At 39.0% G+C, this 68,490-nt stretch overlaps 4 protein-coding genes across 14 annotated transcripts; 2 read left to right on the top strand and 2 right to left on the bottom strand.

Moving 5' to 3' along the window:
- Positions 1-8,091: 8,091 nt before the first annotated feature.
- Positions 8,092-22,209, top strand: LOC147506630 (splicing factor U2af large subunit A-like). 7 transcript variants are annotated; one of them, XM_086558711.1, is made up of 7 exons: positions 8,435-9,170; positions 9,301-9,360; positions 19,549-19,629; positions 19,762-19,802; positions 20,319-20,434; positions 20,852-20,925; positions 21,875-22,209. In XM_086558711.1, the coding sequence occupies exons 1-5, from the start codon at positions 9,096-9,098 to the stop codon at positions 20,338-20,340; spliced, it is 279 nt and encodes a 92-aa protein (XP_086414837.1). In that variant the 5' UTR covers positions 8,435-9,095; the 3' UTR covers positions 20,341-20,434; positions 20,852-20,925; positions 21,875-22,209. The 7 variants fall into 7 exon arrangements, 5 of the variants coding, with proteins under 5 accessions (XP_086414837.1, XP_086414836.1, XP_086414839.1 ...); XM_086558710.1 differs by lacking the exon at positions 21,875-22,209 and adding an exon at positions 21,450-21,810; XM_086558713.1 differs by lacking the exon at positions 21,875-22,209 and having other exon boundaries at positions 19,549-19,597; positions 19,692-19,802; positions 20,852-21,810.
- A 3,387-nt stretch (positions 22,210-25,596) lies between these two features.
- Positions 25,597-36,166, top strand: LOC147506629 (glutathione-disulfide reductase). 4 transcript variants are annotated; one of them, XM_086558706.1, is made up of 17 exons: positions 25,597-25,660; positions 25,767-25,934; positions 26,012-26,076; positions 26,751-26,820; positions 28,022-28,093; positions 28,616-28,822; positions 29,801-29,874; positions 29,959-30,042; positions 30,968-31,055; positions 31,241-31,322; positions 31,510-31,583; positions 31,783-31,890; positions 31,988-32,052; positions 32,882-32,995; positions 33,798-33,897; positions 34,950-35,003; positions 35,765-36,166. In XM_086558706.1, the coding sequence occupies exons 2-17, from the start codon at positions 25,785-25,787 to the stop codon at positions 35,858-35,860; spliced, it is 1,503 nt and encodes a 500-aa protein (XP_086414832.1). In that variant the 5' UTR covers positions 25,597-25,660; positions 25,767-25,784; the 3' UTR covers positions 35,861-36,166. The 4 variants fall into 4 exon arrangements, with proteins under 4 accessions (XP_086414832.1, XP_086414834.1, XP_086414831.1 ...); XM_086558708.1 differs by having other exon boundaries at positions 25,629-25,660; positions 31,510-31,587; positions 31,787-31,890; XM_086558705.1 differs by lacking the exon at positions 25,597-25,660 and having other exon boundaries at positions 25,737-25,934.
- A 1,894-nt stretch (positions 36,167-38,060) lies between these two features.
- LOC147506628 (peptidyl-prolyl cis-trans isomerase FKBP65-like) lies at positions 38,061-40,237 on the bottom strand. 2 transcript variants are annotated; one of them, XM_086558703.1, is made up of 9 exons: positions 40,098-40,237; positions 39,863-40,017; positions 39,631-39,720; positions 39,368-39,543; positions 39,162-39,284; positions 38,815-39,078; positions 38,602-38,729; positions 38,380-38,506; positions 38,061-38,287 (listed from the first exon to the last, which is right to left on the bottom strand). In XM_086558703.1, the coding sequence occupies exons 1-6, from the start codon at positions 40,127-40,129 to the stop codon at positions 38,908-38,910; spliced, it is 747 nt and encodes a 248-aa protein (XP_086414829.1). In that variant the 5' UTR covers positions 40,130-40,237; the 3' UTR covers positions 38,061-38,287; positions 38,380-38,506; positions 38,602-38,729; positions 38,815-38,907. The 2 variants fall into 2 exon arrangements, with proteins under 2 accessions (XP_086414829.1, XP_086414830.1); XM_086558704.1 differs by having other exon boundaries at positions 39,899-40,017.
- Positions 40,129-44,394, bottom strand: LOC147506627 (putative disease resistance protein RGA3). Its single transcript, XM_086558702.1, is given in 3 exon segments — positions 40,129-40,338; positions 42,509-42,936; positions 42,938-44,394. Coding segments are annotated over 3 exon segments (1,743 nt in total). The 5' UTR covers positions 44,249-44,394; the 3' UTR covers positions 40,129-40,334.
- Positions 44,395-68,490: the final 24,096 nt, after the last annotated feature.

Here is a 68,490-nt window from a genome sequence, read left to right as displayed (position 1 = left end):
ATGGTTTCTATCAGGTTTGGGTCTTTCGGTTTATTTTTTTATATTTAGAAACTTCGGATCCATACCCAATAATTAAGTTGGTTCCGGTTTGGGTTTCGGTTCCTTCTTGGGTTATACATTATTATTGCTAAAATTACTTTTTAACTCATGTAATCGATATTACAGTTGGTTTTTAGTGCAATAATAATATTTGTCACCGATATTTTTGTCCTCTCAAAAGAAGTAATGGTCATTTAGCGACTGTTAAGCCAAAGTGAGTGCTTTATCATAAGCCCTCCAAGATACAAGTCCCAAAATACAACACAAAACCACCAAGTCACCCTTTAAAAGTAGATTTAGTCAATGAATCTATAGTATGTACTATGTAGTATCCAGCACGTCCCATCTTCGAAGCCAGTGGGGCCTTCCTTCCTCTAACTCCGTTATCATCTCTGTTGCACTAGCTCCATGTCTAGCAGCACAGTCTACAGCCATATTCACTTCCCTCCAAGTTGAGGTGAGATAAATTTGTTGCATCTTAGATTTACACTTGTTCCACCTAGGAGTGGCGAACCAAGACAGCCTATTATGTCCGAAAGCATGTACATCATCCGTGGAATTAGATTCTACCCAAAGTATATACCAACCCCTTTGTACTACTAGTTCAATGCACTCTATGATGGCTAACACCTCATCCATGAAGTTGGTCTGGTTGACAATGTTTCTACCCATCACCAACTTAAACTGACCCATGTAGTCTCTGTATACGACTCCCACACTCGCCTGACCTAGATTACCTCTTGGAGAGCCATCCACATTTGGCTTGGGTGGAAGACCCTAGCTTCTTAGAATGATTTCATCGGTTAAGCTCGACATAGACTTTGTGGACTTTGTTGGCAGTGAGCATTTTCTGACATGTTTGTGAACTTGGCCTGCAATCATCATGATATATACACTATATTTCTATGTTTCCACAGAACCACAATGCCGCTAACCAATGCCACGTGCCATAGTTACTTAATGATACCATTCTTAGAAGCTGATGTTGCTTTCCCTTCTTGAAGAGAAAAGAAATGATTTGTAGTAATACCAATTTTTTGAGCCACCCGGCCATCCCCACAAGTTTTTGGCGATATCACATTCCCATAGAATATGATGGAGAGATTCTTCTTTTGCACACCCATAGTAGCATTTAGAAGCCAATTTAACACCTCTTAGCATAACTGCATCATCCGTAATTGCACCTTTAGAGCACAGTTTCCAAGTCATGGCAAAGATGTTAGGATGGATAGCAGGATCCCAGACCATAGAAGCCCAATTGACTTAAGGTTTCTTTGTTATGATCAATTCAAATGTTGACGCAACACTGAACAGTCCTTTGGAATTCGGTAGCTACACTATTGAATCTTGTACTTAAGCATCTAGCACAGGCAAGTGATCCAAGTTGATTCAAAATACCGTCATAAAATTACTGACGCCAATATGGCGTCATAAATTTTTGTGACGCAAATTGTGACGCCAAATAGGCATTACAAAAAAGTTGTTTTGGTGTAGTGCATGGAAGCTGTCATCATTTTATAGATTGGGATTCAATGAAGAGTATATATTTTTTATGCACATAGTAGAATTTAGTCTTGGGTCTTCAGGGTTTGGTAATGTTTACAAGAGGAGGCTTAAAACCGGTCAAACGGTTGTGGTTGAAAGGATTGGGGTTGGCAGCCTGAACTAATTGTGCTTTTCCATCAGAGGAGATATTGTGAATGATTCGCCATTACAATATTGTGAAATTGTTGTTTGGCTGCATGGGTGAAGGTGATAGAACTTTGATTGACTACATGGAGAATGGAAGCTTGTAGGAGTTTTGCATGGGGACAAAGGTGAGGTGTTGCTGGATTGGCCTAAGAGGTTACAATCGGTGGAGCAGCCAGCCCAGGGACTAAAATATCTTCATCAAACAATATTATTTTGAATGAAATTTTTTGCCTTCGCGTTGCAGATTTTGGACTAGCAAAGGTGTTTAACCGTGTTGTAACCTTGTCAAAAAGAGGCTTGCAACATGACACTTTAGATAGAAACCATGTAAATCCAAAATTCGTCCGACGAAAGCTGTCCAATGTTTTGCAGTTATCGGGAAAAACAAGTCTTACTATTTGGTCAAAAGAAACTGTCCAATGTTATCTTCACAGAAAAGTGGAGTTTGTGGTCTACATTGTCTGATTACATCTCATAAACGTAATAGTTATTCTGTCGGTTTGTTTTTCAAATGCAAATGGAAGTGGCTGGTGGGACCTTAGTCACCAGAACGCTGAGCGGGAGCGGGAGCGGAAGCGGGAGCGTAAGAGCGCCTAACTTGAGAAGCTCTGTGTTTCAGAGCGCCTTGAGAGCGGTGTATATAATATACAAATAATACACATATTTGTAAAACAAAGTAGTAAACAAAATTATTCAAACAAAGTAAAGCTTAGATATTCAAAATGAAAAGAAATATAGTTACAAAAATAGAAAAAGAAAATAAACATATGAAATTTCTTAGTCCAGATTACTACCAACTCATTATCTTTAGTTCTTTATTATTTTTTTTAATATAGAATATCCAACTCTACTCTCTTCTCTCCTTCCTCTCTTTGTTTTCCAAAACACAAAGCCGGTCATGTAAACCCGGTGAACACACACACGCCAAGCTTGATTTTTTATCATCTCTCGACCCAAATACTACTCCTTTCAACTGAAACTTCTTGTAGATAGACCTAAAATAAGTTTTAAGGTAGTTCTCAATTTTTTTTGTTGAAGGAAAGAGGCAATTTTCGTTGAGATTTCGGAGAGCGCGGTTGCAAAAATTGAGAGCGCGGTTTTGAAAATCTCAGAGTGCGGTTTTAAAAATCTCAGAGCGGGGTTTTATGAGGGATTGGCACTTAAACTGCGAGAGCGAGGTTTTAGAGCGGGAGCGGTAGGCACTTCACACGGTTTGTGTGACTAAGGGTGGGACTGCGACATGGAAGGGGTGAAGAAGTTGGCTGTGGAGGGTATGGGTCTATGGGAGCCACAACGAATTTGGGTGGATTGGAGTGGCATTGATTGTGAATTAACACAACTTCTCTCCCCTCGAAAAGGGAAAAGAGAAAAGTTGTAAATGCGTGTTTTAGTTCACCTTTACATACAAGGAGGGAGAGGGAGAATGGGATTGAATAGAGTAAAGACCGAGTTCGTTGTTGTGCGAACTGCCTACGTATCTTCTCTTGATTTTGGGGGAGAGAAGAATCAGGTCTGATGTAGTTCCAGCGGAGGGTATTTATAGCGGTTGAGCGTGAAGATCTGCGCTACACTTGTACTGACGAGTACAGATGTGTGGTCGAGATCAGGAATGCGTGTAAGATTGGTGGTGGTAGGAAGTCCGCAATGATGGGGAGTGGTTGGGTTGTGTCAGTACGGCTCTGGTAATTATTGCATTTGGATAATGGATGATGTATCTAGGTGGAACGTTTTGCGTGAGGGTGTGCGAGTTGAGCTACTCTGGAGCAAGCTCGGAGGACGAATACCTTAGATCGGGTGTGCGAGCTGATGATATGAGTCGCTATGAAGCGAGCTGCGGACATGAGGTCGGTGCGATATTTATAATTGTGCTGGACACGTGTGTGGTATTCATTGGATGTGAATACTACTCTCTCACACATCCCCCTCTCAGTAGGTCGCTTTGTACAGCAAAGCGATCTGCTGAGAGAGAACGATAGCACGTGTTTAGCACATGTGAGGAAGCGAGTAATTGTGAATGGACATAGTAACTGCCTCGTTTTACAGAGTTTGTGATGGGTTTCGATTGAGTTCGTTCCGGACGAACTGCCTACGTATCAAGCTCTCTCTGGGGAAACTGAATCAAGTCAAACGTAGTTTATGTAGGGATGATTTGGTGTGGTTGGGGAGAGTGGAGCTGTCTTGAGCTCGTTGGAGAGATGTTCTCTGAGTGACCGTTTGGTAGGTCGGGTGACGTTTCAGTAGATTAAGTGGTCGCTCCAACGTTGAGTTGCTCCTTGGTTTAGATAAAGTGACTGTTTGGTAGGTCAGGTGGCGTTTCTGTAAGCCGAATGATCGTGTGGTAGGTCGGTTGGTGCTTCAGTAGACTGAGTGGCCACTCCATCGCTAAGTTGCTCCTTGTTTTAGATGGAGTGACCGTTTGGTAGGCCCCAAGAGAGCGTAGGTCAAGGGACCTGTTAGCGTAAGAAAGCGTGCTGCTCATGGAGAGCGTTCTCGCTGAGTTGATCCTAGAGGTGTAGGTCATCAACTAGCAGGAACTGGAGAGGCTATGGAGTCTGGTAGCTCAAGAGAGCGTAGGTCAAGAGACCTGTTAGCTAAAGAAAGCGTATTGCTCACGGAGAGCGTGTTAGCTTAAGAAAGCGTATGGCTCATGAAGAGCGTTCTCACTGAGTTGATCCTAGAAGTATAGGTCCTCAACTAGTGAGAATTGGAGAGGCTATGGAGCCTATGAGCTCAAGAGAGCATGCTGCTCGCGGAGAGCGTATTAGCTTAAGAAAACGTATGGCTCACGGAGAGCGTTCTCACTGAGTTGATCCTAGAAGTATAGGTCCTCAACTAGTGAGAATTGGAGAGGCTATAGAGCCTATGAGCTCAAGAGATTGTGTTGCTCGCGAAGAGCGTATTAGCTTAAGAAAGAGTGTTGCTCCTGGAGATCGTGTTGCCCGCTGAGAGCGTATTAGCTTAAGAAAGAGTGTTGCTCCTGGAGATCGTGTTGCCCGCTGAGAGCGTGTTAGCTTAAGAAAGTGTATGGCTTATGGAGAGCGTTCTCACTAAGTTGATCCTAGAAGTATATGTCCCCAACTAGTGAGAATTGGAAAGGCTATGGAGCCTATGAGCCCAAGAGAGCGTGCTGCTCGCGGAGAGCGTATTAGCTTAAGAAAGCGTGTTGCTCCTGGAGATCGTGTTTTCCGCTGAAAGCGTGTTAGCTTAAGAAAGCGTATGGCTCACGGAGAGCGTTCTCACTGAATCCTAGAAGTATAGGTCCTCAACTAGTGAGAATTGGAGAGGCTATGGAGTCTATGAGCCCAAGAGAGCGTGCTGCTCGCGGAGAGTGTATTAGCTTAAGAAAACGTATGGCTCACGGAGAGCGTTCTCACTGAGTTGATCCTAGAAGTATAGGTCCTCAACTAGTGAGAATTAAAGAGGCTATGGAACTTATGAGCTCAAGAGAGCGTGCTGCTCGTGGAGGACATATTAGCTTAAGAAAGCGTGTTGCTCCTGGAGATCGTGTTGCCCGCTGAGAGTGTGTTAGCTTAAGAAAATGTATGGCTCACGGAGAGCGTTCTCACTGAGTTGATCCTAGAAGTATAGGTCCTCAACTAGTGAGAATTGGAGAGGCTATAGAGCCTATGAGCTCAAGAGAGCGTTTTGTGCTTGAGCATGTTTGAACTCCTGAGAGTGTTTTGTTCTGTAGAGAACGAGCTGTGAGTTGTTTCCTCATGTTGAACTGCTATAGAAGATGAAGCGACCTCAGCGGAGATGGTCTCGAGTGATTGTTTCTCGATCGGAGGAATGGAGATCTTGGCAACAGGAGTTGGTGCGACCTCTGGGGTCTTGACAACAAGAGCGGAGGCGACCTCTGGGGTCTTGCCAACAGGAGCTGGGGTGACCTCTGGGGTTTTGATAACAGGAGCTGGGGCGACCTCTGGGGTCTTGATAACAGAAGCGGAGGTGACCTCTGGGGTCTTGACAATAGGAGCGGAGACTACCTCTGGGGTCTTGTCAACAGGAGAGAAGTGGTGACGCTATGTAGCGTTTGAGCTCGAGTGAGCGTTATATTCAGCTGGGTGTTGTGACCCGAGTGAGTCTGTGGGCATCTTGCTTTGGAGATCGTCGTCAATAGCTAGCTTTGAATTGGCGTGACTATAGTTAGCCCCAGTTTTGGAGCTTCATTGACCTGTAAAAATGCGAACTAGCACCAAAGAGTTAGTACGAACTAACAGTAGTAATTTTGAAGATGCATGGATCATAATAACATAATTGAACTTGTTTAGATGGCAACAATGAGCCTCAGTCCGGAGATGGTTTTGGCTAGCCCCTAGTGTGTATTGGAGCTTGATTGACATGCACTAGATCGAACTAATATCCAAAAGAAATTAGAACAAAAAACTGTTAATTTGGAAACTTTTCCCGTCGGAGCATGGTAATGTGCCCGTTCATTGTGCCTAGTTGACCGACTAAACTCTGGATTTGAGCTTCGAGGCTTTCCATGCTTCGTGGGCTTGATAATTTTTCTTTTTGGTGGTAGGATTTATGAAGTGGTTCTCAAGGAATCGAGACCACAGACTGCGCCAATGTAAAAGCGTGTTTTAGTTCACCTTTACATACAAGGAGGGAGAGAGAGAATGGGATTGAATAGAGTAAAGACCGAGTTCGTTGTTGAGCGAATTGCCTACGTATCTTCTCTTGATTTTGGGGGGAGAGAAGAATCAGGTCTGACGTAGTTCCAGCAGGGGGTATTTATAGTTGTTGAGCGTGAAGATCTGCGCTACACGTGTACTGACGAGCATAGTACAAAATATCCCGATATATCGCGATATTTGGGGATATCTATCCAGATTTCAGAGAAAGATATATAAATATCACGATATGTACAGAGATATATACGACTGCAAATATCGGTGATATTTCGATGATATTTGTGATATTTGAGGATATTTTGCGATATTTGGTGATATTTTATGTATATAACAATTTTATTTAATATTTACCATTATATTTCAAATAAATATAAATAATGTATCATGATATATCAAGAAATATCCACAATATCTACGATATTTGTCGATATTTTGAATATATCCACGATATTTGCATGTGGAACAATGTCAAATATCTCCAAAGAGGGGGATATATCCACGATACATATCCAGAAATTGAATATCGATAAATACTTATATCCTGATATTTTGTACTATGTTGACGAGTACAGATGTGTGGTCGAGATCAAGGATGCGTGTAGAATTGGTGGTGGTAGGAAGTCCGCAATGATGGGGAGTGGTTGGGTTGTGTCAGTACGGCTATGGTAATGATTGCATCTGGATAATGGATGATGTATCTAGGTGGAACGTTCTGCGTGAGGGTGTGCGAGTTGAGCTACTCTGGAGCGAGCTCGGAGAATGAATGCCTTAGATTGGGTGTGTGAGCTGATGATGTGAGTCGCTATGAAGCGAGCTGCGGACATGAGGTCGGTGCAATATTTATAATTGTGTTGGACACGTGTATGATATTCATTAGATGTGAATACTACTCTCTCACAATTGTTGACCACTTTTTGTATTGAGAAACTATTGTAACATAAAACCCAACGAAACAGGTGTTGATCAAACTCAAAACTTTTAAGATTTGTGTGATGTCCACTAGTGTTTTCTACAAGGACATTCGTACATGGAGTTGGCCTTAAGATATTTGATAAATAAGCTTAATTTGGTTACAATTTATCGAAACTACACTACAAAATGCTTCAATTTCGCAAGTGCGCGTAAGTACTCAAGTCAAGCAAATAAAAAGTTGGATGCTGATATTGGGAGGTTTCCACCCGCTGGCCTAAGCCTAGACTCCGTACAGCACTGGTGAAGCTAGCCCCCCTCGTCAGAAGGGCCAAAGGCAATCACAGGGTCAGAGTCCTCCCCCTAGGTGCGTGACAGTGGTACTCATATTGTGCGTGCTCAAATGGGCAACCCCAACCATACATCCAATTTTTGGCCCCTACTTAGGTTACAAGCTAGAGTTACCAAGCTATCTAAAATACTTTAAAGAACGGCGGCTGTTATCTACAGTCGCAATAGCAATACAATATTTTTTTTATATAACTCGGCGATTTTATTTGGATTGCCCATAATTTGAAAATATTAAAAGTAAATTTGTAATGATTAAAAATTTAGATCCAACACACTTTTTCCACACCACATAACAACTACTAAACATCATGTGCGGAGCACATGCATCATGCTAGTTGTGAATAATTGAATTATATAGGATTAGAAACACATCCAACCGCCCGATGTGGGACTAAGTTTTTTATGTTTTTGCGGAAATACTCAAATACGTATTTGCATGCGCTCCTGGCCTTCCTGGGAGACCTCTCATTGTAGACGACATGCTCTACGTATATAAACACTTTGGACAACTCTTTGTCTACAATTTAGACGAGTGCAGTCCTCAATTGCTTAGAGGAGGCAACAACTCCAACCAAGTTCATTGATCCTACATCCACAGAAGCAGATCATGCATGGTTTCTCTTTCATCTAGGGAGCAAGACCTATGCCTGGTTATGTGTGAACAACTTTTTGCTGGTATTCGTATTATTTGCGTGAAATTTCGTGTTGAGGAAAGCGAGTGCCACTTTCATGCTGTTGTTTATGGAACTGATTCTTATTTTATGGAACATGCCTATGATATCTATGATTGCTTGGAAATGTAAGCACATAGAAATATAAATCAGCTCTACTGGAAAAGGTCACCGTACTGCTGCTATTTCTAGCTCTTCTCTTCCAGGTTTATGCGCAACTTCATTGTTTTTTTTTCGGACTGACAATTATTTGGAAAGGGGACATTTTGTAAATGCAAGAACTGACCTTTCCTCATATAAGATGAGTTACAAATGAAACATGTTGGATTTACTCAAAGTTGAGTGGCATCCAAACCTTTCTTTCTGATGACTGCACATTGCTGGGGCATGGGATAGGTTTTGGAGTTGCAAATTTATTTAACATCTTCAAGTTGAAATGTTTTGTCAAGTTCTTTTCTAAATGAATACGCACATGAAATTTAATAAACGAGCATATTTCCACAATTGTTTTTTTTAATAGTTGACATTTCTTAGCAAGTGTATTTGCTTTTTAGCAAAATACTTTTGAAAAATCACAGTTGCTCTTATTCTATTTCTTTATTGTTCAGTATTATTGACTTTCTAAAAATGTATCCAACTTGTGTTGTGGGATTTAAGTTCTTTGCCAACATCATGAACCCCTTCTCTCTTTTTGCCATTGGCGTTTGGTAGCAAAAGATGCATTAAACAAGGAAATCCCAGATGGATTCAGATAAGCATATTTTTGTGCCCAATGTTTACTAAGAGCAAGAGTTAGATGATGTTTGGTGTTGATCGATTTTTGACTTGCAGGAATTCAAGTTTAGCAGGAATGAAGAACATGACATCTCAGGTGCTTATGTTGAAAGATTTAGTTTTCTTGTTTTATGTCATGGAAGTGTTGATTAATAGAATTTCTGATTTGTTCATTGCTTTTTTCTTTAAATACGTAAGAATCTGTTTGTTTCCTATTGTCTATATAGGATATGAGGCATGCACGCCGAGTATATGTTGGCAATCTTCCTTCCAGGATAGACAAGCAGGTTTTTTTTCGTTCTTGTTTAGTTAAACAAATACACTTGCGTATATCACATTGCTGCATGGACCCTGTAGGGGAGCGATATCTTATTATGCTCGCGTGCAACGTAAGCGAACTCAGGACGCCGACCCTCGAGACCGAACTGTGAGCAGCTCCTTCAAGAACACCCCGGTACAGCGACCTTAAAGAGCGACCTACGAGAAAGGAGGGCGAAGATATTTCAAGATGCGAGCACATGGCGAGCATACGGGTAATGATAACCATCAGGGGTAATCATTACCCATCCCCGGAAAATAAGGATAACTTCATCAACACCCAATGAGTGCATGACTTATAATATAACCAGCTCGACACTCATTCACGATCTCGACCTTACACGTGTAGCATAAACACACGTGTCTTCTAGATTGACCCTTCCCTAAGCCTATAAATACCACCTGATTGAACTACGTCGGGCCTGATTCCTCTCTCCCAAGAAAGAAAGAAAAAGGAGAAAAACTAGGAAGAGGATACGTAGGCAGTTCGCTCAGAAGCGAACTCGGTCCCAACAAGAAATCCAAACACCCCTTTACATTGGCGTCGTCTGTGGTTTCGATTACTTGAGAGCCACTTTAAATCAGTGCATCCATCTCTAACTCTCAAGCCCACGAAGCATGGTTAGCCTAGAAGATCAAGTCCAGACCTTGCCCACCAATTTGGAATAACGAATGAGAGCATTTCCTTGCTCCGGGAGGAAAATGCTACTTTACGTGCTTCAGGTGGATAGTTACCAGCAACAACAAGTCGGCAACGGAGCAGAGAACAACTTTCAATGACGTTAATCAACAGATTAATGAGTTATCCCAAAGGATTGGCCAGAACGCCGCAAAGAAGGATTCGACACAGATTGTGCACAAGATGCTTAAGACGTATCGCGCATCTCCGTTCACCGCAGAGGTCCTCAATAAAGCCTCTCCACAAGACTTTATTCAGCCACGCTTTTCCATGTACGACGGCAGCACGTGCCTTGGTCAGCATGTGGCTCGCTATATTCAGAGTTTGGCACTTTACAGCTCACCAGAGTTTGATCATCTCCACTGCAGATTATTTCCAGCCAGCCTCAAGGATGGCGCTCTCGATTGGTTCTTTTCAATCGAATCGATTCTATAAAACCTTCAACAACTTTTATATCGATTTGTTAAGCCCGGCAAGACGTCCACAACAAAGCGGAAGAAGGCGATCTTGATTCTTTGTTCCAGTTATCATTCAAGGAGGGCTTAAACTATTCGTGAATTCCTAGGGCGGTTCAAGGCGAATCTGTTGCATTGTGCATGGAAAGTGGCTTGAAAGAATCTTTACCACAATCGGCCTTTTCCAATGCTTGCCGAGTCGCGAAAACACCGACCTCGCTAGGTCGTTGATGAAGGAACGCCCAGAGACACCGCATCCAGAAGCTCTACGCCAAGCGTGGACAAATACATCAAGTTGCGGAAACTTTAAAACTCCACGGTTTAGCGAGAACCGAGAGGTCGCAATCAGCCTCGGATCGTTACACCACGAGCAAAGAAGCGCTTAGGTCGCTTGCACCAAAGGCCAACACCGCCGGAAAACAAAAGAGAGTTAAGCCATCCCGACGGCCCCCCGCCTACATTCGGGTAAAATTAAAGCGAGCCCCATTCTTCCTACCCGGCGAGGCAGCCCGATGGGCGGCGACAAGCCATTTTGCGCATTTCACAACGCCAAATGCCATGAAACTGATGCTTGCTGGGGGCTTAAACACTATCTCCAGGATCTAGTGGAAGCCGGCCACATCAAACAGTACACTCGCATTCCTGACGGCGATCTGCGACACAAACTGATGGCTCGTCGAGTCCGTAGTCGATCTCCATCTCGCCGCCACTCCCAAGAGTTTCAAGGTCGTCCACGAGATCGTTCACGCCACGAGCGCCGGCAGCACTCATCCGATCGTGACAATGATCGAACTATTCACGTGATTACTTTTCCGGATGATTCCGTAACCTCATCCAGAGAAAAAAGACGTCGTGTCGGCGCTCTTCAGGAAGTCTATCATTTCACCTCTCAGGCGACTCCACGCGCTCCGCGTGGTTCAGTCGCGGCCAGCGGCGATATCACTTTTACGGAGGCCGATTTAAGCAAAGTCTGCCTTCCTCATAATGATGCATTGGTTGTCCATGTAAAAATTAGCGACTGGACAGTCAAGCGCGTTCTGATCGATCCCGGCAGTTCCTGTGACATCTTATTTTATCACACCATGCAAGAGATGAATCTTCCCAAGTCTGTCCTCGTTGACCCGATCACCCCCCTTTATGGGTTCAATGGTTCTAGGGCCGATCCCATGGGTGATATTATACTTCCAGTGTCGGTGGGCTCTAGAGAGGACAAGATCACCTGCAATACACGGTTCTGCGTTCTAGACAGCAACTCGCCATACAATGTCATACTCGGACGACGATGGATCCATCAGATGCAGGCGGTACCATCCACTTTGCATCAAGTTCTCCGTTTCCCAGGACCTCGAGGAATGATGGAACTTAGAAGCAATCAACTTGAAGCGTACCATTGTAACCAGGTCAAATCAACAAATGAGACCACCCGTGAACTCCTCCTCCCCCCACCACAGAACCCTCCAAATACACAATGGCACGTGACTTAGTCGCGAAGTCCAACCCCGAACCGCCAAGCGAGCGGGGCTCTTACAAAGCGTAGTTCTCTCCAATGCCGATACCCGCGACTCGCTCCCGAGTCCTCAATCGCCCGGCGACCTCTAGCATTAATCCAACGGTGAGCCGTCGATTAAAGTTTCGTGATCGTTCCACTCATGTCGGGCCGCCCGCGGTCATGCGGCAGCACCGCGACCATCAATGTGCTTGCCGGGTCCCACTCCCTGTGTCGTGGATACCCCGGCGTATTTGCCGAACAATTAAGCTCCACCCTCCACCCTCACCAAATCGTCCCACCAGGTGTTCAGACCTCCTCCGATAGCGAGTCGCCAAGCAGTGCTTCGCCATCAGTTGTAAAACCTCCAGCGGCAGAAAAAGAAAAAGTGAATCTTGGCACCGAAGACGACCCCAAGTTTGTATATGTAGGGGCTAACCTCGACCCCACCATCAAAACCCATCTTGTAAATTTCTTATCTATGAATAAAGATGTTTTTGCTTGGTCGTATATCGATGTGCCTGGGATAGATCCCGCAGTCGCATGCCATAAATTAAATGTTAATCCCCATGCTAGACCAGTCCGACAACGACCCCGCCGACTATCCCTGCGTTTTCAAAAAGCCATCAATGACGAGGTCGACAAACTCAAGCAAGTCGGTTTTATCCGAAAAGTAGACTATCCGGAGTGGATCGCTAACATCGTGGCCGTACCCAAAAAGAACGGAACAAGTTTTATGCGTCGATTTTATGAATGTAAATCAGGCCACCCCAAAAGACAGTTTTCCCCTACCTCGCATCGACCGACTTGTCGACTAGACCTGTGGTCATGAGCTTCTCTCCTTCATGGACGCTACAGTGGGTACAACCAAATCTCACTCGCAGAGGATGATGATCAGAGAAGACCTCTTTCATAACGAGCAAAAGGGATCTATTGCTACAACGTTCTCCCATTCGGCTTGAAAAACGCCGGAGCAACGTATCAACGCCTGGTCACTGACATGTTCCAAGACATGTTAGGCGACACCATGGAGGTCTACATCGATGATATGGTCGTCAAGAGTAAGAAAGCCGGTGATCACCTTCGCACCTTGAGCAAGCAAAGCGTTCTCGATTACCGCACGGGCATGAAACTCAATCCGGATAAATGCCTTTTGAGCGTCCTCCGGTAAGTTTTAGGGTATCAAGTGTCTCAACGAGGATCGGGTTTAATCCGCACCAGATCCGAGCGTTCTTAGACATGCCCGATCCGCGCACAAAGAAACAAATACAGAAATTGTCAGGCATGGTCGCTGCACTCAACCGATTCATATCAAGGGTATCCGATAAGTGTAGACCGTTCTTGCAACTCCTTAAAAAAGGCGAGCAGTTCTCATGGAGCGATCAGTGCCATCAAGCATTCGCCACTCTCAAAGAGTACCTCACCACGCCCCGCCTTAGCTAAACCTGTAGATGGAGAGACTCGGGGGCTATCCGGCGATCTTCGATTTCGAATCGACTCGGTTCTCTTCAAAGAGGAAAACAATTCAGAAAAACCGATCTACTTCACAAGCAAGACGCTCACGACAGCGGAAAAGAATTACTCCTTTCTGGAAAGAGCAGTACTTGCTTTGTTATATTCGGCACGGAAATTCAGGCCTTACTTTCAGGCGCATCAAATCAAAGTTCTTACCGACCTCCCATTGAAGAAAATTCTCCACAAAGAAAACAAAACTACTCGAATGGCGGTTTGGGTTTGAAGAACTTCGGCGAACACCACCGGAATTAAATCCACGAATTTCCCGGAAGGGACAGTCGTTGCCAATTTTTAGCGGATTTCCTCGTTGATGACCCCAATTGGGAACAAGAGACCGACCTCCCGTGATTTGAAGGAGCACATCAAATCCACCGGTCTCTTTGTAGATGGTTCTAGCAATCCGGCGGCAATGCATCGGGTTGTCTTAGTTTCACCCGATGGAACGGTGATGGAAAAGTCCGTTCGCATCGACTTTGCCACTTCGAACAATGAGGCGGAGTACGAGGCGCTGATCAGGGGACTTCGTATGGCGCTGCAGCTCGGCGTCGAAGAGATCCAAGTCTTTAGTGACTCGCAACTGGTCGTTCGCCAGGTTGCAAAAGAGTACACTACCCATGAAGGTAACCTTTCCAAGTATCTTCAGGTCGTTCATCAGTTATTGCCTTCTTTTAAGCAGGTACACATACATCATTTCTTGCGTGAGAGAACCGCCCACGCACAGTTTAGCTTACTTGGCTACCCAGACCCCGAGCTGCGTTCCCCGACAAATTCTCATAGAAATCGTCGATCGACCTGCATACCAAGTCGATCACACCTTGATGATAAGCGACCTATTTCCTCTCTCCGCCACTCAGTTGAGTCAAGCATGGATGCAACCCATCATTGATTATATCCAGCACGGCACGCTCCCTGAGGAGCGTACCAAGGCTAAGCGGATCCCCTACCAAGCCCGACGTTATTGTTTGGTTCATAACAAACTGTTCAGAAAATCACTGGAGGCCCGCGACTTACGCATTACCCCGCATCGTGGTCGATTGATTTTGCGAAATCCACGAAGGAGAATGTGGAAATCACGCGGTGGTCGCCGTTAGCCCACAAGGCCATCTCTCAAGGATACTTTTGGCCCCGGATGCAGATCGATGCCAAAGCATATGTCCTCAAATGTCTCAAATGCCAAACGTTTGGCCACAATATATATCATCCAACCTGCTCGCGAACTGATCAGCATAGCGAGCCCGTGGCCATTCCACATGTGGGGCATGGACATTATGGGCCCATTCATCCCGCAGAAGAGTACTGGCTTTCGCTTTGTCCTAGCTGCAACTGACTACTTTCGCACACGTCAAAGAGTCACATGTCAGAAACTTCATTTAGACCCACATCATCACCAGATTTGGCTTGCCACACACATTAGTCATGGATAATGGGCCCCAGTTCAAAGGCAGAACGGTCAAAGAGTTTCTAGCCAAGTGGAAGATCATTCACGCATTTTCTACTCCACAAGATGCGCTTTCGAGTAATGGTCGGTTTAAGCCGGATAACAAAGCAATCTTGGAAAACTTGAAGAAAAAGATTGAAAAGAATAAGAGCCAATGGCCAAATCAATTGGAGAATATTCTCTGGGCTCACCGCACCACAGCTAGATCCAGTACCGGCGAATCACCATTCTCCTTATGCTATGGCACAGAAGCCGTAATTCCCACCGAGCTAACAGTTACTACGACTCGATCAGAACTTGTCGAGTCAGGACATAACGACTCCGTGTTAGCACGAGAAGTCGACCTGTTGGAAGAAAAGCGGGACTTAGCTGCCATCAGAGTCGCATCTTATCAGCAAACTCTGAAGAACTCCTACAACAAGCGAGTTCATCCTAGGTCTTTTCAACCTGGAGACCTAGTGCTCAAAAAGACGCAAGACGATTCCAAGTTATCACCCACATGGAAAGGCCCCTACATCGTGGAACGCGTCGTCGGCAATGGAGCATACTGGCTAAGATCCCAAGAGGGGAAGATATTGCCTCGCCCTTGGAATACTTATCTACTGAAAATTTTTTACCAGTAGCGATATTCACGTTGTATATCTTTATGATCACATTAATGAAAACTACGTTTCTTGGGTTAGCTAGTAAGGTATAATCTACTTACTTGTAGTGACAAGTCGACCAGTTTACACAGCATAGATAAACAACACGCTTACTGGGTCCACCATTCTCGACCCGGCCGGCTGCGCTGCGAACGCTCTCAGCGAAAGCATACAAATTTTCTCGGAGCTTCACGTGCTCTACAGACCTTTCCAAGTCTTGTTACGCCGAGGACCTATATTTCTAGGATCGACCACACGAGAACGCTTCTCGCGAAAGCATCTGACTCTGAGCTTTCACGTGCTCTATAGCCTTTCCAAGTCTTGTTACGCCGAGGACCTATATTTCTAGGATCGACCACACGAGAACGCTCTCGGATGAAAGCATACAACTTTCTCTGGAGCTTACGAGCTCTACACCTTTCCAAGTCTTGTTACGTCGAGGACCTATATTTCTAGGATCGACCACGAGAACGCTCTCCGCGAAAGCATATCAAATCTCTGAGCTTACGTGCTCTACAGCCCTTTACAAGTCTTGTTATGCTTATGACTTATATATGTCTACGATTGACTACACCGTAACGCCCCCATGAGCAGATCGCTCCTGAGCCCGCGATGATCCATTGACCCCTCAATCCCCTCGCCACGCCGGCGACCTATATTTCTAGGGTGACCACAAGGCGGGGCGATATTACTAGAATCCTAAGCAGAGCTTAATTACACACCAATCCCTACGGCAATATACATACGGAACATCTCCAATCGATTATATAACCATGCATCATAATAGCTACATCCACCGACCACCGGGATTACCCAGAAATCCGGATCGATGATCATTACAAAATTAACCAAGTGTGGAACTGCCACTTTCGTGGAAACCCGGTTCCTTGAATAAAATGGCGAACCGCCAGGCAAGCCTAAAAGCACAAATCTATTGTTGACTCATATAAGAGAGAAAAAAGGTGAAACGAAACTTACAACTCAAGACTAATAGAGTCAAATGAAGATCACCTTATCGATTCTCGATGACATGCTTATCTTCCGGGTTGCGCTTAGTCGAAGCGCGGATGCCGAGTTGACCTCGGCATCACACGATCTCATTCCTCCTTCATCGCCAAAGAACCATTTTCCTCGGCGGTCATACTTTTTCGTCCAAATAGCGGCATAGGCGATATACAGCTTCAAGATATCGCGCCTTCGCTTTTACCACCTTCCGACATTTCTTCGCGATAAGCGATCACCACGGCTAGTTCCCTTTCTAACTTCATTACGCGTCGGTCACTAACGCGGCATTCTCCGCAGTGGCGTTCTGATACTTGGTCGTCATCAAATCTAGCTTTCTCTTGTCTGCCCCCCACGCAGCTCGCATACATCCTAGCTCGACGTGAGGGTTATCATTCATCTCCGCGTTTTGTACAACATCTTTCAGCTTGTCATATCCTGCAAAAAACTGCATGAAGCAAGTTAACGAATCAGTTCGCCTTAGTAAATGACATAACAACTCAGTATGTCTGGAGTTTACCAAACAAGCGGCCATATCCATCGTCCCCAGTAGCGTGTCCATGTCCTCATCCTTCACCTCTGCCTTGTCACCTATCCTATCCTCTTCTTCCAAATCAACCTCTACACCAACACTCACCGCTTCTTCATCCTCGTACTCTCCACAACTCAAGGATATCTCTCGGACCTCCTCCGATCGAGTGTCATCAGAGTCAGACATTATGGCAAGTTTTCTTTTTCCTACCAATTACTCAAGCTGAAACCCTATACCCTTATGATGACCTACCTATTTAGCAAAACGCACTGACAGGGGGGAAAACAAATTGAAAATGGAAAGATAATAGCAGCAGAAGCACTCACCTGAGGAACCCTAGCTTGCGTTTTTGTGGAAGAAGAAAACACGCAATGCCTTTTCAATGTCCCAAATCCGATTTTGTATAAACCGTCTGTTCAGTTACCAAAAAGTTATGATTACAGCCTAGGCTATAGCCCGCACACGTGTTCCAAGGTACTGTCTTTTCAACAGTTCCGAATAATGCGGCGACACGTTTCTCTCCCAACTACTACGATTCTGTCACGTGCATGCTACGACATAACTTCCCTTTCCCGCCAAAGCATCAGCATGCGTGAATTCGAAAGTCATGTCGTCCTAGTCGAGTCGTCCACCACAGCTCGCTCACGTTCCACACATTCTTTCTCTCAGCATAATGTTTCCTATGGCATAAACACTCTACTGAGAGGGGGCTGTGTAGGGGAGCGATATCTTATTATGCTCGCGTGCAACGTAAGCGAACTCAGGATGCCGACCCTCGAGACCGAACTGTGAGCAGCTCCTTCAAGAACACCCCGCAGTAAATGACCTCAAAGAGCGACCTCACGAAAAGGAGGACGAAGATATTTCAGGAGCACATGGCGATGGCGAACGCCGGGTAATGATAACCATCAGGGGTAATCATTACCCATCCCCGGAAAATAAGGATAACCTCATCAACACCCAATGAGTGCATGACTTATAATATAACCAGCTCGACACTCATTCACGATCTCGACCTTACACGTGTAGCATAAACACACGTGTCTTCTAGATTGACCCTTCCCTAAGCCTATAAATACCACCTGATTGAACTACGTCGGGCCTGATTCCTCTCTCCCAAGAAAGAAAGAAAAAGGAGAAAAACTAGGAAGAGGATACGTAGGCAGTTCGCTCAGAAGCGAACTCGGTCCCAACAAGAAATCCAAACACCCCTTTACAGACCCTATTTGTATATCACATTTTGATTGATTTATTTTTTATTTTTGGATCTTAGAAGTGAATCAAGTGATTCTGCATGCTTTCCTTTTTCTAATGAAGTGAATAATTTCATTAAAACGAAAGAGTATGGAAAAGAAAAATACATCTTCAAAATTTGCAGATTACAAGCCCCTTAGTCAAGGATCTGTACATAATATCCTCGCATCTTGCAACAAAGTGGTCATAGCAAACACATTGCTCCAATGGCGAAAAAGGCCCTTTATGGCTAGAATAACCTGGAAAGCTAGTTTTTCTTATTTCTTTTTTCAAATTTTAGTTTATTGAGCTAGGTAGTTAATGTGCAATTAGTACACAAAACTAAGAAAAGCATAACATGCATTGGATTTAGGCACAACACAAAACAATGATTTATATGTACTTAAGCTGCGTTGTATCAGTGTTTGAAAAAAACACATTAAGGCTTACACCTTGAGGGTTCCCTCAGAGCCTCACACCCAACATAGCGGCGAGGCTTATAACCTCACATTTAGTGCAAGAGGCTTATGTTTATGTTTTTAAGTGTGTTTTACTTCTTTTATTCATATGACATGTTGTATCTCATAATTTATTTAGTTATTTACATTTTCTGGATTCTTCTGTTTTTTTCTTGCCTTAAGCCCCCTAAGAGGCTTAGCGCCTCAAGGGTCTTATGTGTTTTTCCAAACATTGGGGTAAAGGACTTGGTATGTATTTCGACCACCTAAATCCTACCAAACAGGATGCAAATCATGACAAAAGTTTGCAGTTCTGAAATTGCAGCAAAGATTGACTGGATTTGAATCCTTTTTAAGAGGATTCTCTATGTGGGAATTCCTGTTTTAGGCCAATTTTTACTTAGAAAATATCAAAAGTTTATCTAGATACAAACACAGAACCATTTGCATAATGGTAATCTTGGCCAGAGGTTTGAAGGTTGAGAGCACTATTCCAACGAAAATAAATTTGTGTGTAAAAATCTCAAGTTCTTCTCTTGTTATACAGACGTGAATTTTTATATCTTACCAAAAACAGCTGTGCTGCACGTCATGCCGGTCTACTATGCCTTACGAATTGCGTTTTCATTTGAATGACGCCCCAATATATACCCTATTTATTTCTAGTCATTTATCTTTTTTTTTTTTGCAATTGTTCTTTGTTCCACTTAAGCAGGCACTTCAAAGGTTGTTTGATGAATTATTGCACGGATCTGGCAATTCAGGTTTCACCACACCTCGAAATTCTGTGTACATGGTATTTCCTTGTCTCTTATTGCCCTTTCATTTCTCATACCTTTTTTGTGTTTGTACTTGTAGGCGCTTTAGTAGATGTCTACATTAATGAAGATTTTTTTTTTTGCTATTGTTGAATTGGAATCTATAAAAGAAGCAAGTGATGGACTCAAACACAATGGCGTACGCTTTGAGGTGCCAATTTCAGTATCCCTTTGTTCTTGTTGGCATCTTATTAAACTCTTTTTGTTTGTACATTTTTATCGTCGCTTTGATTATTTTGTTTGGTTGGTGTATGGCTCTTCTTTTTGTGCGTGCGGGGGTGGCAAAAGAGGTTCCCGCAGATATTATATATATATTGGTCACATACTCACATGTTCAAATATGGCGAAGGGGTTTTAGTTTTAGGAGGCTATTTTGGTTTGGAAAGGGTTGTAAAAGATGTTACTTAGCGACCTTGCCTAATGATGCTCTTTTGTTGTTTTTTTCTTAATTCCTTTTTCACCTCTTCTTCCCTTAGCCATACAGACTAAGGTGCCACATCATTTTTGCGCCATGCACTTTAAGTGCGCCATATCACCTGGATAACATTGGTTCACATTGTTTATTTTTCTATCTGTTCAAGTATTTCAGATTCTCCGACAAACTAATGTTTAGTCACTCGAATGATATTTGAAAGCTGTTCAGTCTAATGTTCTTTTATCTACACAGGGGCCCAATTGAAACTTCGTAGGCCTACTGACTACAACCCAAAATTGGTTCCTGCGGTTTGAACTTTGGGAAACAAAGTTTTCCTCATGGCTAAAGGATTGCAATCTCCCACCAGGGTAAGTTGCATTTTAATTGTGTTTATTTGCAAATACAGTTTAGCATTTTCATTAGTACTTGGATGGGGGCAGATATGTTGTCGTATGTGTGTGACCTGCGGTCCTCTTGTGGGAGTGTTAACCAGTCTGCTCCATATTTCTGGAGTGTTAACGGAGTCCAGGTAGAGTGAGCTATAGGACTGCGTTAGCACGGTTGAATTTGTCAGGACACAGATTTTCTGGTGAAATTTCTAGTGAAATCGGGAGTTTACCTTTTTTAAACTATCTTGATGATTTTAAGAACTTTTCTTGAGAGATTCCGAGCAATTTAGTGAATTGGAAGTGAAAAATATAGTCTTTCTTTTTACAGTTTTGAAGGAAGAATTCCTCCTGCTTTACTCATAAGTTTGCATGTTTCTTGTTTAACTGGAAATGCAGGTCTTTGTAGTCCAGATTTGAAACCATTCCCTCCATGATTGAAAACGAAGGCCAGCACCTGGTTTTTGATTGCGGTAATTTTCTGTTTATCTTTAATGGTTCATGTTTTGGTTTTCTGGTTGTTAAGAAGAAAACAAGAACAATTGACGGGAAAAGAAAGCTTCCATGGAAGCTGTCATCATTTCATAGACTGGGATTCAATGAAGAGTATATATTCTTCAGGGTTTGGTAATGTTTACAAGGGGAGGCTTAAAGCCGGTCAAACAGTTGTGGTTGAAAGGATTGGGGTTGGCAGGTAGAAGCCTGAAACTGATTGTGCTTTTCCATCAGAGAAGATATTGGGAATGATTCTCTATGACAATATTGTGAAATCGTTGTTTAGCTGTGTGGGTGAAGGTGATAGAATTTTGATTGAGTACATGGAGACTGGGAGTTTGTAGGAGTTTTGCATGGAGAAAAAGGTGGGGTGTTGTTGGCCTAAGAGGTTACAACACAGTTGGAGCAGCCAGCCCAGGGACTAAAATATCTTCATCAAACAATATTATTTTGGATGAAGATTTTAGCTTTTGCGTTGCAGATTTTAGCTTTTGCGTTGCAGATTTTGGACTAGCGAAGGCGTTTAAACGTGAAGGGGAAGTGGTGAAAAAGCCATGTCATGCGTCTCAGGTTCTTATGGCTATATTGCGCCTGAGTGTGCATACACAATTTAAATTCCCGAGAAGAGTTATCTACAGCTTTGGAGTTTAGAGGGTTTGGTGGGAAGTCTTGTGCTCGCTGAACAAGGAGATGAAGAGCGTCCAGTTAATTAATAATAAGACTTAACGATCTCACAGGGGAAAAAAACAGAGCTAAAATTTGAGTTGTAGCTATAATCTCAGACAAATACAATGTGCATGTATGATTGTATGAGACTAAGTGATGCTATGCATTTATTCTAGTATAAACTTCTCAGAACGACATTCTGTGTCCATTTTAAGAGGGCTTGCCATGTATTAACATTCTTCTCGGTTGCTTTTGGCTTAGGAGGGATGATGAAGCTAAGTATTATGAGAAGTTCGATCTGTTAGAAAATGGATATTTTGCAATTGAAAGTCCCAAGTGTTGTGAACACATGGGACTTGGATTCCAATACTTCGACCGGGTAGTGTTCGCGAGTGGCCTTGGGTGGTGCGGGAACTCTGGCTATCATATATCATTCAAGGCAAATTTGGTGTGTAAATCCAAATGCATCACTCATTTGCCAAAGTATATTATACTGTCTAAAATTTGGATGTATTTCACATAAGTACACATAAGTGCGTGTACAAATTATAACCAGCAAGCAAATAAAAAGTTGGATGCTGATATTGGGAGGTTTCCACCCGCTGCCTAAGCATAGACTCCGTACAGCACTGGTGAAGCTAGCCCCCCTCGTCAGAAGGGCGAAGGCAATCACAGGGTCAGAGTCCTCAGGTGCGTGACAGTGGTACACATATTGTGCGCGCTCAAGTGGGCAACTACGTGTACAAGAAAGCACGCCCCAACCTTACATCCAATTTTTAGCCCCTACTTAGGTTACAAGCTAGAGTTACCAAGCTCGGCAATACATATTGTGAATAATTGACTTATTAAGGATTAGAAACACATACAAGCGCTCGATGTGGGACTAAGTTTTTTATGTCTTTGCGGAAATACTCAAATACGTATGCCCCCATGCATACACACATTCGAATTGAAAGCACCTCTGACATCCATCTAGCACCACTACCGTCGAGAACCACCGCCACCTCTCACCCTTCTTTCACTTTCTTTGTTCATTTTTATTCCTCTTGTTCTTTTGGTTTTTCTTCTCTCTCTAGCACACCCCACCACCACTTGCTACAACCAATATAATGTCGCTCACTTGTGGGGAATGTTTGATTTTATCAGGAATCGGACACCTGAGAACCTATATGGTTATTCTGCATCAGAAGCTCTTGGTCAAGATGCCACTGAGCTTCTTACGGATACCCAGGATTTTGATGTTGCAAATAGTATAATACAAAGGATAACTATGGGAGAAAGCTGGACTGGGAAATTTCCTGTTAGGAGAGCTGTTTGTAGCTGTCACGAGTCACGACTAATACTCCATTCTACGATGATGACGATGGTAGTTTGGTTCACGACACCTTCTAGAAATGCAGATTCCAATACTGCGCCATGTCATGCAGATTCTAAAGGCGTTTAACTGTGAAGGGGAAGTGGTGAAAAAGCCATGTCATGCGTCTCGGGTTCTTACGGCTATATTGCACCTGAGTATGCGTACACAATGTAAATTCCCGAGAAGAGTTATCTCTACAGCTTTGGAGTTGTGTTACTGGAACTTGTGACTGGTTAGAGCCTTATTGATCCCTCATTTGGAGAGAGCGATAGTTTTGTGTTACCTCCATCTCCAATCTAGTGCCTAACAGTATAAGTTGCTTCTTTCCTGTCTTTGAGGATGTTCCCTCCAGCTCCAAGAACAGGCATTTGGGATTTTGAGTTGCCAGAAGTTCCTGTTTTTCCTTAAGTTTTTATGCACCCACTGTATCCATAGAGAGTCTCTCTTGCTGACCGGATGCCATGTATGCTTCATACTTGCTGCTCGACCTGCAACTCTCGAAGGGGCCACCAACTCCCCGAATCACTGTACCAGTTATTGTCATTGTAAGTAAATTTCTCTAGCTGCCAGTTAGTTTTCAGTTTGCCAAACCTATTGGAAATATTGTTATGAACGGGTCAAAACATAACAATATTGTTGCTTCTTGGTCTTCCACGACACCGGAGAATAGCCAAATAATACGAACCATCCAGTCAAGGAACGTCGCGTAAGTAGACAACTAGCCCAATCTGAGTCACACCATCCTTCTAGACTGAGGTCACTATGAGCACGAAGCAAAATCCCTTGCCCCGGACTCTTCTTTAGATATTGCCCGACCCTGAGAGCCGCCTCCAAATGATCCTCACGAGGTTGTTGCATAAATTGGGACAGAATATGAACTGAATATGCAAGATCAGGTCTCGTCACAGACAAGTAAATCAATCTCCCTACAAGTTATCTATACGGAGCCGAATTTGCAAGAAATTCACCCTTAGCAAGGGCCAAATTGTGATTTTGTTCCATAGGGAATGCCGTAGGCTTTGCTCCCAATAAACCCGTTTTGGAAATTATCTCGAGTGTGTATTTTCTTTGGCAAAGAAAAATTCCTTCTGGATTACGGGCTACCTCTAGCCCTAAGAAATATTTCAAAACTCCCAAATCCTTCATATGAAAACACCTGCCAAGGTAATCTTTAAAAACTGTCAATGCAACCTTGTCATTCCCTGCAATAATCAAATCATCAACATAAACTAACACGTTGAGTTGAGTTCTTCCCCTACACAACCCAAATAATGAATAATCTGAATAGAATTGCACAAATCCATAATTCTTCAATGTTGTTGACAGTTTTGCAAACCAACACCTGAGAGCTTGTTTTAGACCATACAACGACTTTTTCAACCGGCAAACCATGTTAGGATTTGTATTCTCGAAACCTAGAGGAACCTTCATATAAACCTCCTCATTTAAGTCACCGTGAAGGAAAACATTATGCACATCCATTTGATGTACCTCCCATCTTTTAACAGCATCAATTGTAAGAAAAGTGCGAACTGTCACCATTTTTTCCACTTGAGCAAATGTCTCATTATAGTCAATTCCTTCAACCTGATGATTGCCATAGATCACAAGTCCTGCTTTGAGTCGCTCTATGCTGCCATCAAATTTATACTTAATTTTATATATCCACTGGCTCCCTACTGCTTTCTTTCCGGGTGGAAGAGTCTCCATTACCCAAGTTTCATAGTCTTCAAGGGCTCGTATCTCCTTTCCCATCGCATCTCGCCATCCCGAGTCTTTCATTGCTTCTTTAAAATGCTTTGGCGCATCTCCCACTGTCACTGCTGCAAGAAAATTACTGTCTCACTGCGGCCATGTCGTTTGAGTGTATACTCAAACTACGCGGCCGTGTAGTTTGAGTGTACACTCAAACGATATGGCCGCGTAGTTTGAGTGTTAGTGTGAGTAACACTCAAACGACGTGTCCATGTAGTTTGAGTATACACTCAAACGACTTGGGCATGTAGTTTGAGTGTACACTCAAACGACATAGCCGCGTAGTTTGAGTGTAAACTCAAACGACATGGCCGCGTAGTTTCATTGTTAGTGTGAGTAACACTCAAACGACTTGTCCATATCGTTTGAGTATACACTCAAACGACTTGGCCATGTAGTTTGAGTGTAACTCAAACTCAAACTAACACTCAAACGACATGGTCATGTCGTTTGAGTGCGAACATGTCGTTTGAGTGTAAACAGAAACGACTTGTCCAAGTCGTTTGAGTGTAAACAGAAACGACCCGGAGGGTTCATTTTGGCAATACCGATTGAATTGGTTGCTGGGCTTGGGCTTTGATGGCAAACTTATAATATGGCAAATTTGTAAAATTTCTTTTTTTTTTAGGGTTGCCCAATCCAATTTGATGAGTGCCCAATGGAATCACCATTCAAAATTTGTTTAACTGGCAAGTGCCAAGTAAACACATGGCCACATTTACTCGTCCGACTTAAGAAACATTAAACTGAATCTGGCCCTTTTTTCGTGGAATATTGCACCACGTGACCCTATCCTTTTCAATACCATGAGACTTTTTGACATAGAAAAACAATTTAATTAGTCCACGTGGCAATCACTATTTATATCTATATATATAAATAGAAAAGAAGATCTCATTTCTCACTTGACACAAATTCAACTCAGTTATTTCCCTGTACTCTTTTTTTTCTTTCTTTCTTTCTTTCTAACTTTCTTTCGTGATTTTATTATAATCATTTGATTAATTTTGTTTGTTTGTTTGTTTGTTTGTTGGGTTGCAGATTTGAGTAGTAATCATCATGTCGAGAAAGATGTTAATTGACGGTGAAGTGAATAACTCGGTGGCTGCTGATGCAGAAGAACAAGTGTATGATTATGATTTGTTTGTTATTGGTGCTGGTAGTGGTGGTGTTCGTGCTTCTAGAACTTCTGCTGCACTTGGAGCTAAGGTAATCTTTATTAAGGCTATTAGTTTTGATGTTTGATTGTGTTGTTGTTTTAAATCAACTTTTATATGTGTTGCAAGGTTGCCATGTGTGAGCTTCCATTTCATCCAATCAGTTCAGAAGTTATTGGAGGAGTTGGTGGAACGTAAGTTTTAGAGTTACCTTGTAATTGTGAAACCATAACCATTCAGAGTAGAAAAATCGTTAACATCCTTTGGTATATGTTGAAATGTTGATGACACTGTGATTGACCTTAGGACATAAAGGGGTCATTGGAGCACTCTTAACATTTGTATTCTTTACTATAGAATTGATTTTGTTGCGGCTAACTCATCCAAGTGGTATACTATTTGTTGATGATTACTGGAGATTGGAGATGAGCTTTGATTTATTAAATTTCAAATATACTTGCATCCAGCTCATTGTTTTTCTAAAGTTATTCATTTTCATATGAGAATTTCAGTTTTTGGTTTTGTTGTTGTTGTTGAACCCTGTGGAAACCAACATTATTTGGTGTTCTCCTTTGGAATATGTAGAATCCAACTGTAAGCCGTTTCTACGGTTCACACAATGGAAATGTGATTCATGTGAAATCAATAAATATATTTTCTAGAAATGACTGTGAAGGATTGTGTTCAGCATGGTTTTTCTCCTGATACAACATACAACATTAAAAATTATCTTGCGTGTTTGTTGAACAACGTCATATATTTTTATTATTTTTTTTTTCAATTGCTTTGTAGAATGTCTTGTACTTGCTAATTAGATAATGTTGTAAAAGTTTTATGTAATATGTCTCCTTTATATTTCATCTTGTAGGTGTGTTATCCGTGGTTGTGTCCCTAAAAAGATTTTGGTTTATGGAGCATCTTTTGCAGGCGAATTTGAGGTGAGGTCTAGTGTTTATTTTGAACTCTACAGCTCTTTTACAAGTAAGATAGTACGTATAGGACATACATTTATATAAATCATCAATCGAAGGTTAGAAATTTGGTCAAGCCTTTTGTAGTTGACTCAGAATTTAGTAAAAAAATACGAAAAGTGTGTTGGTGACAGTCTTGGATTTTTCTGGAGGTTGAAGTGGTATGGTTTTTACTAAGGTCAATTAGACTGTCTTTTCAAGAAGACTCTTTGTGGTGCTTAAATTTCTCATCTGGAGGAGATGTGCCTTTGGATAATTTTCCATTTAAATTCTAGGGCTTATGGTTTGATTTTTCTTAGGATTAAAATCTCACCCCCGCCCTCTTTCATTCTGTCTCGTCCTGGTGGACAAAGGCGGAAGGCCCCATTTTGCAGTCTTTAATTGAATTACTTTCTATTGGGCAATTTCGAAAAATCTTTAGAGTATTTGTGTCCATTTGGATACAATAGTCAAAAAATACTTTTTGGTCAAACGGTAAGAAAGTGAAAGCACAAGACATGTGGAACATTCTTTTGTTTATGATGTTTTATCTTCCTCTGCTTCTTTCTTAACCTCACCAGAGGACTTAACCAAAAAGAAAAAAAAATAGAGGACTTTGCCTTTTAATATCTGGGTAAAACTGTAAAACGCTGCTCTTAAGTGATGCCAAATGTGTCCCAACTTCCAAGTATCTTAAGTGAGCGTTATTTTTCCTTTTCTTTACCATTTTTTCTCAACTGGAATGATATTGTGCTAGCAAAGGAGAAAATGACTGTCAGCTACATTACTTTTCTTTCAGTTTGACTTTGGTGGGTCATCTTGCCGTACTATGCTTTGATTTCTTTTGCTTTACTGCTTAAAAGTATAAACATATCCGTAAGATTGATCTCCTTCGTTCTGCAAACTAGAAAAGTGGCCAGTTTGGTTTGGTTCCTTTATGCAGATTGGAGAATATATGAAAATTTTATTCTTCTGTAGTACTACTCACAAAAAAATTATAGTAAAATAATGAGACATTCCTGACCAACTAAATCTTTTTAAAAGAACAAATGATATCAGCTGAATTTCGTGTCCTGGATGCTATCTTGAGAAAGTTAGTTAAATTAACATTGTTCTATTTGTATCCCTCTGTTCAAGTATTTTTCTGTGCATTTTGCCATAAATCGATGTTATGGGTTTTCTTGCGCAGGATGCAAGAAACTTTGGCTGGGAGTTGAGTGAGAAAATTGACTACAATTGGAAAAAACTCTTGCATAATAAGGTTTGTATTTATTTATTTTCTTTAGTGTATCCAATTATGATTTGAAGGGTCTTTTAAATTTCTATTAAGCTTTGCCAAACATTGACGTAAACTGGTAAAAAATTGCACAAGGTGTAATGTCCAATACAAATATTTGGTGCAAGGCATGTGACAATGTAGAAACCTTTATTGCTCACATGTTTAGACTTGCGTTCTAGAATTATGCACTTGTTTGTTTTGTTTTCCAGATTTGCACAAATCCATTTTACCTAAATTTGTTTAACAACACTTATGATTTGTACAGATTGATAGAATTATGAATGAAGTATGAGAAAACATTATAATTCTCTAGTAACCCATTACTGTAAATGATGATAGTGACAATAATGAGAGTACGGCCTGTAAAAGGATACTTGTCGAATAAAACGCAGTGATATAACTCGACTTATTGCCTTTTTTTGGTGAGCATGTCTCCAGCTGTACCCACAGATGAATCTCTTTCGTATTAAGCATTTATGTAATTTGTTTATTTACATATTGCAGACACAGGAAATAACCAGATTAAATGGGATATACAAGAGAATGTTGTCCAATTCTGGGGTTAAATTGTTTGAAGGGGAGGGGAAAGTAGCTGGTCCACATGAAGTTGAGTTGACCCAGTCAGATGGCACAAAACTATCCTTCAGTGCAAAGCATATACTGGTTGCAACTGGGAGTAGGGCTCAACGTGTAGCTGCTATTCCTGGGCAGGTATGGATTATGTTTAATTTTAAATTATGAACAGAGTTTGAACTATTAAAAATTATATGCAAAATGAGTCAGGTTTCATCTTCTTGGAATCTTTTGGATTTGGCCAGAACATTCATTGTAGAGAATGATTACTTGGACCTTTAGAAATATATCCACGATATACTTCTTTTCCACAAACTAAATCCCTGTTGGTGAGAGATATTATTTACAACCACCTAGAACCCCTTTCCATATTTGTATTTGAAAAGGGACTTCCAAAGTCAAGCTCCGCATATCCCATGCCTCCATAACCAGTTAACCACTTAGCCAATGCAATGATACAAAATTTGAACTTGTTCTTGTTCTTTTCATAAACAAGTTGAATTTTCGTATATATATATATATATATATATATATATATATATATATATATATATATAATATAAAAGGACTGGCTCCTAAAAGGACTTTAAAATAAGTACCAAACTAAGTACCAAATCTAAAACAACCCACAACTTCACCTACAAAATGATTTAAAACCTAATTTTTTGTTGATATGATCTACTAACTATAAAGATCATCTCTACAAAAATTCAACTTGTTTGACAATTTTTAACATTGGCAAAAGATGATTGCAAAAACTCGAGTTGAATTTTTAACATTTCTGGACCGTTAGATATTTTTTCAAAAGTGGACAACAATTTTTTTCTAAGTTAGAGGATATCAAATGAGTTGAATGTTTGTAGAGATGTTCTTTATGATTAGTAGATCATATCCACAAAACATTAGGTTTTAAATCATTTTGTAGGTGAAGTTGTTGGTTGTTGGTTGTTATATATATATATATATATATATATAGGGAGGATAGAATGTGCGCATTATAGCCACATTGTAAATTAATTCAAGCAAAATCATGGACTTAGTTTTCTAATTTCTAATTTCTTGAGTTTTCTTTCTATTTATACTCTTACATCATTAAATAAGTGTTATGAATTTTAGGAGTTGGCAATAACTTCTGATGAGGCATTGAGCTTGGAAGAATTGCCCAAAAGGGCCGTGGTACTGGGAGGAGGGTACATCACAACCTATTTGTTTGTTTCATGATTCTGCATTTACCATTGGTGATTGCGTTTGTCCTAACTTCTTCTGTTATACAGGTATATAGCTGTTGAATTTGCTTCAATATGGCGTGGGCTGGGTGCTACCGTGGACATTTTCTATAGGAAAGAACTTCCATTAAGGTTGTAAACCAGGTTCTGATGTTGTAGTTTTCCCGTAATAATCTGTTTGAATAGTTTGCTTAAACATCTAGTTGCTCTGCATCTAGACTTTCCATTTGCTTGCTTCCACGGTTGTGGTGATTTTCTCTCTCCCTTGGTTAGGCATTGAATAAGAATGAGTTGAAAGCAGGGATCGGCTCAAGACAATTTGTGGCCCTGGGAGAAAGTATAAAAGAGACCCCATCCAATAGGAGTTATTTGTTTGTGTGTTTTTTTTGGGCTGAATATGGTACATACTATTAGGTTGGCCCCTTCTAAGGGTTAAAATGAGTTAGTGAGTGTTAATGATTTATTAAATGATGAATTAATGAATAAATTATCGTTTGTTATAGACAATAAAAATTCAAAAAGGGATTAAAGGGAGGAAAAAGAAGAAGAAAAAGTATCGTTATGAGGCCCCCTCTATGATGAGGCCCTCGCCAGCTGCCTCACCAGCCTATAGGGTGAGCTGGCCCTACTTGAAAGATGCATAATGCTGTGGAAATCTTTGTCTTTAAGATCTGGTGAATGGATCAACCCAAAAAAAAAAGAGTATCTTGGTGAACTGGTCCACATTATCGCAAATTTAATTAAACTTTTCTCAGTCATTGAAATCCTTACAGTTAGTACGAACGTGTCACACAATTCAAGTTACTTGAGTTGAGCATAATGGAGCTCCACAGTTTCTAGAATAAATAAATATAATAGAAGTTTAAGACCAATTTTTGAAAACTGGAATGGACATTGTAGTTTCTTTTATTTTTTCTAAACAAGGTTTATCTCATGTTTTCCTTCATCAATTTTTATAAAATGAGGCTTTCTAGTAAAATGTTACTTGGTTATCACCTCTTTGACTGTCCATAATTCATTATTGTTGCATGTCATTTTGTTTGAACTGTGACTGCAGAGGTTTTGACGATGAAATGAGGACGATAGTTGCCAAAAATCTTGAGGGCAGAGGTATCAAGTTGCACCCTGGGGCTACTTTGAAGGAGGTATTTATATTTGGTTGTTAATGACATATGGTCATTGCTTATTACTTTGTTGTTTTCTTTCTAGCTCCTGCTTTACTTATCAAAATGCTCCTGTCAATAATTGCTTAGACCTTTTTTTATTTTCCGTTTAGTTAGCATTGTGTTGAAACTTGTCTTTTGATGCTAATATTTAATTATTTTTTTAGTTAACTAAAACAGAAGAAGGTATCAAAGTAATTACGGATCAAGGGCAAGAACTGATGGCTGATGTTGTACTGTTTGCCACAGGTAATTTTCTGCTCAATTGTAAACGTATTGAATTTTATCTAATGAATATTCATCTGACCTAGTTCTGTGAACTTTTTATGTATTTGTTTGGGTAGCAATATCCTTTATCAAAGTGTATTAAAAATATGTTATCAATATGCATCTTTTAAGAAGGTATACTTACAGTGTCTTATTTCTCTGGTTGCAGGTCGCGCACCTAATACAAAGAGGCTGAACCTGCAATCTGCTGGTGTGGAGCTTGATAGAAGTGGAGCAATAAAGGTTTGTACTTTTTCATCATTTCTGCTGTATATTTGCCAAAATCTTCTATCTGTACCTATGCAAAAGGATTTTTTGTAAATGGTTCCTGCATTTACTCTGTTCCATAGGTAACATGTGGAATTGTAGATTATTAGTTTGAGTGGTGGTTACTTCAGCACGCGGGTATAAAGTGGTTTTTTATGTGGTTTTGTTCTTTCAGGTAGATGAGTTTTCTCGTACCAATATTCCGAGCATATGGGCAGTTGGTGATGTTACTAACAGGATAAACCTTACTCCTGTAGCCCTAATGGAGGGATCCTGTTTCTCGGTATGGATCCTAGAAAGGTTCTGTTTTACCTTCAGAAGGAATAAAGAATGTCATATCATATCAATCCAAATTTCTGGTTCTTTTGTATTGCCTACAGAAAACTGTCTTTGGTGGCCAACCTAGTAAACCGGACTACCGTGATGTACCCTGTGCTGTATTCTGGTAATGGTTTTATCTGTAAGATGTGTTACAGCTTTCTACTTGTAGGTTGTTTCTAGATAAACATTTCTTGTTTCAACTTTCAACTTCTATATTCGTCATCATCATAATATGTGTTACTTCCATTATGGGTTTACAAGCATAAATTCTTTTCTGCAGATAAACTCTATTGAGCTGTATCTTGGGTTAAGGCTTGTGTCTTCACACTTTATCATTCTACTTCCACTTATGCGTACTCAGCACTTGGCTCTAATGTAACCATATCACGTGGTAGATATAGAATAGTGGGTCCGTTATACATAGATAAGAGTGTTGGACCCACAATATGTTGTGATGTGGGAGGAAGTTATAACTTTTTGGAGAGAGAATGAACAGAAAAAATGCACATGGTCTATACAATAAGATAATAGACCAAATAGGTGTTGTTATGTTGATGACACTTTATATCAAATTTCACTCGGCAGAAAGAAACCATTCCAGAACTTGATATATAGTTTCAACTATACCAAGCAAAAATATAAAAATCAAAATACTATTGGAATATTGATACTGCGTCAGTGTCTGTAGAGACATTGATACATCCTGGCAGAAACATGATCCGAGAAATGGTGCTGTTATGCTGGCCATTTCTACGTAGAGATTACGTTTTCTTTAGGACTGGCTCCCAATAATTCTGATTAGTTTCGAATTTCTTTGTTCTCTATTATTATTTACCACTTGGATAGCATTATGATTGTCCATTGTATAGGGTAGCATCCATTGTTTTGTTGTATCCATTTGTTATCAGAATTTAGCTATGATACTAATTCTTCATACTTCTATTACTTGGCAGCATCCCACCTCTTTCTGTCGTGGGCCTCAGTGAAGAACAAGCTGTGGAGCAAGTAAAGGGTGACATTTTGATATTTACTTCAACATTCAATCCAATGAAGAATACTATCTCGGGGTAAGTATTTAGCTACAAAACATATCTTTCAATAGGTAGTAAAGACAATTGAAAAATTAAAATTACCTGGATACAAATAAGTTGCTCTGACTGATCCATGTGTTTATTCAGATTTCAGAACGAATGTGAGTGTAGATGTTGGTTTAATAAATGTATATTAGCAGGTATGCTTGATGTGCACATGGCATACCAGCTGGTAATAATGCAAAGTCAACATAAGTGGTGGTTTACTATTGATAGTGCAAAGTCATCATGCCGTAATATGCAAAGTGTTATATAATGATATATAACAGAATTCGTTTTATTACCCGAGCTTTGAGGATAAAGTTGGCCCTTGCAAAAAGAACTATCAACCTTCAACCCTTTGAGCAAAATGCAGCAAAAGAAAGAAAATTAATGGGCAGTCTCTATACCCCATTGAAAGTTAAAAATCACATGCTCTCCTGAATATGTGCCTACCTTAACTATCTTGACCAGATTACAGGCCATGTAAGTGTACATACTTGGTGGATGATTTGCTCTACAGGATTGAGCTTATGAAGGACTGGACATATTTGTCACTTTCCCCAAACAGATGACTTCTCCTGACAGATACCTAATATCATTACAGCTCATTGCTTATACACTATTAAGTTTTTTCTAACAGTACTAATGTACTATTCACTTTTTGTCTTCGTGCTTTTAACTTGTTTCTTGCTGACAATGTTAGACTTCATCTGCATTACTCCTAACAAAACATACAATGCCTTTGATGTCCAAATCAATGTTAATTTAGTATTTGTTTCTCATCGTGTGCTTCCAGACGACAAGAGAAGACAATGATGAAACTTATTGTTGATGCGGAGACAGACAAAGTTCTGGGCGCATCCATGTGTGGGCCAGACGCAGCTGAAATTATGCAGGTATATGCCTATATGTTAAGACAAAGTTGTTTCATTGTTAGTTACCATGCATCCTACTGATTTTTTGTGACTAACTATTCTTTATTGGATTTATAGACTTGTCCATGACTCATGAGTTGGTATTGTTTCTTTAAACTGGGATGTTGAACTGTTAAATCTGTATGTGATTTTAACTGTTCCATAAATTTTTTGACATAACTGCTCTCAAAAAAGAGAATTGTACATTATAGAACCACCTCACAAATGAAATAAATAGATATCATGTGTGAGTGACTGCATGAAACACTTCTAACCCCTGATGACCCACTGACGGCATTTAGAGAAATCATATAACAAATCAATACAATTTTGTTACGCTCTTATAGAAAATACTTAGATGAACAGTTTTGCTGTCTGTGTGATGTTGTCCTGTTGTAATTTCTGATTGTTCTCTTATTACTTATTAATTTATGAAACACTGCCATTTTAATTGTAAAGGAATCATATGCTGGTAAGTTTAATCAGTGTATCCGACTGATAAACATATTATTTTTTTTGGAAAAATCTCGCCAAGATCTTTGTAACTTTCATTCGACTGGGCCCTGAGGTCTCAAGATCAACTTCCACTTTCACCTGGGAGCGAGTTTAAGGCTTAAGGCTATGTAAATTGTAAATGACTAAACTCAGAGAACTTCTATCAATTAGAAAAAGACATCTACAAAGTGGCCAGTATTACATAGTAATTTATTCATTTACTTTAATATATCTTAAATGTCCCTTTTTTTAATCGACACAGGAGTTTAACCTAACAATCAAACTTCATAAACAAGAGTTGTGCATGTGCACCCCACTAGTGATTTTAGCAGTTATAATTAGTCTGCAGTTGAGGAGGAAGCTTGCTACAAAAGTATTTTGTCGCTTTGACGATTGACAATTTTGAACTAGTCAGGAAACTAACGCTGGTTAGAGTATTATGTAACTATTTAAAGCCTTTGTAAAGTCTAAATTAATACTCTCTTACTTTCTCAGTCTCTCTTTCTGAACTTGAAAATTTTCTTGTGGCAATTTCGCAGGGCATAGCTATTGCTCTGAAATGTGGAGCCACCAAAGCTCAATTTGACAGCACGGTAAGCTCAAATTTTCTCTTCATCTTTTAGGTTGACTTGGACATCTCAAATGCAATTTACCTGCCATAGTTTTCTTTGCCATCTCAAGGGACCTATATACTGTTTTTCATTAGTAGTACTTCCGATCATTGTTAAATTAGTTTATTAGGGGTGGTGGTATTCACTCACTGAATAGCATTGTATTCAAATACAAAGTATGTGAAGATGAGCAAAATGAAGTGTGTTCTATGGCACATTTATAGGTCATAGGTGTACAATATGTTGTCACATTATATGTTAATTCTGTTAGGATCCCCCTAGTCAGCAATCTGCTTTGCAAATAGTGGTAAATTATTTGATTTCGTGCTATCTTAACAGGTACTGTTCTTGAATTTTTTGTTAAAAGACCACTTTTATGCTACGACAATGATAATTTAATTTTTCATTTTCTGTATTTGGTTCAAGGCACTGGGATCGGCTGGTCCGGGTGCACATAACATCCTACACTTGGACTGTTTTACGCCAAACTTTTCGAATTTGATAGAAAATATCAACACCTCTGGCACTTTGTAGAGTGTGTGGTGCGCAGTAGGAACACATTAATTTTGTGCCTACCGAGGAGCTAATTCCTTTCGTCCTATATAACTGCCTTTTCTGTTTGTGCAAAGGACAAAAGTACTATTGCAGTCCAGACATCCAGTAGGAATACAACTATTGCAGTCCAGACGTCCAGTGGGAATACAAAGTTTTCATACTCTTTTGATTGAATGTGTTTTCTGCAGGTTGGTATCCACCCTTCAGCAGCTGAAGAGTTTGTCACGATGCGAACAGTGACAAGACGCATCCCTGCTGGTAGTAAGCCAAAAACGAATCTTTGAAATAGCAGGGAAGAAACAGTCTACAGTTGTATGTCTTGAATACAGAAAAATAAATTGCCTTTTAAAGAAAAATCACCTCTGAATGCAGATTTTGGTCATTACAGAAACACATGAAGGGAATTATCTGATTGAAATTCACTAATATTGTATATTTTCCCGTTTCTTGTAACTATTTTCCGTTTGACGCACTGAATATTCAGACTGTTCATTGTTTCTATATTCTGCTATGAAGTGGATCTTATATCAAATAGAATATGATTTTGGGTTCCAGATTATGAATTGGAATGTATTTTCGTCTTTAACAAATTTTGTAATCTTATCAGGCCATCACAAGATTAAGATCCATTTTGAAATCCCAAATTTACTAACGAATAGTGGTAATTAGTAATTACAACTATTAACTGATTGACTACCAGAAGTCCAGAATGCTGTGAGACAAGGCCATAAGGCTCGTTGTAACACGCAATTAAAACGTTGATGTGAGTTCAGAATTGCAGAGTTTGTTGTTCTTCACTTCTTCATGATCTGCTTGAACTAAACAGACCTCAAAATGTAGCACCCATGACCCATGTTACTTTCTTAGACAAGACAACTGCAATATCCCTCCCTCTATGACAAAGTGACAAACTGTACATTGAATAGTTTTATCATCTTTTGACAGTCTATTAATTAGTTTTAAAGAGACAAACTGGTAGCACATTTCCCTTCCATTCCCTAAGATGAGAGTCTGACTCCCGTACTTGATACTCCCCCAGGTTTCCTACTAGGGCATAAATGGAGCAGGTTTCCTAGTTTCACCTAAACCCTTTGGTTGCACCAGTGGAGATGACCCAAATAAAACTAAATGATTTTATATATAAATGTAAACATATAAATTTTTAGGTGTAAAATATTGACCAAATTATTTTCGAGTACATTTGTCACCGCTCAATTTGAATTCGGATATCCTTATATCCCGTACCATTCCCAGCCCTATTTCATAGAGCCAGCGGAGATTTTCTTTTATGCCAAAAACAATAACCAGGATAAAATGACGAGGTCCCTAAACCCCAGCGTTTTTCTTAAAACAATTAAAATGGACCTAAACCCTTTAATGGACCATAACCAGGGTTAAGCCATTGAGGCCGGCTTCTACCTACACTCTCTATATATGTAGTATGTCGCCATGTCGGTATGTCCTATGACTATGTCTACTCGACTCTACCTTCCCACCTAACACAATCTTCATGGTTTGCATGTTGAAAAGTTCAGTTTTACATTTGAATATCTGAACCACCACCAATATTTCAGGTAAAACTTTGATTTGTTTTTTCGTCTTTTTGGAGCTTGAGTTTCCACGTCTATGGTCTTTGCGTCAGATAGTAGTCGGTGTTTTCACCACCAAAACAATTTCCAATCAAAGTTGAAATGCATGGTTGGGTTGGGTCATCTGTGCACAGGGAGTATATTTTGCCCTCGTTCCTCTTGTCCAGCATATGATTTGGTTTCTATTGCTCGACATTATACCATGGACTACGGAAGCTTATGAAGTTATTATTCAACACCCAATGTAAACATACCACACTACCATCTTCGGGGCTTTGGTAATCCTTCAACAGAAAGAATCATAGGAAGATGAAGTAAGTGACACAATCACGCCATATCTGCCAAAAATCTGGGGAATTAGTACCGCCCGCTACAGTACTCTGAGTGTCCATACATTCGGTATGCACATTAGTTTCAATGCCAACTACGCAACCTGCCCGGGAAGTCACAAGCATTCTGACTGTAACTGTGATCCCTCAAAAATCTTAGCGACCTATTAGAAAATGTTCCACATCAGGCAGCTGTCTTATGAAGTTATGATTTGTGCCTTGCAGACTAATTACTTGAGCACTGAAAGAGAATCTGAGAATGCAAACCATTTTTGAGCAGTTAGAATTCAGAGGTATCACCTCGGTCATTCATACTTCCTCAAGAATCATCTAATGGGCTTCACCATGGCACAAATTTCACATCGGTTGCAATACGTATAAACCTAGCAAATGAAATCTGGTTTCAAAGGGAAAAAACCAACACACTAAATTTCAAGACACCGCCCCTAGAACAGAGGGGAGCTAATAAAGCTAAGGAAATACGTAGTATCCTTTCATCAATAATCAGAAATACGTATCAGAAATATGTAACGAGAAAATATCCTTTTCATCAATAATCATAAATATGTAACGAAAATATCCTTTTATCAATAATCAGAAGAGTTTTACAAAGACTCTAGACTTAAGACCATAACCCTACCACTTCAAAGATTAAGAAATCTTGCAGCTCTAACTACTAAGATGTCAACCAGACACACAACCCAGCAAACAGAAGACATCAATTGAACTGAACACAGTCGTCCATCACACCTCACTGTCAATGCTTGAGCTCTGCAGCCTACGCTGCTGCTTTCTGCAGATAGATAATATTCGTCAGGAGAACAGTCAACTTAAACCAAAGAAAAGTGGCCCTCACAATATTTTTTTTAAAGGTCAGCGACTTACATTAGTATCAAGTGTTTCTAATTTGCTCATCTTGGCAAAAATGTTGCCATAAAACTGAGCGCCTTCTTATTGAACTCCTTCATTTTTTCCTTCAAGACTTTATAGTTTATACTCCAGCTTTACGTCCCTGATTCCACAAAGATTCCACCCCAACATACCTTTAGTCAAGAGACATTGGACATCAATGAATTAGCCGATACAATAAAAAGGCACAATACATACCTGTTGTTGGGATCAATTTCCAACGCCTTCTTAATATCGATCTCAGCAAGGTCCAAATCAGCCTGCCGAATGTAAGCTTGGGCTCGTCTATAGAGGGCCTAAACAATCGTACTCTCAAGTTCTAGCACCTACAAATTATTATCGCAACACTAATCCTCAGGCCCCTTGGTTTGATGTGATTTCAGTTGTATGTAGAAATTAATCCACAGTTACCTTTGTGCAAAGCTTCTCTGCTTGTTTGTAGTCCTTTAGCTTCAGCTTGCAAGCTGCATTATTCAGATTGCAGCTTACCTTCAGAACCTTGGACTATTTCTTTTCCTCACCACTGAAGTTTTTTTTTTTTTTTTTTTTTTTTTTTTTTTTTGGCAAGCCTGTTTTAAATGAGATCAGTAACTCTTTGATGCTGGCGGCGTTCAACCCCCAGACCTCTAGTATCATCACCCAAAAGTTGGTGTCATATTCAATAAATTTTCCAGCCTGATTACAAGGAGATTTTCAGTCAGTCGCAATAAAATGAAATCATCTCAAAAATTATTCGATCCTACTAAAAACTCTCTTACCTGTTCATATCTTTTTGAAGCCTTAGCATATTTTCCAGCTCTGAATGCTACACTTCCTTCCTCTTTCTTCTTACCAGCGGCTTCAATTATCTCAGGTGTGTTCATGTCCCACGATTTTCTCTCCTAATGATAGAAAAGGAAAATTCTAAACTCACTCATACCAAGCACAATGCAAGAGACTTACAAAGAGAAATCACTGAAGATACCTTGACAAAGGATTCAAGCTCAACTTCATAGTACAATGTTGAATTCGGGGGAACAACTGCCAATTCTTGCTTGGATTCAGATGAACCAAAACCATATTCTGGAGCACTAGTCAACTCTGCAACCTCCCCTTTCTTCATTGTCATGACAGCTCTATCAAGTCCATCAGTAACTTGCTCTGTAAATTGTACAGACTACACTTCAGTATCAAGTTTATTCATGATAACAAAGAAAGCATGCCAAATCCACCGACATGAAAACTTACCGTCATCCATCTTGAACTCAAATAGCTCAACATCGTCATGACCCTTCTTCAGAAACACAGTTCCATCTTGCAACTTCCCAATAAGTTCCACTGTCAGACAAATGAGATAATATTATGCACACTACCACGAATCCCATTTCACTAAGAACTCCTATAATTTATTACTATAACATAAAACGAATCAATACTCTTTATTATCCACTGTTACTTCATTTGGACGCTCATAATTCACCTTTAGCCATTGTTCCTTCATTTGGACGCTCATAACCTTCTCCATCCTTGATGATCTTCTTTATAACCTTCCTGTCATTCGTTACTTCAGTCGCAGTCTTCCACGAAACCAATTTAAGAGTTATAAGGCTGGCCGACCCATCTCCCCAAAGCCATCTGAAAGTACAGAAATGCAATGTAAGTGACAGGTTCCACAATCTGTACAAGTCAGTGATTTCCGTTTCAAGCAAACTTACACTGTTAGGAGAACCTTTTCTCCCTTCTTCATTGTCTTTACAACTTTCGATAGTGCTGGGCAGAAATAACTTGGTTGCAAAGGCAGAACATGCAGATTCTGTTAGAGAAGTCGCAACAAAGATGAGCAACTAGTATTAACCCTAAATTAAGGTACAAAACTCCCACCATCACCAACGGTAAACCACACCCCTTCAGATTTGGAAACCACTGTACCATCCTCAAGCTGAGCTTCATATTTAACTGCAAAATGGACAAAAGAGAAGCAGGAAACATAACCAAGCAATTCCATCTCACCAAAATCAGCTAAAATGCTGGTCAATAACATACCAAACACTTCATCGAGATAAAACTGATAGCATTAGCATATGGAGTATATAAAATAAAACTGATTGCATTAGCATAAGAGTACACTAAATTTTGTCTTCGGAACAAATGAACAATGATTAAACCGATAGCATTAGCATATGGAGTATATAAAATTATAAATGGATCGGTTTGGCCAAAAGCATTGCTGGACCATGGGGGAATGGGGGCATGCTAATAGTAGTCCCAAGTCCCAACCACCAAAAGGGCATACAGTTTAGACTTTAGACTTTAAAACAATTCTGGATATAGATATAGTAAGAACCAAAGAATCAGAATTAGTGCTATAACTAATTGATTCAGGAGCACATATATCTTACAACATCATTTTGTGGCACCGAATTTTGTGCAACTACAAAAGCGCCTTTGCAAAACAATGAGAAAGATCAATCAGATATTTCATACCTTGAGCCATATAATTGGATCGAACAAATAAAGTGAAAGCTTAAGTACACAGAAATTGTATGTATCCATTTCAAACCAAGATACAGAGATAAAATATAAAAAGGTTTAGGGGGTGTTTGGATCCTATTTATTTATTGTCAAAAAGTGTTTATTAGTGAAAAAACATTTTTTGAAAAAATAAATGTGTTTGGTTTCTATTTAAAAAAAAAATAGTTTTTCATCCAAAAAACACTTTTTGATCCCAAAAAGTTGTTTTATGATAATTAGGTAAAACTTGTTTTTCAAGTTAAAAAACTATTTTTCTTTGAAGGAAACACTTTGGGTGTCTTAAAGGCAAAATGAACTCCCCGACAATGTTTTTAGACTTTTTAGTGATTTATCTTGCGATATATGCCAAAATATATCGGAAAACATAGTCTTGAAATCTGTTTTCATAAAATAGCTTTTTAAGAAAAATCACAACCAAACATGTTTATTGAAAAACTGTTTTTAGAATAAATACTTTTTCATAAAAATGTTTTTTAAGAAAAAATGATTTTTTGAAAAAATGAGAACCAAACACCCACTTATTATTAATTGAAAAAATAAATATAATTAATGAATACTGAAATGAAGAAAAAGGGAAGGACCTCTTCTTCTCGTTCAATTGGGCTTCTGTAAAACACCAAATCTTCTTCATGTTTCCGTTCAATTGTGTAATGAAAAATGAAAAATGAATTTTCCGCCAGAAGAACTAACTCAGTTTCTGCTTCTTTTAATATCTTTCCCGTCAATGAGGATGTTGGGAATGTGGGTTAAGATGCTCCAGTCCTCCTCTCTCCTACGTTCTCTCGTAATAATAGGGCAGTGATCGATGTACAATTTGCGAAGCATGGTGAGTGGTTTCAACTCCTCTGGCTTGAAATCAAGGGAAGAGCAATACATAAGGCACAAGTCTGTAATATTGGGCATCATCCTCATCCAAGCAGGGAGCGTGGAGCCAACATAGGCTCGTATTTCCAATCGTTCCAAGCTTTCTTTATGTGGTTCCAGATTTTCAAGAACACCTTCCATCATTCGTATGTACTCTTCGCTACTGACGTGTCCAATATCTGGCTCACATCCTTTGTATCCGAAATATAAACTCAACGTTGAAATATTTTTCTTTTTATGCAATTCTGCATGCTTGGCCTCATTCACACTTTTTACGTGACTTAACCCCGTAATAAGTAGACTTCCTTTTAGAAAATTGAGATTTCCTAGTTCCCCAATCACGGACCCTTTGCTGCTTCCATCACTCACAACAAACTTACTTAATGTTCGAAGCTGACTCAATCTCTCGATGCCTCCTCGCGGATAATACTTTAGATCATAAGTGTATTCAACTTCCAGATGTCTTAGGTTAGAAAGCTCCCTAATTCCTTCTGGCAGTTTGCAAAGATGATAACACTCGTTAAGCTTGAGTGTTTCCAAATTAACTAGACTTCTCACTGTCTCAGGCAATTCCTTCAATCTTGTATACGACAAATCAAGGTACCGAAGATGTAATAATCTACTCACTTCACTTGGAAGTACTTCAAGGACAGACAAAAAATATATGTTTTTACCACTCAAGTCTAAGGTCCTAAGACATGTCAACTGGTGTAATGCAGAAGGTACCGACCTGTATTTTTCTCCTACCAACTGCGTGCGTAACTGGTGTAATGCAGAACGTACCGACCTTGATTTTTTTCCTACCAACAACGTGCGTAACTTCTTGGCTTCATAGATAGATGGATTCTCCACATCATCAACTGTCAAATGACGAATCTTGTCATTGATAATTTTCTCATTATTCACCAAAACAGAGCAATCAGTTTTTGTGAGGAACTCGGCAAAGTCATGTACCAGATCATGCATCTTGCATTTAACAATATTTCCATCATCGTCTTTCTCAAAATCTTGGAAGAATGATCGCATCGCCAGAGCATCAAAATACTCGACACCAACCCTCTCTAGCTCTCTTGCTCCATCAGAGCCGAGATAACCTTGAGCCATCCATAGCTTCACCAACCGATCCTTCTCCATGTTGTGGTCTTTTGGAAAGATTGTACAAGATTATAAAGCATCGTTTCAAAACCGACGGCAAAGCGTGATAGCTCAACAGAAGAGCAGGTAAAAAACCTTTTTTTTGTGTTTCCCAATCGTCACTTTTTAATACATCTGTCCAATCTTCTTTTGCTCGTTTGAATCGCATTAGACTTGCTAATGTCTTGACAGCTAGTGGAACACCTTTGCATTTCTTTGCGATTTCTTGTCCAATTCCCTTCAATCTTTCCTGCTCTTGTTGTGTTCTTCCCCAAAAAGATATATGTCTGAATAAGTCCCAACAGTCATCATCGGACAACTGTGCAAGCCTGTGTATATAAATTGAACCGATCATTATTGCAACTGCCTCGTTACGTGTGGTGACGATAATTTTGCTTCCTCGCTTACCACCATTGAGAGATAGCTTCAATGGCTCCCAAAGACCGGAATCTTCAGTCCAAACATCATCTAGCACGAGCAAAAACCGCTTGGCCTTTACTGAGTTGCACAAATGCTGATGTAAAAGATCCCACCCAACTATATTTTCTGGTAGCTTCTCTCCAGTAGCGCGTGCAATGATTTCTCTGGCAATCCTTTCACAATCAAAAGGTTCAGAGACACAAACCCATATTTTCAGCTCAAAAGTGGTCTCTATAGTTCCTTCATTATACACTAGCTGTGCAAGAGTTGTCTTACCGAACCCGCCAGTTCCAACTATTGACAAGATAGGGATACGGACCTGAGTTTCTTGTTGACTAGTTTCACATAGCAGCATGCTAAGTATCTCTTTTTTGTCAAAATCCCGACCGAATATCTCTGATACATCCACAACAGAGCTAGTGAATTGTGGAGGTTGTTGAGGTTCCGCGTGACTATGACTGGGAAGGAGGTGTAGTTGGTTCTTGTTGGTGAGAGCAACCTCAGCAAGTCTTTCTCTTATGTCCTTAATCCTATGAGCAATATCATAGCGTGCACCACCATTTTTAAAGCAAGCACACGGAGATAACAAGTAGGAACACATCTTGTTGGTAACGTGAGAGCCGTCAGCAGTAAATCCCTCTATTCGTGAGATGAGAATTTGTGTGTTCCATTCATCCAATACATCATCAGCATCATACATCACATCTTTGAGATCTTCCAACCAAATCTTTACTGCATTTTCATGTATTTCCTTCTTTTCAGCATCTTCAAGCACCGCTTTGATCAAAGTGAGATTAGTCCCCAACTTTTCTACTTCTTTACGAACGCCAACCACTAACCGCACCTTCTGTTCAACTTCATTTCGAATGACTGAGGCCAACTGGTTTATGACAGCAGAAACTATTGCTTCAGCCATGTTTCTTCTTTTTTTTCAATTAACAAAGGAGAAGAATTATCTTGTAGATTTTAGAGTGTGAAGACTAATGGGAAAAGGAAGACTAATCAAGGAGAGTTTTTTAAGTCAATTCCACAACCAAATGAATTATGGAAGTGGGGACAACAAAAGTTGGTTTTATCTCTCTTTTTCGTTACGTCCTGCTCTAGATGTTAAGCCAAATGAATTATTAATGTTTAGGTTGCAAGTTGCGACATGCATGTGGGGACTTGGCAGTTTTTTAGAGTTGCAAAAGTTTTTTTACTTCTTTACGAACGTCAACCACTAACCGTACCTCCTATTCAAGTTCTTTTCCAATGACTGAGGCAACTGGTACAGCAGAAACTATTGCTTCAGCCATTTTTTTTATTTATCAACAAAGAAGAAATGAGATACAAGAAGCTTAGGCTGCTCTAGTAGATTTTGAAGTGTGAAGACCAATAATTGTATCAAGGAGAGATACAATGAATTATTGATGTTAGGTTGTGGAAAAGTGGAAGTGGGGACTTGGCATAGTTTTTGTTGTGGAGGAATTGAAACGAATGGCTTTTATTTAAAGCCAAATGAATTATTGATGTTAGGTTGCAACATGCATGTGGGACTTCCAATACTTTTTGTTGTGGAGGAATCCAATGGCTTTTGTTTTGAAGGAATCAAATGTTTTTCACACGCACATAATCTCATTCCCTTCTTCTCATAAGCCAAAATTTCACCAATATCCTACGCTGAAAGGTACTTCAAAGTATATATTTCATTCTTTTCCTTAATTTGGCATAACCTCTTTTGATAAATGATTAAAAATGTATTTTTTTTTCTTGTTAATAGAGAAAATAGATGATTCTTACACTTAAAAGTCACATGCGAATCATGGAGGATAAACTTTGGTTTTATATATAATTTTTGGGATATATATATCTTATTTACTGTTTTCTGTTTGCTTAAAGTGTTAACAGTAGTTAGATAATGCCCGTAGTAATGAATTGTGAAATGAGACAATGAAAAAACTATTGAATCACTTAATGATTTACACAGTTCATGTTCTATTTATACAAGTGTTTCTACTGATTGAATTCTGACATAACAGATTCGGTTAAAACCTGTTATAACAAACTTTGTGACTTCGGCGGTCTTGATTTGATTCTTGATCATGCTACTTTCCCTCAAGCTGAAGGGAGATTCATGTACTGAAAGCTTGAAAATTAGTTCCTGAAATCTTGTTCTTGAAAGCCCTTTTGTAAAGACATCTGCAATTTGATCTCTTGTGCATACAAACTTGATATCTAGTTGTTTGCTGGTGACCAATTCCCTGACATAATGATAATCGACTTCCACATGCTTGGTCCTTGCATGGAAGATAGGATTACTGGAAAGAGAAACCGCACTGACATTGTCACACCATAACACAGGTACTTCTTGTAAATGGATATGAAGGTCATCCAGAAGAATACAAAGCCAATATATCTCTGCTGCTGTATAAGCGAGGCTTCTATACTCAGACTCAGTGGAGGATCTTGAAACTGTTGTTTGCTTTTTGGCACACCAAGAGATCAAATTTGGACCAAAGTAAACACGAAAACCAGGTTGTTGATCTTCTATCGATGGGCTTCCAAATTCAATCAAAGATCGAGTATGCAGTGAGAGTAGGTGAGCCAGTAGTAAAGTAAAGACCTTTATGAATTGTACATTTCAAATATCGAAGAATTCTTTTTACTGCTGTCATGTGATGAGTAGTAGGAGTTTGCATATATTGGCACACTTGATTTACAGAGAAAGAAATATCTGGCCTGGTCCATGTAAGGTACTGCAGTGCTCCAACTATAGAACGGTATTCTGAAGAATCTGAAAGTAGTTCACCACTGTAAGGATCAAGTTTGACTAAAGTAGAACATGGTGTCTGACAGACCTTTGCATCAAGCATCTTGGTTCTGCTGAGTAAGTCATATGTGTACTTCATTTGAGAGAGAAAAAGACAATTGTTGTTTCTTTTTACCTCCATTCCCGAAAAAAAAATGAAGATGTCCAAGATCTTTCATTTCAAAAGCAAGACTCAACTATTTTATGAGAAGTTGACAATATGAATTGGAGTTGCTGGTGATGATGATATCATCCACATATACCAGAAGATATGTAATGATATTTTCATGAAGTTTAATAAACAGAGAAGGATCTGCTTTAGACAATGAGAAACCAAGATGTAGCAGTACCGTAACAAGCTCCTCATACCAAGCACGAAGTGCTTGTTTTAAGCCATATAAAGATTTCTGTAACTTACAAACATGATTAGGTTTATCAGAATCAATAAATCCTTTTGGTTGTCTCATATAAACTTCCTCTTTTAGATGGCCATGCAGAAAAGCATTGGTGACATCAAGTTGCCTAATGTCCCAATGTCTTTGAACAGCTATAGCAAGAATCATCCTTATTGTAGTAGGCTTAGCAACCGGACTAAAGGTTTCAATCGTAATTAACTCCATAAGTTTGATGAAAACCTTTGCAACTAACCTTGCCTTGAACTTGTCTATCTTCCCATCAGCCTTTTGTTTTATCCTGAAAACCCATTTGTTTTCCACAATGCTTTGTCCTGATGCAGGTGGTACTAAAATCCATGTTTTGGTCTTCAAGAGAGCATTGAATTCAGTGGCCATTGCATCTCTCCAGTGTTTGTCTTTTACAGCTTGATTATAGGTTGTAGGTGTAGGTGGTAGATTCTGAAGTGTAGTAGATAAGGCTAATGGAAAAGAATGTTTTGAGGTTATGAATGTTTTGGGTTGAAACACACCACATTTTGATCTGGTGTTCATTGAATGAGAATTAGAATTTGATGAAATTGAAATGTCAGAGCAAGAAGAAATAGAATGAATAAGAGTAGAATCAGTTTCAGTGGGAATAGAAGATGTAGGAATACTAACAGAACTATCAGATGATTTGGTATGAGAAGGATGAGGTACTTTACTAAAAAGAGGAATAGTAATTGAAGTAGAAGTTTTGAAAGGAAAGCTTGTTTCATCAAAGACAACATGTCTGGATACAAAAACTTTTCTTGTAATAGGATCAAAACACCTATAACCTTTTTGAGTTAGACTATAACCAATAAAAACACAATGTTTACTCCTCATATCAAATTTATTTTTTACATATGATCTTAGCCAAGGAAAGCAACTGCAGCCATAAGTCTTTAGAAATGAGTAATCTGGTTTATGATGAAACAATTTTTCCCAAGCGGAAATATTTTGAACTGTAGAGGATGGTAGTTTATTGATGAGAAACACAGAGGTTTGAATGATTTCTACCCATAGTTCAATAGGTATATGGGATTGGGAAAGCAGTGTTCTGAAGACTTCTAAGAGGTGTCTATGTTTCCTCTCCACCACACCATTTTGTTCAGGTGTGTGAGAGCAAGTGAATTGATGTTTTATTCCAGACATGGTAAGCAATTGAGAAAACTTTAAACTGGTAAACTCCCCTCCACAGTCAGTTCTAATGCATTTTATTTGATCACTGAGTTGTTTTTCAATAAAAGTTTTGTATTCAACAAACACTTGGAAGAAGTCTGATTTAGAAGCAATGGGATAAAGCCAACAGTACCTTGTATAATCATCAACAATTGTTACAAAATATCAAAATCCACTAACAGATAAAATTGGAGCAGGACCCCATAAGTCGATATGTAACATATGCAGAGGAGATACACTTTTACAAACAGATGATTGAAAAGATAATTTGTGACTTTTTCCTAATTGACAGTCATGACATAGAGATAAACTTCTACTGGAGTCTTGAACAGGTAGCTTGTTGGTTTGAAGAACTTTTAACAAAGTTTGTTGAGTTGGATGACCCAGTCTATTGTGCCAAGTTGATTGAGTAGCTTTTGAAGTGAAGAAAGCAACTAGAGGAGACTTGGTGATGATTTGAAAAGGAAATGGATAGAGTCCATTGTCAGTTTTACCTCGGAAAAGAATCCTCTCCGATGCATTGTCCTTCACAGAAAAACCATATGCATCAAAGATTAAGGAACACTTGTTATCTTTCACAAACTTATTCACTGATAGGAGGTTATGTGTCATTTTTAGACAATGAAGAATATGATTCATGGTGAACATAGAATTAGAGTTTTTAGGCATAATCATAGATGAACCAGTATGTAAAATGGATATACCTTGACCATTGCCCACCATTACTTTCTCTTTTCCTTTGTAATCATCTTGAAGAGAGAGATTTGAAATGTCAGGTGTCACATGATGTGATGCACCCTCAGATCGAGATACCGGTTTGTAGGAGCATTTGAAGATGATGCATAATTGACATAAGGATTCTCGATGATGATGGAATAGAGTTGAAAGAATATCCTTGAGACCGCGTAGGCGCATTAGTAAGTTGATGCATATGAAGCTAATGGTGAAGAGCTGTTGTAGTTTTCTGAATCAGTGATTTGAGCCAAAATAGCAAGTTTGGCTGGTGGAATCTTGCCTTGATAGTTATGAGACATTCTATAATGACAGTCAATCCCCAAATGGCCAGTTTTACCACAAATCTGACACACAGGTCTGTTGCTATGCTGAAATCCACCACCATTCTGATATCCACTATTATTCTGATAACTACCACTATTCTGATAACCATCACCTCTACCAGCATTATTATAATTTGCTCTGCCTCTCCCTCTATTAGCATTGTAATTGGGATCGTAGTTGTTTCCTTTGTAATTTCCACGACTAGTATTACCACGTCCACGATTTGAGTTGTAGTTATGATTTGAATCCCTCATTGAAGCAAATGCGTGAACAGTTTGTTCACTGACCAAAATAGTTCTATGCATTTCTTCTATGTTTATTTCTTCACTCATAAGCAAACTATATAACTCATCAGATGAAACTTCTTCTCTCCTAACTCTTATAGATATTGCAAATGGTGCATAATCACTTGACAGACCTCTCAAAATATGAAAAACAACATCTTGATCAGATAAAGGATTACCTGCAGCTGTAAGTGCATCAGACACTGTTTTAATTGTGTGAAGATATTGAGCCATGGTTTGATTACCCTTCTTGATTGATTGCAAATGATTCTTCAATTGATTGATGTGAGATCGAGAGATAGTAGCAAAACGTCTTTCTAGCATAGTCCAAAGATCCATTGAACTAGGCATGCCAACAACATAGGCAAGTAAGTCAGGAGATATAGTGGCATTTAGCCAAATGAGAAGTGTTTGATCTCTTTTTATCCATTCTTGATAAGCAGGATTGAGATGAGTACTCAAATTTCCTCTTTCATCTATGAGAAATTGAGGAGGACATGGTTCGTGACCAGTAACCAAATTGAGAAGATTGAAGCTTCGTAGAATAGGCAGAAAGATTAATTTCCAGAGAATATAATTATCTCTGTTAAGTTTGATTTGAACCAGATTCGTGATATTCTGTATTGCAAGATTTGGTGAATTTGATGAATTTGTCATCGAAGAAGATGAATTTGTTGTTGTTGTTGTTTCAGTATTGATAGTTATTTGATTGAGGTTGTTTGATTGATTTGTAGTTTTAGGTGGTGCCATTTTCGTTTGATTGAAGTTTTGATGTTGGTTTTGAAGCTTTTGAAGAAGGTTTAATGGCGGATTTGAAGGTTTGGAAGAAGGTTTAATGGCGGATTTGAAGGTTTGATTGAAGGTTTAATGGCGGAATTGAAGCTTTTAGCTTCTTGGATTAAAACCGTTTGGTGTAATGCTTTGATACCATAATGAATTGTGAAATGAGACAATGAAAAAACTATTGAATCACTTAATGATTTACACAGTTCATGTTCTATTTATACAAGTGTTTCTACAGTTAGTTATAGACATACCAGATTCAGTTAGAAACTGTTATAACAAACTTTGGCCGACTCGGCCAGCCTTGATTTGCTTCTTGATCATCTTTGAGTTGTCTCTACCATTACGTAGCATGGATTTCCAAACCTGCCATTACCTGCACATTGTCACATATCATATTGTCTTTTATACATGGTTACTCGTGCTAATAAGAAATTATATATGATGCTACAAAGAATCTAAGAGAACCGATCATGGAGGTGTCGCCTTGAGGCAATCTAATATTAACTAATTCTCCATCTATTATTGAGAACGCAATAAAAGGTGAATAGAAGCAATCTTAGAATAGTGTTAGAAATCCTACACTATGCATGTACTTAGATAGAGCTATGTTATAACGCACAACATAGTTGGCTTAAGTGTTGGATTTGGTGTTTGGCTGCCGAGTCACATAGATAGAGCTATCAAATTGCCTGCAGTTTTTGCCGATCCGGTTAATTGCTGTAGTAAATCGTCTGTTAAGGCCATTCTCTTACCTTTGTCTATATTTCCATACATATCTGATATTGTTGCGCAAGTTCTTAGTTCATGCCAAGTATTTTGCCTAAAATCCTGGTTATTTGTTTATGAATGTTAGGTATTAACGCTAGTCACAACAATCATTGTTCTCAAAGTTGGTTACATTTTGTTGGACATGACTTGACACATATACACTTTTGAGCTACGGCTTACCACCTTACTGTGTTGCATGGAGTGCGCCTATTATTCCGCGTGTCTGTCTCGGTCGTCGCATCGACACCGACACCGACACCGGCATAATTCGCATTTCGAATTTATTTTCAGTTTCAAAGAAAAAAAAAGATTAAGAAAGAAGGAAGATTAAGGAAGAAGGAAGAAATAGAGAAATAGAGTAGACTAACCTGAATTCCTGAGTGGTGGTGGATTGATGTGGACAGCCCATCTTCTTCTATGGCTGGCGGCTGCAACCCAGATCTAAGATCTAGAGTTTGTTTCTTTTAATAAAGGATGTGGGCTTAGGATATTTTTTTTTTCATAGATAGATAAAATTAACTGGGGCTTTTAATAAGCAATGTGGACTTGGGATTTTTTAGAATGATTATATTTAAGATCTAAACTTAACAAAAACTGTTTTAAATGGCTAATGGGCTTTATCAAAATATATATATATATTTTCTATTTAAAATAATTTATGTTTTAATAAAACATAATATTAAATTAAAATATTAGCCGTGTCCCCGTGTCTTGATTTTTATACCTCGCCGTGTCCAAACTGCCGTACCCATGTCTAAACCCGACACTCGTACCCGTACCCATGCAACACTGCCTGGCCCTCTAAGGATTTGAACCTCGTTATTTGATTTCATTTGTCCTACTGAATGCTTTATCACCTTACTAATCTGCCTTTAGTTTGGTTATTGAACACCATGTCTATTCATTTGAAGAAATGGAACGTTTATTGATGTGCATGGTAACCAATTTCAAGTTGTTGGGGAGCACTTTGCAATTTGCTAATCATAGGTCTTGTAAAGGTGAGAGCCCATAAAAGTTTGGTCTGTTAAAATAGATGAATCTCTTACTTAAAATTTTTGTTCTCCATTTTGTCAGATCTTTATAAAATGGTGTGTCCTGAAAATGATACTTCTCTAAATATTAGGATTCTTGTTGTGATGATTCCCAAATATGGAAGAGAAACTATCAAGAAAGCAATGTTAGCTGGAAAGGAAAGAAGAGTGAGCCTTTTCATTCTCATTATTCTTTTTGTGTATCAATTGTCATCTTTTGTTCTTGCACAAGCTTATGATGTTTGGAAAAGATCGAAAATATGCATTAGTTATCATATGAGTAGAAATTTGAGAATTGTGTAGTCAAACTCATAGTACAAAATATCAGGATATGGGTATTTATCGATATTTAATTTCTAGATATGTATCGTGGATATATCCTTCTCTTTGGGGATATTTGACATTGTTTCACATGTAAATATCGTAGATATATTCAAAATATCGACAAATATCGTAGATATTGTAGATATTTATTGATATATCATGATACATTATTTATATTTATTTGGAATATAATGGTAAATATTAAATAAAATTGTTATATACACAAAATATCGCCAAATATTTCCAAATATCACAAAATATCTCCAAATATCACTGATATTTGCAGTCGTATATATCTCTAAACATATCGTGATATTTATATATATTTTTCTGAAATATGAATAGATATCTCCAAATATCGTGATATATCGAGATATTTTATATTATGGTCAAACTCCTCGTATAAAATCTGAGATCATCACGTGAGCGGTCACATCAAACCCAAATAAAAAAGAGGAAGAGGTTAAAATTAAATAAAGTGAGTGTAACTTTTGGATAGATGAAGGTCTGACATCAATGCACTGTTGTACCTGCGTTTTTAGAGTTTTAAACTTTTTGCTTCCAGTTCATCAAACTAGTGTACGCCACAAACAATGTGTTTGTGTACTTGTATCAAAGTTAAGGCATTCTTGTGGTATTGACATCTGGTTTAACGGAAAAAACAAACTATAACTTTAGGGACATTGTTATGCATTGGCATGATATTATCGTGGAGGCAAGGAGTTCATGTGATTAGTACTTTAGTCTTTAGGGGAGTAGTTTTATATTTTGTTTCTGTCAGAGCTTGTAGGTCTTGTATGTGAGGTCCTCTCTCACTGGTAGGCCCTTTGAGCTGGCCATTTTGTATCTTTGATACTTTAAATAAAAACAACTTATTCAAAAAAAAACAATGTGTTTGTGTGACCAAGCTGTTAATAAGGTTTAATGTTATGGTATTAATGGAATGTGAATGACATTACACCTCTTTGCATCACCTATCGTTCAGCAATTAACATTACAAAATATAAACTACATCTTTTGTTGTACACATAATTTCTGGTGTCTTTTCTTATATGTCAGCATTTAGGATTTGAAGAACCTGGATCTTAATTTGAGTGGAGCATGCCATCACTAGATTCATAGTTAAGTGCAAAGTCTGCTTATAACTCTTATCAGTCATCGGGTAAATATTTATCGTCTATTATCTGACTTCCGTTGTTTTCTCCTTTTATTTTTCCTATTCAGTCACATACAACCTAATGGACATTTTTCCTGGAATGCCTTTTTCTTTCTTGAGGTTGCATCATTCATCAATGTTCTTGGAGAGAAACAATGCTGCTTTTATGTGAAGGCAGCATATGCCCCTACATAGACTTCTACTTTTTCTTAAGAATTGAGATGGCTCAAGCAATTATAGCCTCTTCAGCAGAAGAGGACTAACTGACTAAGAGTTTTTTTTCTTTCCTTAATGTGTCCCTCGTCAGGCGTCACTAGTTTGTACTTGTATGTCACTTTTGGGTTTTTCAGATATTAACTGAGAAAAAAGCACTTTTGGCACGCAGGCTGGAAGTGGTAAGAAAAAACTGCAAGGAATTAGTTAAACCCAACTACAGTCCAGTATTTTTTTCGGACTAGCCAAGTGCTAGCCAGCCAGATTTACTCCAACATCTCAATAGTAAAGCCACAAATTATAATGATGTACATGATAACCTCGAGGTGACAGGTGACAGTAGTTTATCAAAAGTTTGATACAAAATCGAGAAGTTAGTTAACAGGAGGAAGTATAACTCCCTGAAGGGAAGCTCTGTAGAAGCAAATAGACCGATTGCCGACGTGACAATCCGTGCAAACTCTTCGCGGACTCTCCAACTTTTGTACATTCCAAACCAAGAAACCTATATCATAAAATGCACTTTAGTCCCAACTTTAACGTTTCCATTTTAACGTATACAAATGCATCACAATTTTATCATCTAAGGATAAATAGAAGTAAAGCTACTATATTCATTTTCCTCTCTTGAACTCTCAAACAAACTGAGCTTGACAATCATCACCATAAATCATTTCACCCCTTTTCCAGGTGATTTCACAATAAATAAGACTGAAAGCACATGTTCAAAACAACAACATTATTTCCACAACGTCGATGCTACATGCCTACAAGCACTACGTTGGCACTCAGACTACACACAAAATGGACATGGCATTTCTAGTGAGTGAGTAAACAAGAATGAAACAATTCCATGGTCAACTATTCTATTTAAACATTTAAACAGATTGGCATCCGACCAACAGTCGCAATGGTTAAGAGTTCTTTATGTGGTTAAGAACATTTAAACATTTAGAACATTATTCAATGGTTAAGAGTTCAAAAGTTAATATTTGGGATTGTTTGTCACCTGTTTTCGAGAGATAGTCATCGTGCAAGAACTAATTCAGTTTCTGTTTTTAATATCTTTGCCATCAATTTTAATGTTGGGAATGTGGGTTAAGATGCTCCAGTCCTCCTATCTGCTACATTCTCTTGTAATAATAGGGCAGTGTAATAATAGGGCAATAGTAGATTATCAATTTTTGAAGTGACGTGAGTGGTTTCAACTCCTCTGGCTTGAAATCAAGGAATTCACACTTCCAAATCTCAATTGTTGAAGTGACGTGAGTTGGTTTAATCGTTGGGGGAGAGAGGAATGCGGAAAATCATAGATAGAAAGACACTCGAGGTTGTTGTTGTGGGTGAGGGACATTAACAATTTTGAAAGAACACCTACATTGAAGTATAATTCCATAGTTTCAAGCCGAGGAGGAAAAAGGTATTGCGGTTCCACCTTCAAATTTGGGCAATACCAAAGGTGCAAGTATGTAATATTGGACATCATCCAAGTAGGAGGGAGCGTGGAGCCAACATAGTTTTGTATTTCCAATCGATCCAAGCTTTCTTTATGTGGTTCCAGATTTTCAAGAACACCTTCCATCCTTGGTATGTCCTTTTCGCTGTTGATGTGTCCAATATTTAGCGTATATTCTAAATCTCCAAAATTCAACAGCAAGGCTGAAATGTTTTTCTTTTTCTGCAATTTTGCCTGCTTGGCCTCATTCACACTTTTTGCATGCCTTAACCCCTGTAATAGATAGCCTTCCTTTTAAAAATTGAGATTTCCTAGTTCCCCAATAACGGACCATTTGCTGCTTCCATCACTCACAACAAACTTACTTAATGTTCGAAGTTGACTCAATCTCTCAATGCCTCCTCGCAGATAATACTTTAGAGAAGAAGTGCTTTCAACTTCCAGATGTCTTAGGTTAGAAAGCTCCCCAATTCCTTCTGGCAGCTTGCTAAGATTACGACAACCGCTAAGCTTCAATATTTGCAAACTAACTACACTTCTCATTGTCTCAGGCAATTCCTTCAGTATCGTATTTGACAAATCAAGGTACCGAAGATGTAATAATCTATTCACTTCACTTTGAAGTACTTCAAGGACACACTACAACATAAAAGACATTTAAAATCACAATACGACGTCACTTTTGCAAGTGATGTAACTGGTGGCGACGTGAAAAGTCAGGGTTTTCCACATCACTTTTTAAACGATGTCCACAAGTGTTGTTACTTCAAATCACTTTTTAATTGATGTCCACAAGTAATGTTATAACTTTGCATTACTTTTTAATCGATGTCCACAAGTGATGTTATAACTTTGCATTACTTTTTAATCGATGTCTGATAAGCACCTAAAACTGTAATATGAAACCCCATTGAGATATATAAATTTGGTTAATTATGTGTTTAATAATCATGAAATAAGTATATTTTCGTACTTTTTTGCGGTATTTGCGATGAAAACATGAAAATATTGGTTAAACTCTACGTTAAAGCCGGGAGCGGCGTATATATGAATTCTTCCAAATCAACCATGTAAAGCCCAACAAATCGGCCGCGAAGCATCAAACTTCCAAAGCTCCTACCTCTTGAACCAGGGACTCGAATCGCGACAAGTGAGTCGCTTTCACAATCGTATTTGAACTCTACGATAGGCGGAAAATTGTAAAATTGCCAAAAGACCGGACCGCCATTGGACTGCACATGGACCCACTATACGGGCCCGCAAGATTTGATAAGTCATCATACAAGTCAAGACAAAAGTGCAAATAATTGGTGCAAAAGTGACACCTTGCATGTAGTTAATAAAGTTAGATGAGATTAGGTGTTAATAGTGAAAAAAAATAGGTGTCACTTTGTTGTGGATTGTGTGGTTAAGAAGGAAGTAAATATAGTTTGGTGTTTCACGTGGGAGGAAATGAGATTTCTCTCAAATGGAGAAGAAAACAAAACAAGGGGGGACACTCCATTTACTCCCTTGACTTCTTTTCTTTTACCATGTATTATTTTAGTTCATTAGTCTTAGTTTTTATTTAGTTTTACTTTTTTTAACAAAAAGTTTTTAATAGTTTTAATGGAGGAAACCTTGTGTTCCTCTTGAAAAAAAATCTCACTTCTTCATGCAAGTGAGTTCATATATATATTTTCTTCTTCTTTTAGTTCTCTCTCTCTCTTTGTACAATTATATTTTGCACTTCTCATCTTTTAACCCAAGGATCATGAGCTAAACTTTCCCTTTGTGGGGGGTTAATGATGCTCATGTGAGGGATAACCTTTGTTATTTGATTTTAGTAAGTTGTTTAGGAAGAACAACCAGACCTATATCCTATCCCAAAATGGTAGTTGGTGTAGAGTCTAGTTAGGAATCAAGTAATGAGCTTAGAGATAAGTCATTGCTTTGGTTCTACATGCTAGCATGTATGATCTTAGAGATAAGTCATCGTGTTAAAGATCAAATTAATCAAAATTAGGACTTGTCTATGAGTTCTAGGAAGATTAAAATGCAAGAAACTAAAATCAAATAACAAAAGTTATCTTCACATGAGGAAAATTAACTCTCCACTTTCGTTTTAGTAAAATTTTATCTTGTCTTAGTTGCATGTTTACGTAACTTAATGTTTTAAATTTTTGTGTAGTAAAGAAACCAAGTATTTAGTATTTATACAATCATAGCTAAACTTACTCACTGGTTTCCTAAAAGAGTAAAACCAAGTTGTAAGTGGTCATAGAATTTAGGTTGGTTCGAATCCCTACTCCAAACTATATGAACACGAAGATCGTGAGTAAGGAAATATCTTTGAATTCGCACTTTCGCCAAGGAAGAGATTCAAATCTCTAATATAGAAAAAGGTGAATATCAATGTCCACAAGTGATGTTATAACGTTTAACATAACTTTTTAAGTGAAATCAATAAGGTCGATTAACATCACTTAGGAAGTGACGTTTCATTCAGATTCCAAATTACTTGTAAAGTGATGTGAAATAACTCTATAAATCACTTTAAAAGTGATGTCCCATTTATCAAAATAGTAAAAAATAATAATAATAATAATAATAAAATAAAATTGCCAATATCATCCCAATATAATACTATTTTTCTGGTCATTTATCATCAAATAAAGATGAAACGTATCTTAAAATCACATTCATCGCACAAATATCATATCCAATTACAAATATTACACTATATATAAAAAAATTGTAACGAGCCAACATATACCAACAAAATCTAATCTGCAGTACCGAAATGAGCCAAAGACAACCACAATCACCCAACCAAGAACTTATCACAACCTGGCTTGATGCAATCAATTTAATCCAAGAACCTATCACAGCCTAACAAATCACTCTGTTTTTCGCAACTTCATCACCTCATATATATAGGGATTCTCTATATCATCAACAGTCAAATGACGAACATTTGGACTACTTATGTTTTCATTATTCACCAAAATAGAGTATTGAGTTTTTGTGAGGAACTTCGGCAAAGTCATTGTTTCGACCCCCACCTACGTGGCAAACGTCCATTGGTAGGAGTCTCCACCTTATTCGTTTAATCAATAGGGCTAAAGCCCAATTTGCAATACCATGGATCAATGTACAGGCCCATTAACTCATGTGTCTAAGGCTGAACCTTAACCACATGGCTTGCCACTAATTTACATTAATTTATGTCCAGATTCATTTCTTATCAAAGAGATAATTATTAGTTGAGAGTTATATTCAATCACAATTACTTAAGCTACAAGAATACTTTAGCTACAAAGAGTCGTCACTCTACCTATATAAATACCAAACTATTTTTTATACAGAACTACGTTCTTGAGACTTGATCCCATCGATAATTTGGGTATGTAGGCAACCGAAAGATACAGTCTCATCATTCTCTCAATCACCATCACTTTTCTCATCACTTTTCTACATAATTCATCTCTTTCGTCATCACTTAGTGTTTTGATTATATTTGGTCAAAACAGTCATGTACAAGATCATGCATCTTGCATCCAAAAATCTTTCCAACTTTGTCTTTCATAAAATCTTGGAAGAATGAACGCATCGCCAAATCATCAAAATATTGGGCACCAACTCTCTTGCTCCATCAGAGCTAAGATAACCTTGAGCCATCCATAGCTTCACCAACTCATCCTTCTTTATGTTGTGGTCTTTCAGGAAGATCGCACAATACATAAAGCATTGTTTCAGAATTGGTGGCAAAGTATGATAACTTAACAAAAGCGGGTAAGAAACTCCTTTCTTGACGTTTCCCAAATGTCACTTTCTAATACATCCATCCATTCTTCTTCTACTTGTTTGAATCGCATTTGACTTGCTAATGTCTTGACAACAAGCGGAACACCCTTGCATTTCTTTGCGATTTCTTGGCCAATTCCCTTCAATCTTTCGGTCTCTTCTTCCTCTCTTCCCCAAAAAGCTATACATCTAAATATGTGCCAACAATCATCGTCTGACAACTATGCAAGCCTGTGTATGTAAGTTGAGCTGGTCATCTTCTCAACTAACTCGTTGTGCGTGGTGACGATGATTTTGCTTCCTCGCTCACCACCATTGACAGATAGCTTCAATGGCTCCCAAATATCGGAATCTTAAGTCCAAACATCATCTAGTACGAGCAAAAACCGCTCTCCCTTTACTGAGTTGCACAAATGCTAATGTAGACGTTCCAACCCAACCACATCTTCTGGTAGCTTCTCTGTAGTAGCTTGTGCAATGATTTCTCTGGCAATCCTTTCAAGATCAAAAGATTTAGAAACACAAACCCATATTTTCAGCTCAAAGGTGGTCGCAATAGTTTTTTCGTTATACACTAGCTGCGCAAGAGTTGTCTTGCCAAACGCAGCAGTTCCAACTATTGACAAGATAGGTGTTTCGGCAGTAAACTGCTTCAACACAACGAGAGCAATGGTAAAGAACGCACTAAGAAACAGAGGAATTTGATATTGAAGGAGATGAAACTGAACCAAATAATGGCTGCCTCCGTACCCAAGATCTATTCTCCAGGGATCAAGTTTCAACGTAGTTCCTTTATGAAAAATAGTTTGGTATTTATATAAGTAGAGTAGAGAGTCTTTGTAGCTCAAGTAATCTTGTAGCTTGAGTAATTGTGATAGAATATAACTCTCAACTGATAATTATCTCTTTGATAAGAAATGAATCTTGACATAAATCAATGTATATTAGTGGCAAGCCATGTGGCTAAGGTTCAGCCTTAGACACATGAGTTAATGGGTCTGTACATTGATCCATGGTATTGCAAATTAGGCTTTAGCCCTGTTGATTAAACAAATAAAATGGAGACCCCTACTAACGTTTGCCACGTATGTGGGGGTCGAAACACCGCCCCCTCTTTGTCATGCGAACAAAGTTCACATGGCAAAGAAGAGAAGAAAAAGCAAGGAAAAAATGGAATACGAAAATAGTAAGCGAAATGTATAACAAAGTGTCGTGTGAATGTAAACGATAGGAAAATGGACAATCGGAAAAAATTCATGAATTATCGGAAACGAAATAATTAGGATTTGAAAAAATGTACCAAAGTAGGTGGAGTAAAACAGGACCAAAGAATTGTTCCGAAATATGCACACAAGTAGCGTGATAGGTGGACATAAAGAAATATAAATAAGTGTACATGTTGATGAATAGCAAAATAGACTTCGAGCACACATGCAAAAATTGCACATATGGAATTATGGGTGATAGAATAATAATATATACTAGGTGGTACGAATAATTTATTTGCATGTGAGAGCAAGTCCTAGTAACCTTACATAACCAGAAGATGTGCACGTGATAGGATCAAATACCATAGAAAACTAGGACTCTAAAATTAAATCTGGATTAGATAAGGCTTAGAAGCGAAGTCTCCCACTTTAAGTTGATTTGGATAATAGAATCATATAACGGCCGGATCTTGGACCAACGCAAAGATCGAGAAAAAAGGACGAATATATAAACGGATGGAACGGATGATCACTAATCCAAAACCAGTAAACACAAGCAAGATAAAAGAAACAAGTCCGGGCCTAGCACAAATCTGTTTCGAGGAGGGAAACGAGTGCGAGAAGATGAAGAAAAGGTAAGTACCGTTTTTGACGTTTGTGTAACAAGGTGTGAGATCTGGTAGTAAAACAATCGAAATTTTCTAAGGCCATGCTAACATAAGAGGGTTGTTCATCAAGTTTATCTGGTGAAAATAAATCTCACAATGACATCGGCTTGAAAAATTGGCTAGAGATACCAAATTAAGTATTAAACTAAAGAATTTGAAAAAAGCACACAAACTGAAAAATCATGTGGCTGACATAGATGAATGAAGGAAACGAAGGTCAGGTGCTTGTTTGAATCTCTTTGTTAATTCCTGAATATAAACTTGTAATATTGAAGGCTGAGTCGGTTTGCTTATTCAAGTCCAATTCATTGGCTCTACTTCAATTAGATCTCCATATGCGGATTCTTAATTGGTTTTTGATTGGAGAGCTCAATCTCTTATTTCTGGCTGACTTTTTCATTGGTAATCAGATTTCTACTGGAGTCATGAATTGGTGATTTGATGAAGGAGAACACGAAACGCGGTGGAGGAAACGCTGTGGTGGTAAGAGATGGCGCCATTTTTGAAAACTGTTGGAACAAAGATGATACGGTGCAAGAGCCAGCAAAGGAAGAGCACCGTACCTGCGTCACGCACTCGATTTGGCCCGGTGCAACCAATTTTGGATAAAGTGAACCCGATTTTTGAACAATCTGACGAAATATATATATATATATATATATATATATATATATATATATATATATATTCGCAGGTAGAAACTACCGTATTATACGGGAGAAAGATAATCGAGAAGAGAAAGACTGGATGACGATCGTAGACTTGGTGAGGTGGAAAGAAAATGACAGATATAGCGAACACCCGACGCCACGACGATGGTCACTTAAAGAACTACGGAAAATACTAGTACTCGAGAGATTTGAGATGGACGAAGTTTATGCATTTGAAACGAAAGTCGAAGAAGATGAAGTAGTAACGACTTACTCACAATTAAGTTGCGGGAGTGCAATTCCGTTAAGCAAAGAAATTGCGCAATTATTGAGTTATTTTGGGCTGCCGAAGAAGACGGAGAAAAGTTCAGAGAATATGACAAAGCGGTGGCAAAAAAATTCGACAACATAAAACAGGTATGTCTGTATTTTTTTTTTTTTTTTTTTTTTCCCCAGTTAGCTTCAAATTTTAGTTAAGTCTGAAAGACTAACGAAAAGATTTGTATTTTCGTCGCAGGTTGAAACGGCGGAATTACGAGCAAAAGATATTGACAAAAAGTTTCGAATGGAGAGATCACAATGCCGTAGAAAAATAAATAAAAAAGCTGAATAAAGTTTTCGCTTAGAAAGTTAACGTAATGCGAATTTTTGCCGCACGGAAAAACGACGGTTGTACGAGCCTCGGAAAGTTTCGCTCAGAAAGTTCGGCTTAATGCCTTAGAAAAAATAATGAAGTTGATGAAAATTTTCGCTCGGAAATTTTTTCGTAGAAAGATCGGCACAATGCCTTAGAAAAAATAATGAAGTTGATGAAAATTTTCGCTCGGAAATTTTTTCGTAGAAAGATCGGCACAATGCCTTATAAAAAATAATGAAGCTGAATAAAGTTTTCGCGAAGAAAGTTGACGTAATGCGAATTCTTGCCGTACGGAGAAACGGCGATATTACGAGCAAATTATATTCATAAAGAGTTGACGGAGAAAAGTTTAGCACTGAAAAGCGTCAATTAATGTCGTAGATGAATTAAAGAAGGCGGACAGTAGTGTCGTTGAGAAAGAGCAAACAATGCCTTAGAAAAAGGAATGATCAAGGAAAATAGTTAACCGAAAGCGCCATGAAAGCGAATCGAATGATTTCGAAGATGAAAATTAAGATTTAATCGAACAACCATAAGATAATTGGCAGAGACAATTGATTAGGTAATCATGTGAATGTAATACCATAGAGCTAAAACTTCTTTTGATGAAAAATAAAAATAAATATGGGTTTGTTATTGAATATTGTTGTTGTGTCAGATAACATACCTGCGGAAAACTGACAATGCTGTAGATTTATGCAATTTAAATGAAATATAACGAGACGCCCCCATGTAGAGAAAAATGCCCCCAATGCTAACTTAACTCGGCAAAAAACTAGACTAAGCGAGTGTAAAACGTTCGAACCGGATCGACAAAACGCGAAAGCGATGACTTAGTCGGATATTGTCGTAGTGATAGTAACGGACTAAGTGAGCGTAAAAACATTCAAACTTAGACTGATAAAGCTAAACGTGGTAACTTTGTCAGATTTTGTTATAGTGATAGTAACGAACTAAGCGAGCGTAAAAGCGTTCAAACTTAGACTGACGAAGTTAAACGTAGTAACTTTGTCAGATTTTGTTGTAGCGATAGTAATGACTAAGCGAGCGTAAAAAGCGTTCAAACTTAGACTGACAAAGCTAAATGTGGTAACTTCGTCAGATTTTTTTCGTAATGATAGTAATAAACTAAGCGAGCGTAAAAGCGTTCAAACTTAGACTGACAAAGCTAAATGTGGTAACTTCGTCAGATTTTTTCGTAATGATAGTAATGAACTAAGCGAGCGTAAAAACGTTCAAACTTAGACTGACGAAAAGATGACTGCAAAAGTGATGTGTCAAGCCCTTCGTTTCTAACGGCGGCGGAGAGATAAGCCAATGAATCTGCATGACGTAAGTCATTTCGGGGTCTTTGAGTAATAGAGATGCTATCAAATTGTCGAGCAAGACTATGTATCAAACTAAGATAATCCGCCATACGCTCATCTCTTGCTTCAAAAGACCCACCAAACTTATTTGCAATAAGGCGAGAATCCGTGTATAACTGGATCTTTCGTGCCCCCAGTGTCAAAGTTGTTCTCAAGGCACAAATGGCATCCTCATACTCGGTTTCGTTATTTGAAGCGGCGAAGCCAAGTCGCATAGATTTCCCAATCTTTTCTCCGCCGGGTTTAACAAAAACACATCTAATTCCAGATCCAGATTTACTATGGGAGCCATCTGAGTAAACAATCCATAGGTCAATGGGATTAGGAATTGCGTTTTCATGTTGGTCTTAAATTGTCCCCGATTAGCGGGCCGTAATGTCTTCTATAGATTCTTCCTGGCGCAAGAAATCATCAATCGAAAAATCAGCTATCAAAGAAGCCAGAACATATCCTTTTTCAGTAGTACGACTTTCAAAGACATTGCTATATGCATTAAGATAACTTTCCCATTCGGCTAATCTACTTGATTCGATAAAAAGACGGGTCTACCATCATCAATGAAAAGAAACGGACAAAAGCGGCTTGAGTTGTAGCTGCCAGGTATATGCCACTAGGTTGACCCGTTGAAGAACTTGTCAATATAGGAGGACTGACCAAGTATTTCTTCAGTTGTTGCAATGCCATTCACAATCAATGTTCCAAGTTGCCGCCCTCTTTAAAGTCTGGAAAAAGGGGTGACAACGATCGGAATATTTAGAAATAAATCTATGAAGAGCGGCAAGCCGACCAGTAAGTCATTGAATTTCCTTCTTATTTTTGGGTGATGACATATCAATAACGGCGCGTATCTGATCAGGATTAGCCTCAATACCTCTACGAGTCATGAGGTATCCCAGAAATTTTCCAAAAGAGAGGCCCAAAAGAACATTTGGCGGGATTGAGTCTCATGTTATACTTGTTAAGCCTATCAAAAACAAGTTAAAGATCGGAAAGATGATCACCCGTATCCTTCGATTTAACGACTATATCATCGATATAAGCCTCCATTATTTTTCCAGCAGATCGGAAAAAATTGTATTGAAGAGTGAAATCCATTTCACCCAGAAGATTTAAACAAACAAACACCCCCGGTCGAGCCTATGTGGAAGATAACACCTGCCATTACCTCTTACAAAAGTTAGAGATTTTAGGCGGTACACACTTTCGGGTCCAACTGGAAATTGTCTTTTTCTTTGCGTGTAACCAACCTATCTAGGTCGGTAGTTTGTCTGGGATTGTGGTCTTCCCTCTTGTTGCTTCTGTGACACCTTCCATCCCTGCCTGGTCGGACCTGTCTAGGATGGCAGTTAGTTTTTCTCAAATCTGCGAGGTCGGTCCAGTCTAGGATGAAGGTTTTCCTTATACTTTCTTCCGTGACGCCTTTTTTCCCTATCTGGACAGACCTGTCTAGGATGGCGATTTTCTGCAAATCTGCGAGGTCGGCCTTCCCTGTCAGGTCGGTCCAATCTGGGATGAAGTTTTTCTTTATACTTTCTTCATGCGCCTTCTTTTCGGGCGTTTGTCGCCGCGCCGTTCTTGGTAGCGGCGGCGGTCTTCTTGCTTTTGAACCTAGTGACAAAAGTACGTAACTTTTCGTCACGTTGTTGCTTGATGTTCAAAAGTGAGTCGACATCCTTTGGTGTCTTGCAATTGTGGCGGAAACGATTAACAAACTGATTTTCTAGTTCATTGTATTGGTGAATTGATCTTGAAGGCAACTCACTAAACTAGCGTAATGCTTCTCCCTTTAGAGTTGATGGAAAGAGCTTACACATGAGCGGATCATCTCCACCCCATAACACCAACTTATTTTTGAACGATAGAACATGCAAGACAGGATCTCCTTCCGACTCATCATAAAGTTCAAAATCGGGTTGTTTGAAGTCGGGATGGTGGTAAGCTTCCTGAATGTCGAGTGAAAACTTATCAAGTACGCCATCATTGACTGTCAAGTTTTTCATTCTTACATCCCTTGACTCTCTATCGTTAAGTTCTTTTGCAATCAACTCTTTCAACTGTTGTTCTGTTAGAGTTAAAGTATTGGCTCGAACAACCGGCGCCCCGCCGTGCCCATGTGGAGAAGGATACCTTCCATTATCTCTTATTGGAGTTAGAGATCTTTGGCGATGCGCACGATCATTCCGACCGGTGATTGTCTTTGTCTATCCCTCGCGATAAGCACCCAAAACCGTAATATTAAACCCCGAGAGACATAGCATTTTGGTCGATTATGTGTTTAATAATCATGTAATAATTATATTTTCGTACTTTTGCGTTTTCGCAATTAAAATGAATATAATGATAAAACATGCATCGAAGTCACGGAATACTTGGAATATTTGAAGATTCCCACTCAACCCCCGTGAAAGCCCAACAAAGCCCCGACTAGAGCCGGTTTCCAAAAGAACAAAACCAAAGGCGTAGCGGGTCCATATAAAAAGCACCAAACTTCCGCTCAAATCGGATAAATCTAGATGTCGGCGTTGGCTAGTGAAGCCGCCATAAATGACCGAGGCGACGAAACTCTGCGCAAAGGGACGTAAAGTAGTAAAATGCCAAAATCGGGCGCCCATCGACACACTAAATGGACCCACTCTCAAGGGCCCAAAGGCATGACGAAGTCGGCATAGGCAGGTGGCAAGTGATGGGTTCAATTTGGTGCCACCTTGCAAGAGGAAAAACACGTACCAATTCAATGTTTGAATTTAATTGGACTAAAAGACAAAAATAAAACATAAAAGGACGAAAACTTAATAAGTAAAAGACAAAAGTTATAACAGATGAAAACAAAACTTTGATTCTCAAAGTTTTGAACAATTCAATTAGCTAACGAACAAAACTGAATTAAGGCTTCACAAGACATCCGCCTATATATATGAGGGGGTTGCCTTCATTATTTCCCCTTCAGCATTTTCATGCTTTAGCATCCGCTTATCTTTAGTTCGTTTTCTTTCAGTACTTACATTCTGTCATTTCCATTCCAAAGAAATTAAATATTTGTAAGTTATTTTACCCTTAATAATGATCATTTCTTTTTCTAGTGTAATTCCTATCCCCGTGATTTATTTACTTAATGTATACAACAAGTTTTATTATTCCTTCAATGACCATGAGCTAATCCCCTCGGGGGGAGGGTTATCTTTGCTTCGTGTGAAAATCCGGATTGACTATTTAATATTCTAGAATCACTACTTAGAATTTAGGCATAGATTAGACATCCGGTCCCAAAATGATCGAGATTGTACCAATTTGAGTCTTTGATGCTCGAGAACAATCTCGTCGCGAGACCCAAAATGTCTCGTAGCGACTCTCTGGCGTCGAATGACTCTAAAATGTCCAAATGATGTGAAATCGAGCCGGAGCTGAAAATAATATACCGAGATGAGATATTAGTTAAACTCCTTATGCTAGAGCAATGCGCCTAGAGATGTGGGCATGTGCTAGGGATCGAGATTTGACGCGTCAACTCCAACACGAGGCTAATTAGAGATGTAGTGATGTGGTAGTAAACTATTGAAAACGATTCTTGCATGAGCATGATTAACTCTCTCCCTGTTTCTCCATCTTTGTTTACCTACATCAAAATCACCGTAGTAATTTACATTAATTGCATTACCGTTAATTTAATTAAATCCAACTAAAAAAAACCTAAAATCCTACTCACCAAAAGTTGTAATTCCAGATGTGAACCTTTTCCGAGCCCTAAGGTTTGGACGATCCCTTACTCGACCTATCCTACCAAACCCACGTGAGTAAGGTAACTTGACTAAAACGTACGACTATACGGACGTTGGACTTTGGACTTTGGTCTTTGGACTTTGGTCTTTGGACTTCGGACTTTGGACTGTGGACCTCGAACTTAAGAAAATAAGTAATTGAAAACAATAAACGTGTATAAAGAGCGTTCTATCAAATGGCGCCGCTGCACGCCGAAGGACTCTGGACTTAACATAATAACTAGAATACATCAAACATAAACCCCCTCCCCTACCTCCTCATTTTTTAATTTTCATTTCTGTTACAATACTAATGAGTTACGTAACTCTTTACCCTAACTTTTTCTACTAACAAATATCTGTGAACCAAGTTTTGTTTATTTTCATTAGCACAGTCTAAGTACTCAGACTTAGACTGAATTAGTACTGAACAAACAAAAGATTCTCGGACGACGGGACGAGACTGAATTAGTAAGCACGCGAGACTAACCTGGAGTATCAACACTCCGGTTTTGGACTCTCTGGTCCTGTTTTTCTAGTAAGCATAAGCTCGGGAGTTAGTCGATCGCTATACGAGGAATCAGCGGGGCCGCCAGTTTCAAACTCTTAAACTCCTCAAACTTTGTCGAGGATATTATTTGCTATAACCTGTTTTTACCTCGTATATTTGTATGTTGGCATGAGAACTCCTTGCATGTAAAGGTGGTTTCGTCATTACATATTCACGTTAACACAATTAATATGATTCAATATATTTGGATATATCGTAGCTTCAAACCACCTACTTAGAATATTTTTGTATGTGTATGTTACATCAATTCACGTACGCGGTATTCAATTGCATGAGTTCGTTCTCGACATTCCCCTAACTCACTTATAACTTACATATAGTTGCACGTATAAGTAATATAGATTTGCATGTGTAGACTTTCTGCGTAAACTAGTATATGTTAGTTAGTTTCTATTTTGGCATCTATCGTTTTAATTGCATATTTCGTAATCACGTCTCCATAATACATTAATTACGTAAACAAAAAAATAAATAAAAAATAAATAAAATAAAAAAATCATAGTAATTAAAAATTTCATCTTAATAATCTTAATAATACCCCGCATAATACATCATCATAAATCATCATCCTATTCCATCAGTGTCTAGGAAACTCGAAAGATTGAGGTTGTCTAATTAAGGAACGTGCTAGCACAGACAACCTCCCTCAATCTTCTCAGGTAACCTGGCTGCTGAAATATTCACACGTTATCATAGCTTACATGCTCGAGTTAGCAACAGCTCAGGAAGACGTGCTTCACCTCCCTCCTTCCTAAATTCTAAAACCTCCAGTCATTATTCGTTCCTTATGAGCCTTAAATTAAAATTTATATTTGTATGAGACTACGGTCCGGTAAACATAAGGAATTAGAACTTACATATCGCCGTTGAAAATACAAGAAACAACTCAAGTATGTTATCTCCTAGACATAGTTCCTCCTCCGAAATCAACCTCGTCAAACATCTCCGTTGCCATTATCTCCTTTTAATTATGGTCGAGGAAAATCTCACAATCGAGAAACCCCTTTCAGATTTCTATATCGCCTTTACGGAAAGGACTCGCTTCCTCGCGAT

The sequence above is a fragment of the Coptis chinensis genome, chromosome 4, assembly GCF_015680905.1.
Source record: "Coptis chinensis isolate HL-2020 chromosome 4, ASM1568090v1, whole genome shotgun sequence".
NCBI lineage: Eukaryota > Viridiplantae > Streptophyta > Magnoliopsida > Ranunculales > Ranunculaceae > Coptis > Coptis chinensis.
This window is presented reverse-complemented; position numbering and strand designations above follow the sequence as displayed.

Coding starts and splice junctions, on each gene's coding strand:
- LOC147506629 (XM_086558706.1), top strand. CDS start 25,785: ATGTCGAGAAAGATGTTAATTGACGGTGAAGTGAATAACTCGGTGGCT. Junction 28,094..28,615: donor AAAAACTCTTGCATAATAAG/GTTTGTATTTAT, acceptor TACATATTGCAG/ACACAGGAAATAACCAGATT. Junction 35,004..35,764: donor AAGCTCAATTTGACAGCACG/GTAAGCTCAAAT, acceptor TGTTTTCTGCAG/GTTGGTATCCACCCTTCAGC.
- LOC147506628 (XM_086558703.1), bottom strand. CDS start 40,129: ATGAAGAAGGGAGAAAAGGTTCTCCTAACAGT. Junction 39,544..39,630: donor TGAGTTCAAGATGGATGACG/GTAAGTTTTCAT, acceptor TACAATTTACAG/AGCAAGTTACTGATGGACTT. Junction 39,285..39,367: donor AGCTTGAATCCTTTGTCAAG/GTATCTTCAGTG, acceptor TTCTATCATTAG/GAGAGAAAATCGTGGGACAT.
- LOC147506630 (XM_086558711.1), top strand. CDS start 9,096: ATGATGTTTGGTGTTGATCGATTTTTGACTTGCAGGAATTCAAGTTTA. Junction 9,171..9,300: donor TGAAGAACATGACATCTCAG/GTGCTTATGTTG, acceptor TTGTCTATATAG/GATATGAGGCATGCACGCCG. Junction 19,803..20,318: donor ACAATGGCGTACGCTTTGAG/GTGCCAATTTCA, acceptor TTATCTACACAG/GGGCCCAATTGAAACTTCGT.